Source organism: Artibeus jamaicensis, unplaced genomic scaffold (genome assembly GCF_021234435.1).
Source record: "Artibeus jamaicensis isolate MK-2021 breed Jamaican fruit bat unplaced genomic scaffold, CSHL_Jam_final contig_444, whole genome shotgun sequence".
NCBI classification, from domain to species: domain Eukaryota; kingdom Metazoa; phylum Chordata; class Mammalia; order Chiroptera; family Phyllostomidae; genus Artibeus; species Artibeus jamaicensis.
This window is the reverse complement of record NW_026521831.1, coordinates 7,090,487-7,161,270: the sequence shown is the minus strand read 5'-3', so window position 1 is coordinate 7,161,270 and position 70,784 is coordinate 7,090,487. Positions and strand designations below refer to the sequence as shown.

The 70,784-nt window shown below is 50.7% G+C and overlaps 1 protein-coding gene, 1 non-coding gene and 1 pseudogene across 2 annotated transcripts; 1 reads left to right on the top strand and 2 right to left on the bottom strand.

The window, feature by feature from the left end:
* Positions 1-10,602: 10,602 nt before the first annotated feature.
* GSC (goosecoid homeobox) lies at positions 10,603-12,481 on the bottom strand. Its single transcript, XM_037130346.2, has 3 exons — positions 12,000-12,481; positions 11,308-11,567; positions 10,603-11,004 (listed from the first exon to the last, which is right to left on the bottom strand). The coding sequence occupies exons 1-3, from the start codon at positions 12,352-12,354 to the stop codon at positions 10,849-10,851; spliced, it is 771 nt and encodes a 256-aa protein (XP_036986241.2). The 5' UTR covers positions 12,355-12,481; the 3' UTR covers positions 10,603-10,848.
* A 14,972-nt stretch (positions 12,482-27,453) lies between these two features.
* LOC119037927 (keratin, type I cytoskeletal 19-like) lies at positions 27,454-37,145 on the bottom strand (annotated as a pseudogene).
* A 218-nt stretch (positions 37,146-37,363) lies between these two features.
* LOC119038001 (U6 spliceosomal RNA) lies at positions 37,364-37,470 on the top strand. Its single transcript, XR_005080332.1, has one exon. It is a non-coding gene; the product is annotated as a U6 spliceosomal RNA (small nuclear RNA).
* The last annotated feature ends 33,314 nt before the right edge of the window (positions 37,471-70,784 follow it).

The window sequence follows — 70,784 nt, the reverse complement described above, 5'->3', positions numbered from 1 at the left end:
TCCCCAACAGATGGGGAAACTGAGGCCCAGAGGTTGGGTGTGGCAGCACAGGGTCACCGAGTCAGGAAGTGGCAGACGCCTAACTTCAGAGGGTCTATTCAGTTCTCTCCCTGCCCTGTCCCTCCCCGCCCCCAGGCTCAGGCCTCCCAGGAAGCCTAACTCTGCACTGCAGGCAGTGAGAGAGCTGAAGCCGGGCTGTGGGGCCAGGGCCCAGGGAGCAGAGCGTATCAGAGGCTGCACTCCTGGCCTGCATCCTGGGGTGCCCAGCCTGGACCTTCCACAGTCGCCCTTAACGCCCCCTCTGGAAAAGCAACCTGGGAGGTGGGGAGAACGCCTTCCTGTCCTTCGCTTGTGGGCTCAGAGCAGCCCCACCTCCTCACTGCTGAGCTCAGAGAAGGGTCTGGCTCCCACCCGCCCACTAGAGCACTTCCCCTGGGCCTAGAGAGCTGGGCGGGGGCGAGCGGCGGCGTCAAGTAGCTGTTCTTGGGCCGCCTCATCCAGAAGAAAGGTCAGCAGGAGCAGAGAGAGGACAGAGAGATGGCTGCCTCCATCCAGCCGCAGCCCCTGCGTGACCTTCCGGCACTAGAGCCTCACAGGAACCGGGCTCGTGGCCACCCCCGCTGGCCCCTCACTCTGGTCCCTTCTCACTCACAGCCTGAGCCTCGAGGACCACACCCTCCTCCATGTGCTGGGGAAAGGAACACTTGTCCCAAAGGGAGGTAGTGGGGACCCAATGACAAGCTACATGCAAAAATCACTCTTAGACTGCCAAGGGCTCTACAAACATGGACTGTCTTCATTGTCAAAACAGACCTGTGTCCCATCCCGTGAGACAAAGCAGCTTAAAGTGAATCTGTGCCAGTGAGTTAGGGGGACTCCCCCAGGTTTGCTCCTCCGTCAAGGGACTGTGAGAGGGACGCCATGCCTGTGCCGTGGAACTCTGCACAGAGGTGGGGGTGGGGGGGCAGCAGGTATGTGGAGCAGGTCTGCTTCTGGAAGCATTAGAATTTCACGGTCACTGGCAGACGTGAAGCTTGACTCAGTTCAGCAGAGGGGACGTGTGAACCCCGGACATGTCCGAGAATCTTTACAACTCCTGGAGACCCCAAGAGGTCAGGCCGAAGTCTCTGAGGCCCAGGAGAGGCTGGAGTGATCCAAGAAGGCTGCCTGGAGTAAGTGGCATTTGGAGAATCTGGTCACGAGGAAGAGCACGCCTTTGGGGCTCACTTGATGCTGAATCACACATGCTGTCACATCCAGGAAGTGCAGTTGTACCCTTGAGACAAGAGCAGATATGAATGGAAAGTTTCAGGGTTTGGAAGCCTTCTGCCCTTCCACTCATCTGCTGTGGCTGTGTGACCTTAGGAAAGCAGATTGACCTCTCTGATCCCTTTAAAGTGGAAAGAACAGTCCCTGCCGTGGCCACATCTTCTGGTGTGGGTAGAGACATGTTCTATGAGCTGTAAGATTCCGCATGCATGCCTCAGCCAGGCACTGTGAGGAAGGATGGATGCTGAAGGCTGGAGAGACACTCAGAACATGGTGGGGGGGCGGGGGCCTTAATGTGTCAGCTGCCCAAGAACTACAGCATCTGGAAAAATCACTTTGATGAACTTGACTACCAGCCACAAATCACTATTTTAAAACCCATTCCAAATTCAAAAAAAAAAAAAAAAAAAAAAAACCTCTGCAGAAGGCTCCGAGATGTTTTCCTCTCCTGTAACAGCAGATGGAAAGGACACTAAGCAGATGCTGCTGAGATAGGGCTCCCACCTCTCTCTGGGCCGGAAAGGCCTGTGGCTGATGGTGGATGTGAATGCTGTGTTAGGGGGACCCTGGTCATCCACAAGACTGACCTCTGTGGGGGGTCAACCCTGCAGGTTGGTTTGAAAACAGTGAACTCAGTGCCAGACCGTGGATTCCCACCAAGTTCCTGCCTTCAGTGTTTTCAGCCTCTGCCCAGCCAAACCCCACACTGGTGGTTCTCCTTCACACCCTGTCCTCTCACCGCTAAGCCTCTGGTCAAGCCGTTCCCTCTTCCTGCTCCCCCCGCCCATCACCAGGAGCTTCAAACCACATGGCTCCAGTGATCCATCACCAAAAGCCTAGGACCCCTCCTCTGGCAACCACAGCCTGCCCAGGGGTCCCCCACCCTCCACCTCAACACTGGTCATTTAGTACTGGGTCGGCCTAATTAATCCATGTGCCTGAGGGAAGACACTGCTGAACACAGGGCTTGGCACTCAGTGGGTGGCTGGTGAATGTTGGATGGACAGAGGGAGCTAGCTGGGACAGGGAAATGTTAGGGTGTGACAGCCAGGCAGCCTCCTTGCTGGTCTGATTAAAGGGACTTTTTTGCCGGCCAAATGCTAACCCACCTGCAACTACCACCTCCTCCGGGAAGCCTTCCGGGGTTGCAGCTGTCTTTCCTCTTTGTCTCCTAGTCAATGTCACATAATGGAGCACTTTTTGATATTCTGTTTTCTATTGTTCAGAAATTGTTTCTTGCAGGTGCAGACTACATCACTGAGCAGCTTTCAGGTGTCAGGTGCCATCATGTATATACATCGGTCTTCCAGATCCAGCCTTATATCACTCCCACCCCACCGTCACAGGGCAGGTGCTACACTGTGCTAAGCCCACAGAGAAAGGAAGTGAGGCATCAGGCAAATGGGTGTACATCCTGGCCCCATCGCTCACTAGCAACAGCCTCCATTTCTGGCTTAACCTCTAAACTTTAGACCAGGGGTCAGCACACTCTTTCTGTGAAAGACCAGATAATAAATATTTTTAGTTTTGCGGGCCCTACAGTCTCTATTGCAATAAACGACTCAACTCTGCCATTAGAAGGGGAAGCAACCATAAACAACACTTAACAAGCACGGCTGTGTTCCAATAAAGCTTTATTGACAATCCAGGCAGAGTCCATCGCCCCTGCTCTGGGGAATTGCTTGAGGTGACGTTCATTCCCCTTGCCGCAGGGACCTTAGACCCCATTGTAAATGATTCCAAGTCCTCCCCCAGCACCTCCGGCCTTCTCGGCGGACTTGGTTTTCACCTCAGCCCTTACAAAGTCTCAGACCAAAGCCTGTCTACTTGGAGACGGACTGTCTGCCCCATAACGTAAAACTCCAGGAGGGCGGAGGCTGTGTCCCCTGCACCTAGAACAGGTCCTGGCAAAGACTACACACCCTTTTAGTATCTGTGAACTGAACGGAGGCATTGCTTTTATTACTCTTGCTGTTGTTGAAGTCATCAAGAAATATATTGTGTGCTCCTATTTTTAACGTACCGAGGGATGCACCTTGATTAATCCTTGTCTGTCCAAAGCCCCACATAACTGTCATGTGTTGCTGGGACACGTTCCTCCCACGTTGGAAAGGAGTGGGTAGCTCAGAGGTGACACTGCCTGCTGGCGGCCAGGCTGAGATTCGGTCACAACCACCCCTGACTGGTCTTTACTCAGGAAGACGGTCTGCGAGGGAAGAAAGAGCACTGGATTTGGAGTCTAAGATTTAACCTTGCTGTAAATGGACATGTCTGCACAGTGGGTACAATAAAGCCAATTTCACAGGGGCACTGACAAGACTAAATAAACTACAGGAGGCAATGCACTCAGAACAGTACCTGACACCAGGCAAAGTCTGCTGCTGTGGCCAAGGTCATGTAACAAGATGACAGTAACCCCCTTGGCTCACAAGGCTGAGAAAGGAATAGATAAGAACATGCCCAGGAAAGGAATTATGAAACTGTCAACCCCAAATAATGTTAAGATCCATACTTTATGACACCCTCCATACAACGCAGAAATTATTTCTCCTCTTTAAAAAAATTTTAAAATCGACATACAAACATCTTCCTTAATGACAAAAATAAATCATAAAGACCCACGATCTTTCCAGAGCAGTAACCCCAGTCAAGAAAAGGGTTAAGTTTTCTTCTACTCACATTTGTATCAGAATCCAGGCCACAGAGGTCAAACCCGAAACAAAACCCAGAGGGTCATTAAGCTAAGTAAGAGGGTCTCTGTTCCAGCCCGGAGAATGCCTGGAGTCTTTTGCAGCAAAAGGAGAGAAAAACAGCAACCCTAAGACAGAGGAGGTGCCACCGTGCTCCGGGCGTCCTACCCCGGGGCAGAGGGGACAAGAAAGGTTTCCAGCACAGCAGGGATCCGGTGCTGGGGTCGCATTTAGGGTTCCGGCAAACATTAGCACACACCCAGCTTTCCATCCCTGCCCACTTCAGTAGAAAGTGATTCTCTTGGATTCAGATTTAAATATTTATTCCTCAAACACAAAACCACATTGAACACGCACATGCCCCGTGATGTCCCCGCCATCTGGCCCTCGCAGGAACATCTTCAGAGGAAACCGCCAGCTGGGATGCCGACGTCCCAGAGCCCAGAGCCGCGCTCGCAGAGGGGTCTGTCTCAGATGCTTCGGGCCTTCCTTCTTCTCTGAGCGGCGCAGTTTTCTTTTTCTGGTCCCGGAGTTAGCACTTTGAGGATTTTCAAAGGAGGATTACTCATACTCCATCTGGGAAGAAACATCTCTTGGCCTTGCTGGGTGGTGTCAACAATCGGCTTGGGACACCATTAAAGCGGACGTGGTCACGGGGAGGCTGGCTGGTCAACCGCCGTGGTGGTGACTCAGGGTATGCTGGCCCCCAGGCTCCCTCTGCAGTGAGCCCCTCGCTGGCGGGTGCATCCACCCCCTACAAGCCCACCTTCTCAGGAGGGATGCCCACTCCAGCGTGTCCATTCTCTCTGCAGCCCTGCGGCCACATGGGACCCCCCAACCTGGGCTTTGTGCAGCCTCTTGGTGACGCCACCCCTGTGGTGACTGTTTGTGAGACTGTTTCTCACTGCAGGCTGCTGGACAACATGGGTCTTTTCCTTGAAAAAAAAATTGTATTTTAAAAAAGATTTTATTTATTTAGCAAGAGGGAAGGGATCAAGAGAGGGAGAGAAACAGCGACGTGCAACAGATATACATTGGTCAGCTGCCTCACCCATGCCCTCAGCTGAGGACCTGGCCCAAAACCCAGGTATGTGCCCTGACAGGGACTCGGACCAGCGACCTTTCAGTTCACAGGCTGGCCCCCAATCCACTTCAGCCACACCAGCCAAGGTTAAAATTCTTCCGAGTGTGGGGAGCAGCTCTGGGAGCAGAGCTCAGCCGCCCTCAGGCCGTCAAGGAGAGTCTGTCCCCGCAGCCTGTGCTGGCTCCGTTGCTGCCCATAACGCACCACGGTGGCAGCGTTCCCGTGCTTGGCCTGGTTCTACTAGTAAATCAGTGAGGGCAGGATACGCACACTTTTAATTACGCTCGGTCCATCACAGCTAAAATGATTTCACTAATTACAGCAGCTTCTATAAATCTGCTCAGGTTATCCACCCAGGGAGTGGGGGTGGGGGGACTCAACTCACTCGACTGAGTCTGGCCGCTGGATTTGGTCAGCAGACTCTGGAGGCCTGCAAAATTAGGAAAACAGAAGGAATCGGTGGAGTGAACTCCTCACAAAAGAAGGAAGCTGGGAGAGGAATTCTTAGGTTCTCTCTTCAGTGACGCTCCCCAGGGCTGGACACGAGAGAAGGAACGAGAAAGCGGAATCCTCCAGAAATCACAGACCCACTTTTGAATACCGCAGCGCGTCACAATTCACCCTGTTGGCTCCTGGGCCGTATTTGCTGCAAAGACAATGGCTTCTTAATTTTCCCAGACTTAACACAAAGCCATGACCAGCAGAGGTCTTCCCCATTGTCACATTCCCTGGGACAGGCCTCTGGGACGCCCCAGGTCCCCCCAGCCAGTGGTCCCCACTGGCAAAACCTCGCTGATGCTTTTCTTCCAGAGCTCTCAAGGAGATCTGCACGGGCTACTGTGTTGTTTTCGTTTTACTTTGGAAAAAGAAAAAGGAAAAAAAAAACCCGTCAAGGTCATTTGGCGAAGCTTAGAAACTGAATTGAAATCCACTAAAAATTCTTTTCTTCTTCACTCTAGATACCCTCCTCCTAAACCCTGCAGCGAGATTGCCACCTATTACACCTTATCAGATGCTTCCTCATCTCAAATCCAAGGCAATCACCGTTAATTTCCTTAGGGTTTGTGTCCTGGGGTCATGTGTAAACTCTTAAACCAACAACAATTAAAAACAAGGTATGCTCCTTAATCCCTAATTCTGATCTACTTATGCAGGATTTTGCCCAGCCAGTTTGAAGGTGTTTTTCAAAGCGCACATTAATCCGAGTGGCAGACACTCTGCTGGGTTCTTACTCCTCTCCAATCCTCTGCTTGACCTTGCACCGGTGAGGAAGGACACTCTCCCAAGTTACTTGGGGAGCACAGGGCCCCACGTTGCGCAGGCGTGGACCGTGGGGCTTAACCGCCAGCCACTCAGCTGTCCATTCTCCTGGTTGAGTTCCCCAACCCTCCCCAGGCTGGACTTTCTGCATTTCATTTGAGGAGGCGACCAGATTGGGTGTGCAGTGAGCGACACTGAAATCTGGGGGACCTACCGTAGGGACCTAAAGATAATTGGGTGCCTAAACTATTCTACTTGAGTCTCTTAAAACCTCCTCTAACTCAGAAAATGAGTCCCCTGTCAGCCCCACCTCCTGGCCCCGTCTCCCCCAACTCAAAGGGAGCAAGAGTCTGCCAGCTTCCTTCCCACACACAACCTTTAAACAACACCCTGCTCGCAGGCTCCAACATTAGCTCCACGCTCAAAAGTTGGTGACAGGCAACTTGATTGAAGAACTGTCGCTGAGCTATGCTCTTTATGGGTATGGTTTGAAAAGCATCGTTCGACCTCCCCGCCACCCCCCCCCCCCCCCACAGCCCACTGCTAAGACCAGAAAGAACTCACCCCCTGCGTGGCTTACTCAAGAGTCGGAGAACCCGGGTCCTCCTCACACTGCACATGTCGTTCCTGGGCTCAGGTGGCCCGGAGCACCTGGAAGCTGTTACCCCATACCCTGCCACCACCCCAGGAGGGCTGTGGAGTCTGCTCAGGTGTGGAGGTTCAGGGCCTGCTCTGAACCATTTCCTAAGTGTCCAGGACAAGGCCTTTCCCGAGTCTCCACTTTCCATCGGCAAAATGGCTACGACTCCCAGCTCCTGGACCTGAGATGTGTGTGGAAGGCCCGCGCAGTGGAACCTGCTAGACCCAGGCTGGCGGTTACAATCGCCGTTCCCATTCTTTGTCTGGCATTTCCCGGCAGACTAGTCCCCCAGGAACTGCATTCCCTTGTGCAGGCACGTGCTGTTGCTGAGCTTTCATACACCGCCGCATCGCCACCAGAAACACCAGGCTGGGCTCTGCGAGGCAGCCGGGCTTGCGGAACTCACAAGGGCCTTGTCCCTTGCAGAGGACAGCTCTCATTTCTGCCCCCCGCGTCACCGCTGTGCCTTGCTTTGCTCAACCGTGAAGTGGGGGAAACACCCTTGGTTTCAGGGGTGGAAACAACTCTGGCATCATCTGGCTCATGCCCTGCCTGTTTGAACGTGTACACACACCACTTCCCAACACCCTGACCTAAACGCCCACAGTCACGAGGCCCGGAGACAGCTCTCGAGGGCCACGTGCCTTCTGCTCCTGCCACCATCTGGCCCTCACAGCCAGGCAGCGACAGTGGCTGGAGCCCCACCGTTGACTGGGGAATGCAGAAGAGAGATGGGCGGACTATAATTAGGCAGGCCTGGTGACACTTCTCTCTCCACGCCAGATGTTTACTGTGTTTATTTCCTGTGCGCTGGGCCCATACTTCACGGGGGCCTCCGGTGTGGCCACGTGGACAGGGAGAGAGCTCACTTGCCACCTCCAGGCTTCCAGGGCCAGGCTTCCAGGGCCAAGCTGGGAGCAGCTCTTCCCCCTTCTTGGAGCCTTCTGGCACCCTCCCCGCCCCACCCCAGTGTTCCTGGGGGGAGGTGTCTGAGAAACTGCTCTTCCCTCCGTCCCCTCTCCCTGTCACTTGCATGGACCTCTCTCCAGACTAGACAAATATATATATATATATATATATATATATATATATATATATATTTAATATTTTTATTTATTTATTTTTCGAGAGAGGGGAAGGGAAGGAGAAAGAGTGGGAGAGAAACATCAATGTGTGGTTGCCTCTCGTGAGTCCCCTGCTGGGAACTGGCCTGCAACCCAGGCATGTGCCCTGACTGGGAATCGAACCTCGATACTCTGGTTCGCAGGTATATATATATATATTTAATGTAATAAATAAATAAAAGATTCCTTCATAGAGGGGGTCTGAGGGCAAGTTATGGACAAAAAGACCCAAAGGAGCTTATAGAGGTCTGAAGATGTCAAATCTCTCAGGGTGGAACGATGCTGCCACTCTGTCCCATGTTAGAATGTTCTAGAATCAGAGAACCAAAGGAAGGGAAGCGAAGGCTCATCCCGGCCACGCCTGCAGGCTCACTGCTTTCCAATGAGATGGGGCACGGCCCCCAGGAGCAGCGATGAGGGAACAGAAGGGCACAGGCAAGCCCCCCCACCCTCCCCGCCGAAGCCCGAATCTAGGGGGAGGTGTGCTAAGAGCCAATGCAGGATCCACTTGAAATTAAGGAATCAGTGTCTCAGAGCATTTCTCGCCAGCACTGGCGAAGACGGTGTCCCCTACTGCTTGTGCGCTGCGTGTTGTTAAATTATTTAACCTTTCTGAACCTTAACTTCCTCCTCTGTAAAATGGTGAAAACGTCCCCCATCTCAGAGTTCTTGAAAAGGAAAATGAGATCATGTACACGAATCCTGAAGTGCTGGCCTGACACAATATAAATCGTTACACTTTTTTTTTTTTTAAAGGCCCTGGCAGGGTTGGCTCAGTTAGTTGGAGCATCATCCCCTACTCCAAAAGGCTGGGGGTTCAATTCCCAGTCTGGGCACATCACCTAGGTTGTGGATTCAATCCCCACTTGAGGCATAAATGGGAGGCTTCCAACTGATGTTTCTCTCACACTCATGTTCCTCTCCCTCTCTTTCCTTAGAATCAATAAACATTTTAAAACATAAGTAGCCACAGGGAAGGAATATTCCACGCCGCCAGGCCCCATTTTGCACCCGTTGATGCCCATGATGCCTTTGATGCCCATGCCTCTGAGATGTGGATACCATCACTGTGCCCATTATACGGTTACGGAAAGCAAGGAGCAGAGAGGTTAAGTAACTGGTCCGAGGTCACAAGTGATGGAGTCTGGACAGGAACCAAGGTGATCTTGTCCCAGGAGGCAGACCTGGTATGCACACTGCCACCTCCTCCCTTCATCTAAGAGTAATCCTCACTAAAAAGGTCCGACTGGGAGTCACTCCATATTTCATCTGCTCCAGGAGCACCTTTGAAATGTGTAAGAAGCTGTAAAAAATACTGCTTCTTGTAAAGAGCTGTTACCTAGAGTGCAGTGTGCTCCACAGCCAGCCCGGGCCCAGCCTTCCCCTGGAGGGCCCTTACACTGAATGAGGAGGTAGCCGGGTTAGCTGGGTTCCCCTACTCCGGGGCAGCAGATAAATCAGCCAAGCAGGGAAGCTCTGAGTCTTAGCTTCCTTGTCTATAAAATGGGTTTAATGCAAATATCTGTAAAGTTGAACACACTAAAAGCCATTTCTGCTGGCCCTTGGCCTCTCCAGCCACCCTTCCCCCCACGCATGGTCCTAGAAACCATACAGAAGGCATGCTCTATCTAGTCTTGGGTCCTATTCCAGGGGAAGCTTCTTCAGGCCTTCTCAAGGCGAGGCCCAGCACACCAGGCAGGCGGGCTCCTGGCTCCAGTTTATGCAGACAGGAGACGGCCAGTTTGAAGTAGAGGAGGGGAGGCTCAGCACTCCCGCCTTGCCCTGCCCAGACTCAGCAGCCAGTGCGCTCTCGGGTCTGGTTGGCCTACTGATCGCTGGGACCTCATGCTTAGGGGGAGGCTCGGAGGGCCCAGCACCATGAGGTCTCTACTGTGCCCGGAGGCACGCAGATCCGGCCACCAGGTGAAAGAGAGCCCTGCACAGCGAGAGCTGTGGGGCAGTAGTGCTTGGCCTGGACGAGATGGGCAGCAGTAGAAACCACGAAAGACCCAGGAAAGCGTAGGGAGAGAGGGCTTTTGGACTGTGTAATTTCACCGGAAAACCCTCCACCTTAGGTTTGGGGACTTCGCAGGAGCAGGGCCCGGAGAGCAGCCAGGAGTCCCAGGAGGTTCCCAGGTTTTCCCAGCTCCCTGGTGTATTCTGCTGCACAGATACAGTTTCCTGTCTGCAGGGAGGAGGGACAGTCCTCCTCCCCACAGGCCTGGGAGGACTGGGACCCCCGGCTGCCCATCTCCTGGGCAATGCTACATCCCCAACCCCTAACAACCTCCACATTCATCACTTCTTCCTGGAGACCTAGAGACCCAGAACGCACACCCTGGGACTGATTCCTACCCAGAATTTCCTTTTCTTTCTTCCTCTCTCTCTTTTTTTGGACAGGTCAGAGCTGCCCAATTTTTCTTCCGAAGCTAGATTAAACAGATTTCTTTCCTGGGCCTCAGATGGTGGTGCTGGAGAGGTACGAAATACGGAATGTGACCCGTCTACCATCGCCATCATTTTATTGTATTATCACCGTTAACTTAACTATAAATACTACGGCAAGGAACAAGGCGCCTGCGGCAGCCGCCTCTGCTGCCGGTTGGAGCCCCCGCGCGGCCCGGGTCCCCCGCGCGGCCCTCCCGGCTCCGTACACTATTTACAGCTCCTCGTTCCGCTTTCTCGACCCCTCCCGCAAGGCAGCGCGTGTGCAAGAAAGTAGCATCGTCTGTCTGTGCAAGTCCTTCGAGTTAGGCAAGTGCCGCGGCCGGCCGGCGGCCGTCAGCTGTCCGAGTCCAAATCACTTTTACCTTCCTCTTCCCTCTTCTCTGGCGACGCCTTGGACGAGGTCTTGTTCCACTTCTCCGCGTTTTCCGACTCTTCCGACGAGGACCGCTTCTGCCGCCTCCACTTGGCTCGGCGGTTTTTGAACCAGACCTGTTGCACAAGGGCGGACAAACAGTTAAAAATCAAAGGCGCGCTGCCCCGACGCCGGGGCGCCCCGGGGCTCAGTGTGGCTCGGACCCCGGGGTGCCCCCCCCCCCCCGCCGCACTCGCACTACCGAAAAGAAAGGAGGCTCCCGCTTCCGCCTTTCCCTGCAACTTCCTGGGCCTAACGCGCCCTCCAGCAGCCTCCGGGATGTGTGCAGGGAGACCTCAAGGAGGGCCGAGCAAAACCGGCTGGGGGGCCTATTATTTGGAAAGGGCCTTGAAGCGCACCTGGCAGCGCCTGGCGCCTACCTCCACTTTCTCCTCCCGGAGGTGCACCTTCCGGGCCAGCTGCTCGCGTGTGCCCACGTCCGGGTACTTGGTCTCCTGGAAGAGGCTCTCGAGTGCTTCCAGTTGCTCGTCGGTGAATATGGTGCGGTGCCGCCGCTTTCGCCGGCAGTGCAGCTGGTTGAGGAGCTGCAGTTCGGTGCGCGAAAGCGTGCCCACGTTCATGTACGGCAGCATCTGGTGAGGCACCGGGGACACCAGCACCGAGCCGGGGCCCTCGTAGCCTACGACAGAGTAGATAGAGTACGCGATCAGCTACTTCCCTTGCCACCGCGCACACGCTGGCCGCAGCCACTCCGACTTTGAAATCGGCTGCAAGGGGATGCTGGGAATTGGAGGTGCACGGAAATCGAGGGTGCAGGGTGCTCCGGCGTCCACCCGCACACTCCCAAAGCCAGTTAGGGAATCCCAAAAGCCTGAGTCTCCCTATGCCGGCACCGAGTTACCGTTTCCGCTAACTTCAGCATAAAGTTTGCAGGGAGTGTGCAAACCCCTGCGCCCTATCGGCAAAAGGGGGTCGGGGCGGGGAGAGAATCCAGGCTTGCAAGAGGAGAAAATTTTGTGCGAAGTGAAAAAAGTTAGCGCCACCACCCGCTCACGCCCCAGAGGCTGCGGACCGCGGCAGGAGGCGAAGGCCGGAACGAGCGCAACCCTACCTGGGGGCGTTGGGACGCAGGAGCACTGCTGGGTGCCCAAAGGCGGCACGGCCCCGCAGCAGGCCGGGCCCACGGGCGCCGCCTGCACGTGCAGCTGCCCGTAGAAGTAGTTGTTATAGCCCAGGCGGGAGCCACCGACCGCGGCCGGGAGGCCTGCGCCGCTGGGGGCCACAGGGCGCGGGTAGAAGGCGCCATAGTCCGAGGAGGCGGCGCCGCTGGCGCCGTAGAGCGAGTCCCCGTGCAGGGCCGGAAAGACGACCGGAGCCGTGGCGCTGGGAGCCACCGGCAGCACCGAGTCCTTGCAGCGCGGCCGAGCGGCCAGGATATTGTCGATGCTGAACATGCTGGCGGGCATCCCCGAGCCCCGCGCCGGGACCTGGGGGCGGCGGGGACGCACGGAGGAAAGAGCCGCAAAGTGGGGGGGTCCGCTCTCCTCTGAGCCGGACCAAACCGAAAGAGAGCGGCGGCGAGCGCGCGGTCCCTCTCCCCTCCCCGCCCCTTGCGTCCGCTCTCCCTCCTCCAGCCCTCCCCTCGCTGGAGCGTTTGCTGAACTCAACCCGCGGGTAGGACGGAGTTTAGCCCAACTGAACCTCTTGTTGGTTTTATACTGAGTCTACGTCATCCTGGATTTAGTTCCTGGTAATATGCAGATGACAAACAGAACCAGATTTGGCCCTTTCTGTTCCTTTGGGTGGGGGGCCTTTAGAGTGGGGGGAGGGGAAAGTTGCGGAGGGGAGGAGGTTACAGGGCCAGAAAGGAGATTGTGGCTTGTGAATTAATGAAATTAACCTAATCTTTTCCATTCAGCCGCCCCGCGGCGGACCTGCGGGGCCGGGCGGGCGGCCTAATTGCCCCGGTTAATCTCATTAATTCCATTGTGAGGCCTCACTTAACAACTCCCTCCGCCGGACCTCTCGGGCCCCCCGCCACTCCCTTTGCCCTCAGATTGGGTCCTATTATTGGATTCGACTTCCTCTGCACGCTCAAATTTATTGTGGCCGATTTTTACTTTGGGGCTACTTTTCTTTCTTTCCTTTTCTGAATTTGTTTTGTTTTTAGAAAATGTGAAAGGCTGCGTCCGCCGCAGGAAGGATTGAAAATTCCGCCCTTCCTCCGGGTCCCAATGCACTCACTGCCTAATTGCACCTCCATTTTATTACTTTATTTTATCTGGAGATTTTCTCCCTCCTGGAATATTGGTTAACCACCACTCCCAACCCTTTTGTTTTTGCACAGGCCAAAATTTGTAAAGGCAAAAACGATGAGAGATGTATTGTGCTTCTTTAAATATTTATATACATTTAATTTTTTGCAGTCACTTTGGGTTCGAAAACTACCATAGCAGTCAGTCCCTAGGCCTTACTCAGCAGAAACCAAGTTCAGCCACTATTTTAAACTGGCCATCAACACTAACATTCTGAACCGATGTTTCCAACTGCCTCCTGCATGGGCGTAGGTAGGTATTGTGTTTTCTCTTTTCTTTTTAAAATCTTTATTTTTGGAAATGTGGTGTCTCCTTCCGAACCCTTTTTGTTTTAATCCAAAAATGAGGCTTTGAGGATTCCCTGACCGCCGCGCCGCACACCCCCCCCTCCCCCGATTAAATCGCATTTTCCCCTTCCGACTTGTCGCCTCGCTGACCGGGACAGGCCCCTAAGCCGTCCTTCACCCGGCAGGCCCAGGCTGGGCTCTCCGTGCCTCGGCGGGCCAGCGCCGCTCTCCGCAGGCGGCCGCGGGGATCTGCGGGGTCCTCTGCGCCGCACTCCCCGCCCGCCAGAGCTTCGGGAGGCGCATCCAGCCCACGATGGCGCGCAGGCGGCCAAGAGCCCTGCCAGAAGGTAGGAGACGATGCGCGCGGAACGAAAGGAGACCCTGAGGTCCTTCGGGCTCCGCTCAAGGCCGGGTCTTGCAGAGCTGTCCGTTCTCGGCCTTTCATGCAGGTCACTCGGGTCACTCCAGGGGAGGGAGCAGTGCAGGCCCAGGCGAGACGGCGGAGGACCGAAAGGCCGGGTTTTACGAAAGAGGGGCGCGTTTAAGTCATGCCCATATCCCCGTTTCTCTCTGGTTAACTAACAGGGGTCCTCGCAGGGTTGTCTGAAGTCGCCGTACTAGGTCTAAGCATGTGGGCTGCCTCCTCCTCGGCGTTGGGGCAAAGGGGAAAGGGCACCGATCAATTGCTGTTCCCGGGTCAGAGCGCAGAACTCTGGCAGCGCGCAAGAGTGGCCCGGAGAAACTAGGCGGCGGCGCTTCCTCCTCGTAGGCCTCCCGCTACGGACCTCAGTGCCCTCACGCCCACCCGCTGGTGGCCTGAGAGCCTTGCTTCTTTTTTCCAAGTGCTGAGCAAACTTAGAGGCGATTGTAGGGCGGAGATTAGGGCAGGACGGAGATGGGACTCAATTTGGGGAGACGGCGGATTTTTACTACGCAAACCGCTCGCAGAGGAAGGAGTGTGATCCTCCCCTTCAGAGAGGTAAGGAAGTGTCCATAGCGCCTTCCGTCTCCTACCAACCAGGGAAAGAGGCATTTATCCCCGTTCTTACAGACTTAAAAACCGCCAGTGTCCGGGCACACTCATTCCTCCCAACCTTTCCCTGGTACAGTTGCTGGAAGACAACAGGAGGCTGCGCTTCCGCAGGGACGCTGGCTGCGTTTGTGGTGGTGGCTGGGCGCGGGCGGCGGGGACGCGGGAGCAGATCTTTTCGGACAGTAGCGGAGCCTGCCAGAGGCGCCGCGGGAAACCGGGAAGGAGTCCCCGGTCGGTTTCTGCAGAGGTGCTCAGACTAGCGCGGTACGAAGACTTCACCGCAGATCTGAGAGTGTCTCCGAGTTTTTGAATAAGGCACCCTCCCCTGCGCACGCCATCATGCCTCCTTGCACTTGGTGCATTGCTCTTTTTAAATGAGATTTACACTTCGCCCTTGCTTTCCTGCGGTCCTCCCCTGTACCACCGACTCCCGGGAGCAGGAGCACTGTACCGCGAGTCACAGCTCTAGACCGCACGTTTCCACGGTCGCAAACCATACCTCCTCTCTCGGCCTGAGGGTTTTTAGTTACCCGAAGCAACGCAGGGCTTCACTGGGTCTCTTGCGTCCCTAACATTTAATGAGGCCGCGTAATTGTTACCCGTTCGCCGAGGAGACAGCGGTTGGATTTAGGGGCATTTTTTAAGTCATTTTCATTGGGACAAAGGAGTGTGCTGTCCCCCGCCCCACCCAAGGGCAGGGCCCGGGTATCAGCCGGGTCCAAGAAAAGGAAAGGGGTTTGAAAGTTCTGTTCTCTGGCAGAGGGGACTTTCTGGGAAGAGGTCACAGGGACCTTGAGGTCATCCTCCTCCAGCTATTCAACAAGCTCCCCAGAAGCCCACTCCCGGCACAATGGGGCCTCCCCCCCGCCTCCACCCTAGGTTGCCCCTCGATCTCCAGGATCTCCACCCTGTCCGCAAGGAGGCAGGAGCCGAAGGCAGTCAGGGGCGCGGCCGCCTCCTCCTCCGGCCGAAACCCACAAGTGTCCGAAACGCGCTAAACAAACCATCAGCGGCCTCGTGTCTCCGGATACTGTGGCAATAACAAATGCGACGCACGCAAATTGCCCACCTCGTGTTGCTACGCGATTGTTCGTCAGCCCCGCACGCACCGCTCAGCATGGGAGGACCCGGAGCGGCCGCGGGCGGCTGGCGAGCGCTTAGGTCGGAGACGCAGTAAACACGCCATTGATTTTCCCTATTATCACCCAAACACGATTTCACACAAAGCAATCACCACGCAGAAGTCTATGAAAATGTGTTTGCTGAGGAGTCAGTCGCCCTGGTAATAACCCTCATTTTTAAGATATTAAAGAATGCATAAGCGGATTCTACATGCATAAGGTATATTTGCAGTTCCGCATCTAGCCGGGCGCTTTTGCGCCGCAGTCATCGCTAAATTGATTCATAGAGCATAGATTAAATTGCTTCTCTGGTGTCAAACAGCGTGCCCAAATTTAGCGCGTGTGTTTGGGTATCTCCTCCTGCCCCAAGATACTTTCATCATGGAGAAAAGCGTCGCCCACTATCATCACGCACACGCACACACACACACACACACACACACTCACACTTGCAGCGTGGCTCTTTAAAAAATGCACCTACGGCCCCAACTTCTTACAGTTTCATGGAACTTTCTTTTCAATTCTTTCAGCCTCTTGCCCTGTCACAGAGCAGAGTTCATAATCAGATGCGTTTCGATAGGGTTTTTCGTGACACGTGCAAGAGGCTGGCGTGTCCTCTGCAGAGGTGCGGAGCTCCTGTTGCAAGGCCGCTTAGAGGGGTCAAGGCCATTAGGGACAGAGCACAGAGCCGGCGGCAGCCTGTGCGCAGCATGCAGATCCCGCATGGTTTCGACAGCGCAATTCGACTTTGTATTTGGGGGTTAAAAAAAAAATCCAGTGCCTCAAAATTCGTACTCAAAACGGGCTCAACGGCCGTGCTGCTCTGTCAAGGACACCTCCGGTAGCCTCAGAGAAATTTCCCTGGGAGAGTAGGTGGGCGGGGGCACGAATGCCGCCCCGCTAAGGGGCAGCGCGCACCAGGGCTGGGGCCCCGCATGGAGCAGGAGGTAGAGGCGCTTACTAGCTGAGTTTGGCTGGGAGTTTTGCAACATTCCAGATACACGCACCGAACCCCTAAGGACGGAATAATCAAGGTGTTAGGAAAGTTCAACATAACACTGGGGGTAAAGAAGAGGGTGTTGAAAAACGACATGTTCCCAAAGCATCAGAGAGAAAAAAGAAGAAGAAGAAGAAGAAAAAAAAAGGAGCTCCGAGTTTCGAGGGTTGCAGAAAGAAATCCGCTTTCAGCGGAGCTATTCACTAAAGTTTGTTTCAAAGTGACTGCACCGTTGCTTGTGCAAATCACAGAATGCAAATGACGATCATTTGTTCTCAGTGGAACTTTCTCTTGAAATGATTAGCAAAAGTCAGTCATTTGAAAATTAGAGCAAATGCACAGACGGTTCCTCGATAATCGATATCAGCTTCTAAAGTTTTCATTCATGTAAACCTCATTAATGAAGATCTTTTATTTAAACGTCAAGGGGATTTGAAATTTAGAGTAAATTATGAAGCTTGTATGTCTAGCCAAGTCACGGGTCAAATGCATTTGTAAAAACTGCTAAAAGAGCATATGGTTTTGAATTTTTCTACAATGACTAGTGTTTAAATAAATTGCTTGTACTGCTTAACTTCATGTGTAATTTTGACAGAAATTGGCCTATAGCCTTTTGATATGTAAACATTTCAGCCTTTTATGCGGCATAAAAAAGACACTTGCTTTTTAGGATCAGCCCAGGCAGTCACCCTGTAATTCAGAAAGCTGGCACCGACCATTACCGTTCTTGCTAGATTTCAACTTTCAAGTGGCAGCCTCGGGGAGAAAAAAAGCAAGAAAGAAAGAGGATATTTCAAAAGCAATGTCCATTTGAGATTAAAAGCTGCAAATGAGGTGAGAACGTGCCACTTACTATCTGAAAGGGATGGATAAACCATAGTTATTAAAGAACATTTTCTGTCATTCTTCTTTAAGCCGGCCCATCTGAGGGGACACTTAAGCGGGGCTGGGACTGACTGGCATGTCATTAAATGCTTGTCTTAGAGGCAAGCCAATCAGTCCAACATACAAATAGGTGTTAAGAAATCTGGGTATCGCTTTGGGATGTTTCCAGCGAGATGGCTCCGTGTCCCAGAGCCATTAAGATGCAAAAATCACTCTGTCTCCAAAGAGACTCATCTTGGACATGGAATTACTGGACACAAGTGGCAGATCTGAGCCAGGCACAGGGTCTTTCTCCATGGGAGGCTGCTGCTGGGAGAGAAGTCGGGGCAGGGCACGGTCCAGAGGCCACTGTGGGCTGCCAGGGTTTCCGAAACACATACATCTGCATAAGCCCATTTGTTGCTAACATAGCCGTCTCCCATCAATAAGCATTGGAATGTGGATTGGTCCGCAGGTCGCCCAGGGGGTGCAGAGCCAGTGCCCCGCGGTTGCTAGACAGGGCCCACACGCTGTTTCCGAGTGTGTGGGGACAGGGCCCGCACCACCACCCTTCTGTTCTCCCCATTCTGCCCATGTTTATTGTGCCTGTCGGCTTGTCACACAGAGTTTCCCAGAGACACCGTTCCTTTGCGAAGTTTTGGAGGTATGGGGGGGACGAGGACACTCATGAAGCAATGGAGACCCGGTTCATCATCACGGCTGAACCTTCGGAGCAAACGGAGATCCCCTTTATCAAAATGGGGTTGGGGGCATGTCATTAAGAAAAGAGACCCTCAGGCGAGCCAGAAAGGAACAGACACATTCCATGACCTAAAGAAGCCACCAGGCTTTTGAGTTTTTGTTTTTTGCTTTTGTCTTTCTAAGCATTCTACACCCTGGTCTAAACTTCCTGTTCATTTTGATATGGATAAGGGTAATTTTTTGGTTAACTACAGTTTTAAAGTCTTTGAAAAGCAATTGACTTGCTAATAAAATAATTCCGAAGCTTTAAGCTGCTTAACTTTCAGAAACTTACCCTCAAAACTTCGTGATTACAGTTATCAAAGCAAGGCATATATTTTGGGTAAAAAGGGAACACTTAATACTTAAAAGATAACTTGGGAGGCTGAAGAATTTTCTTCTTTATTTTTTTAAGGAAGAATATTATAAAATAAAACTGAAGACTATAGGGAAAGATAGCCATGTATGTGTGGCCATAGTACATATATAAAATTTTGGGTCAAGAGAAGTTAATATCGCTGGAGAGGTGTGCAATATGCTGCTTTGCTGGTGCATTTGTATCTTTAAAGAGGGTTTGATGAAGTGGACATTTGCTGATAGGCCATCTCAAGAGCTGGATGCGGCAATTATATGAGGTAGCATTGTGTGTGTGTGTGTGTGTGTGTGTGTGTGTTTTAGTAATTTTTTCTTTTTGTTGAGTTTATTGGGGTGATATTGTTGACTCTTTTCAATCCTGGGAGTGAAGAAACTACCCAGCACCTTCCCAGGAGCGTCTTGCCCTTGAAAGCAGTCACTGAAGGACATTCCAGGTTGCTTCAGCGTCACTGTCCGGTGTGGTTTGGAGCAGTTTTCTGCACTTCTGGCAGGGCACTTCCTGGGGCCCAGTGACTCCTGCCTGCCTTTTACAGATGCAGCCTGACTCCCTCGCCTATAGCTCATGTGCAGAAATCAAGGTTTTTGAAGCCTAAGGAGTCAGACAGAGTCAGGGAAGTGGGGGTGGGGGGGAGAGCCACTTTTAGAGGTCACAGGTTGTGTCACCTGTTTAATGCCACCATCAGAGTGATCTGAAGCTGTGACTCAAGCTGGCCTTGCTGTGAGCAGAGGAGGCGGAGCCCGTACTGGCCTGTCTGGAGACTTTAGGCCAGTTCTCTGCTTGTCCCTGATGGGGAAAAGGAGAATTCCCAGGGACAACCCAAACTTTCAGTTTGTTTGATTTTTGGTGGGGCGTTCATGGTCTTTTCTTAGTCAGGAATACACTGCCCTACACACACACACGCGCACACGCACACGCACACACCCCTCCTTCCCTGACCTGCTGCTCCTTTGTTTTACATGCCTGACCATTTCTGAACCAGTCATTTCCAATATCAGCCAGCTCCTTGGTCACCTCCTTCCTGAAGCTCGTGTTTATTTTCTTGTTTTGGGTGTCTGCCCTCTGCCAGGGAGCAAACCTGAATGGTGCTTGAACCAGGATGTGGATTTGGTTTCAGTTAGCAGGAAAATTCTTTCTGCAGACCAGAAGGTCTTGGCTTTAAAAATCACAGGAGTCCATCTCCCATGCTCTTGGGTTGTTTGTAATTTATGTATTACGGGGAAAGTCGTCTGTTCATAGTAATGATAGCTCAGGGAATTCAGTATATGAGCCAAACATAGGACAGTTGAACTGAAAAGCACCCCTTCTTGTCTACATGATCCCTCGCAGGATTTTCTTTTCTTCACAGGTTTTTTTTTTTTTTTTTAAACAGGTCCCTAAAGAACATTTTATTCCCCTCTCATAAGTTTTGTAGATATAGTCATTTTCTGCTCTGCCTGGTAGGTCAACGCAATATTTGCAAGTAAAATGATGACGTCAGAACACATTCGTGCCCAACTAATGACAGTACTTTCTCTGAAACTCTAGAATTCTGGAGTTATTTGGATCTTAAAATATCTCCAGTTGACTTTGAGACGGGAACATAAGTTTTTGATAATGCTGTCCACGTTCTGATTCTAAGCCTTGGCCATTCTCCCCCCACCCCGCCCAAACCCTCAGAAACTAGCTTTCCAAGTTAAACTAGACCAGGGTGACCGAGTGAAAGTCTGACTTGAAATAATTTTTGAAAGAACTCGTTTGCCGTTCAAGCCTTGCCGTGCAGGGGAGCGGCGGCAGGGCGGGCTGCTGTTCAGAGCCCTTGCTCGGCAGAGGAATTCGGCACTTCCGATGAAAGATGGATATTGAATATGTGTGGCGAATGCACACCGCTCCATGTTTCAGGGAAGTTCTTTATTGAATATTTCTCGCTCACAGAGCCGGAGTCACTGTGAAATCTCCCTTCTTGGGTCCATGTCAGGGCGGGCCCAGCCTCCCAACCTGGTAACAAATTGCCTTTTTATGGGTTCGTGTCCTAACTGAGAGCAAACATCTGTGTCCTGGGGCGCCGAGCGGCCTGAACTGGTGCCGAGGGCCCGTGTGACCGTGTGGAAATCGGCGCAAACTGTTGGTTCAGTTGCTCTGGAAAATGGAGCCCGTGGATCTGGAGCCCAGTCCTGAAGCTCTGGCCCAACAGGCAGAGAGACCATCTGGGTGTCCCCAGCGGATGGTCGCCACACCGTCTGCTGGTGGGACCTGTGTCTGAAGAGGACACCCAGACCAGACAGGGGTCATTATCTGTCCGCGGTCTCCCAGCTGAGGCCTGAATTTGAGCTCAGCTCTGTGCAGCTCCAAGAGCCACCCTCTTTCTCTAATCCTGTGTCAACTCTTGTCAAACAACGGAGATTCCCAGTTCAGCCTGGCAAGCAAGACCCTTTGCTCCCTGGCACCGAGTCCCTTTCCTGCCTCCCCTCCCCATGGTCCCTCGGGACTCTTAGCTGCCCGAGGGCTCCTGCTCTCTCTGGCTCTGTTCTCTCCTCCTCCATGGCTGTTTCCTGCTGGTTCTGATGTCCCCCCCTGGTTTCCCTGTCCTGCCGTGGGCGTGTGTCCCCTCTCTCACTCTGAACACCTGGAGGTACTTGTTGGGATTTCCTGTGCCCCAGAACGAGTTTTCCTGGAGGTAGAGGTGTCTGACCGGACTGCAGGGGAATCAGCATGGATTCAGCTCTGTGTCTCCCACAGCTGGCCACGGGCCTTGGCACAATGGGTGTGCTAACTAACTCTTTGTTTAGGGAAAGAATACATTTTCACCTTTGCCCCCACCCCCCTGCTTCTAGATCTCCCCAAATTCCAGGCCAAAGACCATTAGCAGGAGAGTGTTAATTAAACACAGTGGGTGCCCTCCTGGAATAAAGAAAAGGGGAGGAGAGGGAGAGGCCAGTCTCCCCAGAAGCTGGCTGGGGTCGTGGTGAACACCTGGGTCTCTCCAGCCACACCTGTGTACACAGGCCGGCATGCCGGCTGTCACCTCTGAACCTGAGGACTGATACGTCTGAATGGAGTGTCCCATGGTGGGTCCCGAATGAAGGAAGCATGAAGACTCCCCCAGACCTGCCTGGTTACGTCCCCGTTGGAGCCTTCCTTTTCCCCTCTGTGAACTGGGGGAGCAATCTGGACACAAAGTGCACCTTTCCTCTTAGCTCAGACACCTGACACAATTCCATGTGATTCAGAGTCCCACTGTCTTCTGGGAAGACAACTCCCTCTCCTGCTGGTGCTGCCGGAGGGGCAGAAAGGTCAGGATCTGGCTCCGGCCACCTAGCGGGTGCGGGAGCAGAGCTGCCCGGACACCACTGGCCTCCCGTGATGCTTTCTCCTGGCCGTGGGAAGGTGAAAACGGCTACCTCTAGAGGCCTAAGCGGTGACGTGTTGTTCAGCTGACTTGCAGCTTAGGTGCTTGTGAGCTGCGTGAGCTGGAACAAGCCCCATAAATGCGAGGCTCGGTCTTCAGCTCTGTAAAATGGGGATGGTAGGGACCCCTTCAGAGGGTGAGAAAGTGAGGGTAGGAGGCCAGCTCTCACCAGGCAGCTGCAGTCATTTCTACGGTGCCAAGTCCCTAGCACAGTAAGAGGTGGGAAACGTTAAGGCCCCCAGCTCTCCCACACAAACAGTTTAAGAACTATATTCATCAAGGTATGGAGAAGACTTGCTGCATAACAAAAGGTTAAGTCCTGTGGGAGAGGGGTAATGTTCAAGGGAAACGATGTTTTCCTTAGGTATTGAAATTCTCTACTTCATTTGATTGTCAGATGAAAGCAATGGGGGCGGGGCTTTCCTGATGAGGAAACCGAGGGCCAGAGGCGCCCGGTAACTCTCTCCAGGTCTCAGAGCTGCAAGTCAGGGTGCCCTCATTCCTCCGTGGGCCTCCTGGGAGCCCAGGAGCTCCGGCCCACGGACCCCTCCTAGTGCAGCCTGGCCTTTGCTCCTTCAAACAACCGGCCACTTCAGCTCTGCTTTGAGAGGAATCAAGGCCACTTCCAGCTGTGGTGAATCTGAGGAGGCCCAGGACCACCTCCTGGGAGGGCGTGGCTCCTCCCTAGGTGAGGCGGGCCTCACCCTGCATCTGTCTCCACTGGCCCAGGAGAACCAGTGGGAAGGGGTCAGTTTTGAGGTCAGAGTTGAACTGTAACCTCCCACCCACCAACCCCCTGACCTACTGATAGGCCTAACCACTCTACCCAAGCACATGCGACTCAGAGATTAACCTGCTAAAGGTAAGGTTTCAGATCCCCTAAGTAAGTCTACCCTGAAATGCCTTCCACTCTTACTTGCATAGTCAAGGTTTTGTGGGAGGATATTTATGGCATGGAAATAACCTAAATGTTCACCAGTAGGGTACTCGTTAAAAAAACCACCGCACGCTCATACCAAGTACCCGCACAGACATTGAAGACAGTAGAGAATCTTATGAGTGCTGAGATGGGAGAATCCCAGGATGCACTGTTATTGATGAGTGACAAAGGCAAGTCAGAGGATTCCAGCATAGTCTCACTCCTGTGTGTTTCCACCCACGTGACAATGCATGACTTTCTGTGGGGTCGTGAATGTTAGTGAGTTAATATTTGGAAGGCAGTTAAGACAATGCCTGGAACCTAGCCCGTGTTATATCACATTTAAGAGAGAAATAAAAAACACGAGAGAAAGACCCGGAAGGTCCACCGCCCAATTAAAGTGATAACCTGTTTGTGTGAGGAGGGGCTGGCGTGGGGGGCTGGGGAAGAGGGACTGGAGCCTCTTCGCCAACGTTTTTCCTTTTTTGCACAAAGACAGGACCTTTGTGTTCTGCTTGTGAAATAGAAGTTAAATAAGCATCCAAACCCAGGATCTCCAACGCAGGAATCTCTTTTCCTCCTCCGCACCGGCAGCGGCAAGGTCAGACAAAGGACTTGTGATAAGGACCTGCCCAGCCCGTCCCTCCTCACTTCCTCCACTAACACTTCATCCCGGGCAAACAGCATCCTTGGGAATGTGGCCCCCCTGCTAATGACGTGCTCCCCTGGGTGCCTAGACAGCAGCTGGACAAATTTCAGGTTTCAAGTCTCAAGACCAGATTCAAGTCCCAAAACTCGCCCTTCGCGTGGGTTCACTTATCTCTGCAATGAGGACCTCGGTCTTTGCCTCGTGTCCCACTTCATCTCTGAGAAACAAGTAGGGGGTATGTGTGTAAGGGGAATTATTAACACCTGTGTCCCTTGGCCCCTGACTGTGCCTGGCAGGGGCACAGTGGGTGTTCATGAAACTGGGCTGGAAGCAGTGAACGAGGAATTGAAAGTAACAACAAGCATGAAATTAATATTTTTGATCTTCCACGTTCATACTCATGGGGCAATGAACAGGCATTTCTCATCTACCTTCTGGGTGCTGGGAAGAAGAGGAGGAAGAGGAAGAGGAAGAGCCCCCGACTTGGTGGAGCTCACACTCGCAAGAGATTTCAGCAATGAAAAGTGATGGCAAAGGAGGAAATCTAACAGGTAGTGTTAGCAGTGAGCAGGGACAGGCGGTCACTGTCATGGTTCAAAGTTAGTGGGAATCATGTAGACCCGTGACTCAAATGTAGACACAAGTTTGATTTTCCCGTATATGTATTTATATATTCTGCCAGGCCTTTTTTTCCCTAGTGAGCCTGCTTTTTCTGTGTTGCCGATCTTGGGGAGTATAAGCCATGAGGTTTTGGACCAGCCACCCTCAGATAAACCTGAGCTCACGTCCCTGGTTCATCCACTCAGAGCTGGTTCATTGGGGTGACAGATCATTACCAGGGTCTCCGGGTCTGAGGATTCATCCACGTCAGACAGCTTGTTGGGGTGTCGTTGCAAGATTCCAGCGCACAAAGGGGATTCAGTCAATAAGAACATTCCAGGGACAGCAAGATACCGACCTGCACCCTCCACCCCCCACAGGCTGGTCTGAACTTTGACCTGAGGAGGCAGCCTGGGTGTCCGGATGTGGCATTTTACCAAGGCCTTAAACACTTCTAAGACTCAAGCCATTGTATGGAAACTCAACTGGGCTCAGAGAATTAATCTAAGTCTTCTTCAAGGAGAAAGATAAAGAGAATCTCAATAGTATTTCCTTATCTTTAATATACTTTAAAATCCCTGTAATTTGCATTATTATCCCCATTTGCACGGGAGGAAATGTGCTCCTCAGATTAAGTGGTCCTCCAGGTTGTAAGAAGGAGGCAGAAGTGTTATGCAAACCCAAATCGGCTCAGAGCCTCCATTCTCTTTGCTTAGCCCCCAGCCAGGCAAGGAGGAAATTTCCAGCCACGGTTTTGGTGTTGGCAAGACTCTTGTCTGTATCAGTTTGCTTGGGAAAGTTTTTCAACCTCTCTGGCCCTCAGTTTTTGCAGCTGTAAACTGGGGTTAACTGTAGTCCAGTCCATATACACTGTGAGGACCAGAGGAGTTTGTTTTGAATGGCTTCAGCATGCGTGGTGGCCCAGAGGCCGCGGCTCCGTGGGAACACAGGGTCTGGATTCACAGAAGTCGAACTCTGACATTGGAGGAAAACAATTCACACTGCTTGTGTTTTTTGTTTTTTATGTGAGCACAAGAGAGTGATATAGGCAGGGTGGGGCGAAAGTAGATTTACAGTTGTGGGTATGCAAAACAGTTTATTCTTTTACTATTATTTATTAATTATTGTATTACTTTCCATAGGAACCACTGTAGACCTACTTTTGCCCCACCCTGTATGAACAAAATCACTCGCCGACCACAGAAGCCTAAAGGTCTCATTCCCTGAGAACGGAGGCGCTAAGTGGCATGTGTGTGCACAGATACACACGCAGCCTCAGTGTGGTGCATAGTGGATGCTGAGATAGAGCTCGTTAAGAGATACGGTGAGCAGACCCTGGCTGGTGTGGCTCAGTGGATTGAGTGCTGGCCTGCAAACCAAAGGGTCACTGGTTTGGTTCCCAGTCAGGGCACATGCCTGGGTTGCTGGCCAGGTCCCTGGATGGGGGTGCATGAGAGGCAACCACACTTTGATGTTTTTCTCTCTCTTCATCCTTTCCCCTTTTTCTAAAAATAAATAAAATCTTAAAAAGAGAGAGAGAGAGAGAGACAAATGGTGAGCAAGGGGACCCAGGATTGGAAACAGGCACCTGGCTCCTGAGCAGATGTAGGTAGCTGTCTTCTAGATCATTCTGCCTCCCAGGGGTGCCGCCGAGACCCGCTGAGACAGGAGACAGCACTTTGCACACGCCCCGGAGGATTGCAGGATTTGGGAACCATCATCCCAGCCCTTCCTCCTTGCAGTACTTGGGACCGTGGAGTGTTGAGGAGAGGTGGGGCTGACCACAGGGGTGGGATGTGGCCAAATCCCATTACCCTGGTCCCCTCTGAAAAAGGGCTGTGGCAGCCCTGGGGTGACCACCTGGGGCAGACAGATTGACAAGCGGACGGCTGCTCAGAGCTGGGAGTCAGGCCCTGCGGGGTTGCCTCCAACAATGGAAGAATGTGCTGGGAATATTTTTTTGCCCTAATGATGAGAATGTTTAAGGTTTGCTTTATTGGCAGCTGACAATACTATTGACTCTAGTACCCTGCTGAATGTTACCATGGTGTTCCCTAGCACGGGAATCAAAATGTGCCTGCTGGACCTAAGATCGAGCGAGGACTGACGTTGACGCTAAGGACAGGGCTGCTTTTAGGGTTAGGCTGGGGTCTAGAGTGAGGCCAGACAAGGGTCAGAGGCAGGGGCCACCAGGGGAGTTTGATGAACCTCAGACTTAGTTTGGGTTGGCTTTCAGGACTGAACAGACCGCAGAATTGTTGCAGTTACGAGTCAACTCAGATGAAGTGCTTGGCATTTACTTATCTTTTCCTCAATTCTGAGACGCACCTTTGCCGTTATATAAGCATTTTATTCAACACATGTATGAAGTTAGGGTTTGATGGTGAGCTGTAATTAAATTGGCAGCACTTTTATCTTTATTTATACACGGAGAATAATGGTGCCTCTTACGCTGGACGGCCGACACCTTTGGTTAGAGGGAATACACGGTATGTTGCTATTCTTGAGCCGTCTGTCCCGCCTGGCGAAGAGCATGCGCATTGGTTTGCTCAGATGGGCCGCTATGCCCCGCCTCCACTGTGCCCTGGGGCTCCCTCCACGGCTCCAGCACGTGTCCCATGGTGTGTGCGGCTCTCTGAATTGATAGTTTTTATCCTGCTCCCGTGAGATCCTCTAGAGAAGGAGCCGGTCTTCCCCGCACCTCCCTCCCCACTGGGCCCTGGGGCCCAGCACAGCGCTGGGGGTCTGATATGAATGGTGGTGTTAGTAAAAGCCACCGTTTATTGGGCACTCACCATGAGTGAGCATTTGCCAAAAGCTTTACATTCATATTTTCATTTAATCCTCGTAATGGCTCTCAGAGGTAGTTATTATGATCACTGCTTTAATTTATATATGAGGAAACTGAGGCACAGAAAGCTTAAGGGGTTTATTCAATGTCACTTTTTTAATAGTGTCCTTGGCGGCAGCTCTAAAGGCAAATTTGAAAAAAATAATAGCTTTATCAAATCTACTTCACTTCCCATAAAGTTTATCCTTTCAAACTGCACACTTCACTGGTTTCTAGTGGTTACAAGACTGGTTGGCGTTGCGCATGCCCACTCTCAGGCGCGCCATCCTCCTGCACAGAAATCCCGTCCTTTGCGCTCCAGCCTTCAACCAACACGAACCTGCCGTCCATTCCTATGGGTTTGCCTCTTCCAGACATTTCCTTTAAATGGAATCATACGCTATAAGACTTTTATGCCTGGCTTCTTACCGTGTTTTCAGGGTTCATGTCATGTCAGCACTTCATTCTGTTTTAAGGAGTGATAGTCTGTTGTGTGGACAGACCACATTTTGTATATCCATTTATCAGTCGATGGACATATAAGTGTTTTACACCTTTTGGAGGTTGTCACTAATGCTGCCATGAATATTTGTGTGCAAGTGTTTGTGTGGATGTGTGTTTTCATTCCTCTTGGGTATGTACCTAGGGGTCAAATTGCTGGGTCTAAGGCACCCCTCTGTTTAACCATGTACCGGACTAACGGCCAGACTCTTTCCAAGACGGCCACAGCATTTGCAGACTCGCCAGCAGGGTATGAAGCTTTCAGTTGCTCCATCTCCTTGTCAACACTTACTACTGTCTATCTTTGTTAATTGTAGCTATTCTAGTGGCATAAAGTAGTATCTTATTATAGTTTTGATGTGTGTTTTCCTAATGACTAATGGCAGTGAGCATTTTTTTACATGCTTAGCGGTCATTCGTATATCTTCTTTGGAAAAATATCTGTTCCAATTCTTTGCCTATTTTTTAAAATTGGGTTGTTTGTATTTTTATTGTTGACTTGTAAAAATTCTCTGTATATTCTGGACACAGTTCTCTTATCTCTTATATAAATACTTCTCTCATTTTGTGGATACTTTTCCCTTTCCTGGTAGTGCCAAAAATTATTCCCAATGTGGCTATACCTTTTGCATCCCTATCAGCATTGCATATTTATATATTTATTCATCACCTTTACTTACCAGTATTCAAACTAATAAATTGGTTCTCTAGTGAACTCCAAGAGTGACCAGTGCATTATATTTTCTTCTTCTGAGTATCAAGGGTTCATGGATTTAAATTTATTTTGTGTTTCAGTGGACTGAAATAATTTTCTACTGATACTCACATTTTCCTGTCTGTGGTGGGTGGGGACCTTTGCAAATTTGCTCCTGAGTCTTATATGACAAGCTGTTCCAGATCCATCTCATCCATTCTTCTGCCCAAGACCCAGAGTGCACCATTCCTGGTTTTTTAAGTGAGAAACAGTATTGGGAGACCATAATCGGGTTACTGGGGATGATTATTTATTTTGCTTGGATATTGTTTCTAGACCTTTTCAGTAGGTCTTGAGTAAGCAGAGTTAAAAGATACAATTTTTTAAAAGAGCTAAAATAGATCATGAGTTTGTACTGATGCTTCTAATCCTAATTCAGGCTACATTTTACCTTTTAAATGTTCTATTTCTATCTCTTTTTACCTACATCAGAAATCCTGGGTCCAACTGCCAACTGGGGGAGATAAGGTAGATTCGCTGGTAAGTGTAGCGCAAACAAAACTAGCTGACATTTATTGAGTGATTATTATGTGCCAGGCCCCATCCAGTCCTCGAAGCCAGCCTTGGAGCAAGCTATTATTTCACAAGGGGAGCCTGAGGCACGCGGTGGGGGGGTGAGGGGGGGTGGGCAGAGGAAACTGCCCAAGGCAATAACCTCACATTAACTTTATTTCCTCTGAAAAGAAGGTATCTTTTAAGATAGGACTTTATCTAAAGCAGCACAACCTTTTTGGAACCAGGGACCTTTTCCCAGAGATGGGTGTGGTGCCGTGCGCGGGTGGGGAGGGTGGGGGGTTCTAGAGGGATGGGTGCAACCGGAGGAGCTCTCCTGCTGCTGACCTCCTAGGTCATGGACCGGTGCCGGGGTTTGGGGACCCCCGATACAAGCAAATACAGCCCTTGTGTTCCCCTCACTCTCTTTTTCACAGCTTTAAAAATGACATGCAACCATCCTAATAAAAATGGAATCAGGACAAGAATCACCCACGAATGTTAAAACCTCTGGGCAACAATTGTTGGGAAATGTGGTATTTATACAGACTCGAAGCCTCGTGCTAATGACGAAAGGAGACCACCGAATTTCTCATAATGAAGTGGGAAAAATCAGGTGAGCCTCGCCTTGGTCAGTGTTCCCCGTCCCCTCACTAGGACAGGATGGACCACCACTGCAGCCCCTCGGGGGATGCAGCAGGAAGGACGCAGTGTCATTTACGTTGCACATTTGCAAAACTCTTGAAACTTGAATTCATGATAAAAACGAGGACTCAATTAGAAAATTCAGGTGGTGGAGGACTGTACGAAACAGCTATACCCTACTCTTCAAAAGTAGCAATACCGTGAAAGGTCAAGGATGGCTAAGGCATTGACCCACATTAGAGGGGACCAAGGATGACACGCAACCCCTAAATGCAACATGGGATCCTGCTTTGCATCCTGGATCAGGGAGGTTGCCAGAAAGACATGTTGGGGGAATTTGAATGCAGAATACATATTAGATAACAGCATTTTTAAAGTGTTAAATTTCCCGATTTTAATAATTGTAACTATTCCGTTAGAGAATGACCTTGTTAAGCAATACAGACTGACAGGTGACCAGAGGGGAGGGGAATAATGGCGGTAAGAAGTGGGAGGGACTAGTCAAAGAATGTGTTTGAATGACCTTTGGACTTGGACAACAGGGTGGGGGACTGACTGTGGGAGTGGTGGGGAGGGGGGCAGGCGGGGCCTGGTGCTGGTGGGCTGGGTGGGGAAGGGCAAAGGGGGAAAAATTTGGACAACTTGTAATTGTAATACATATTATAACACAATTGTAATAGGATAACAATGAAATTTTAAAAAAGAGAAATACATACTGAAATTATGAGGACGAAAATGTCATGATATCTGTGATTTACTCCCAAATGGTTAACCAAGATAACAATGATAGGTAGAAAAACTATGTGAACTTATGTTTTACCATGTACTGTCATCTACTGTGTATCACTGAGTCTCTCCTACACGTACACATGTATGTTGTCACGGACAAAACCAAGTACATGCCCCCTCATCCCAAGGTTGAGGGTTTTTCATGGATAACTTCACCTAGAATGAGTTTTACCTTATATCCTGAGTTCAGATCCTAAACCCTACGTAGGAGACAAGGCATCTCCAGGGTAATTATCTGTCAGTGACAGATGATCGACCTGCAATGGCCTTGGGATTGGGGTAGGTTGAGGCTGGATACTCGCAGTGGGTAGAAAGGACACAAGCCAAGGGACAAGGCTCTGTCCTCAGGCCAGCAGTCCCCGGTGTGAATCACAGTGTTCATGACGAGGGAGCTGGCCCGGGGCGCAGCGGGGGCGGCAGCTCGGAGCTTAGCCTGTATTGTCCAACAGAAAGAGAACTCGAAGCACCGTGGGACTTAAATTTCTCTAGTAGCCACACTGAAAAAGCAAGAAGGGACAGGTGAGCTTCATTTTGATACTATATTTGATTTAACCTAACATATCTCAAACAGACCACGTCAATATGTACCCAATATAAAAATCTTCAATGAGCTATTTTTCATTCTTTTTTATTTTAACTACATCTTTGAAATCTGGGATGTATTTTACCTTCACGGCACATTTTAACTGGGACCAGCCACATGTCAAGTCTTCAGTAGCACCTGTTACTGGTGACCACGATGTAGCCCAGCACAGGATCAGACTAGGAAACAAGTGGTAGGTTCCAATCCCAGTCCCGCCACTTTTTAGTTTTGTGAACTTTGGGTAAACAATATAATTTCTTTAATCCTTAATGTGTCCTGCACTGTAAAATGAGATTGGACCTGGGAACCCATCTCTTAGGGTTGTTTTGAAGATTAAAGTTAACGATCTGTGTAAAGTACTTTATGGAGTGTTTGTTCACTCATTCATTCACCCTCCCTTTAATTCATCCATACACCTGATGCATTCATACACGCATTTCTGGTTATACCGAACACACCACTGAGCAAGATCTGGATGATGCTGAGATGGTGATAAATGCATCTTAAAGATGCTGGGCAGAAGCAGCATCCTCTGAGATCACCTGGAAAATATGATGACTCCTGGATCAGAGGTGGGCCTTTCTGCATCGTGCCTGGATTGGCTTAGGGACCTGATTATTCCACAGTCCTTCACCCTACAAGCATTTGCTGTACCAAATAGTTGTGCTTGAAGTGTGACAGGAAGTAGCACTTGCACGAGATGCCAAAGCAAGCAGAGAGGAGCTGGAAAGTGAGCCAGGCAAGGAGCTTGGAGGTGTGGGAGGCAGGGAAGGGCTACGAGGGACCGAGAGACAAAGCCCACGGTGAAAAAGATGGGAGGCAATGTACAGTGTCAGGACCATCATGTGGACCAAGTGACCAGGAAGGGTGAGCTGTGTCTTGCACAGGAGGAAAAGAGAGGGAGATGGCATTTCTGAAAGGAAAAACCATCACGTGAAGGTCAAATATCAGGAAAGCGCTGGGGAGTTTGGGGCCTGGACAAGGCTGAAAAGGCGGGATTGGGGGAAGGTGGGGCATGGTTGAAGCTGGAGGACAGGTGCACTGTGCAGGGGCGGGTAAAGGTATTAAAGGAGTTTGGACTGTTATCAAATGGCATTAGAAAGGAGCAGGAAGGAAGCTCTTTTGGCAGAGGAGGGGCCCCTCTCAGGATAAGATGGATGATGATCAAAGAGGAACTTGCCTGGGTCTCAGCTGGGGGTGGAAGAACCAGAAGCAGCCCTGTCTCGTCCCTGGAAACCAGATTCCTGGAAACCAGCCCTGGGGGGGGGGGGGGGCGGGCGGCGGGGTGGGGAACCAGGCTTGGCTCTCCGCCTGAGTTTAAGAGATAACAGGGGGCTCCGTGCTTGACAATGGAGTGAGGGAAGAGGGCTGCCTTGGGGGCACTGAGGAAGAGAATGAACAAATTTCCTCTAATAAATCTGGATCATTCCATCCTGGTCCTTAGGCACTTGCACTTGCTGTTCTTGTCTGTTACCTAGAAGTGGAAGCCCAGTCTTCGTGCTCCTGCAGCTGCCGCTTTCTTAGCAAGATGGTTTTCTCATTCAAACACCACCTTGGCTTGCCGGGCCACACTCTCTAGCACTGTTGTCTTCTCATCCTCCTCTTCCCCCCCCCCCCCCCCCCCCCGCCCCAAGGTGTTTTCCTGTCTTCAAATCCTACCTCCTATCACCCAAAATCATCTTATTGGGTGTAATTGTCTATGTCCTTCCTTAGAATGTCATGTGGTCCATCGTAGGAATTATTCTTGTACCCTGTTCTCCCTCCACCTTTTTGGACAGTATCTATCATCTACTAGGCATTTAAAAGATAGCTGTTGTCTGAATGAATGACTACATGGATGGAAGGATGGAAGGATGGAAGGATGGACACCTTTGGTGACTCTCAATGTAATTAAAACTTGGATGGATGGAGAGACCGCCCAAAATCTAAAGAGAAGGTGCACATTTTTTGGTGTCAATCTACTTCAGAAATATTTCAGGGCTGGACTTGGTCTTCTCGCTGACTGTGCACTTGGCACGTGGAGGTGAGAGCTAAGGAGTTGTGACCCTGCTGCAGAGGATGTGAGGGGCTACCAGGAGCCACACCCAGGCTACACGGATGGCTGATTTGAACTGCATGTTCAAACATTTTTAACAATGAGTTGCCAGCATTTAAAAATCTCTAAAGACTTCAAATAACAAATGTAGATATCTATTTTCACTTAGCCCCAAAACGCGGCAATGCCAGGCCTGCAGTTCTACGGGGCAGTAATTGGCTGGAGCTGACCAGTGTTTGCCACCATTTAATCTGGTCTTTGCTGTCCAGCCTCTGGAAACCCACCTGGCCACCTCCTCATTCCCATCCTGGCCTCGTCGGCCTTTGGATTTGCATTTTTTCCTCAAATGCGCAAAATAATCATCTCAAGTAGTGGTTCCCCAACTCTGTGAAGTCTGAGGACTCCTTTGTAAGTAAATAATTTTCCCTGTAATCATAGAACTAATACATCCTCAGAGCAGGAACTCAAGAGGCACAGAGAAGGAATAGAAGATAATAAGTATAATCCACATGCCCAACATGTGTGAATAAGCACTGTTGACACTTCGTGGATGTGAGAACCCCTAAAATCTTCATGGTCCTCATACCCTAATAGTTTTGTACATGGTAAATATTGACTGATTAAAATAAGATATAATATAAAAAAAAACACTAGGAAGAAACACAAAGTAAAGAACATGTGCTTCCTTCCACCCGTTGGTTGGCCACAGCCTTTGGGGAAATAGCCTTGCATGCCCACGGGCACAGAGGACGGGCTCACCTGGTTGGCACTCCTTGCTGCCCACAGGGAGGTTCAGATGTTTGGCTTACCTTGGTGGCCCCATAACTTCTAAGAAAGTATAGTAAAGACTGTAAAGTGAGCCACCTTGGTATTATGGTGCTCTAGGCCCACTAAGGCACTCTCTTATCACAATTCAATCTTGGCTAATGATGGGCGTATTGGAATTAATTATTTATTAACCCTTAAGAGGAAGCTCTTAAGGGTTAATACATAAGCAGTTAAATGAACAAACAATGTCAGAAAGCTGAAACCAAAGCAAGGGGTGGTGTATGGTGAGGGAATAATGTATTAATAACAGTAAGATAGAATTGTCCTCAGGTCAATGAGAAACGGAATTGTGGGCTCTTAGAAGAACAGAGCAGCTGAATCTGAGACAGCCACACCGAGCCCTGGATTCTCTAAAAAACAGATAAGAAAAGAAAAAATAAGCATTGAAAAAAAGCAATTCAAATGATGTGAACAAAGTCCAGTTTTTTCAATAATCACCATAAATTTAAGTGGAGTAAACCTATCAGTTAAAAGACAAAGATGGTAACTTTAAAAAAATTTAGTGACGTATTAATCATTAGAAACAATTGAAACTAAAAACAGAAAGGCTGTAAGAAAAAGGAAGATAAGAAATACATGAGACAGATAATGAACAGCAATAAAATAACTTTTAAAATATGCAATGTTATAGATAAAAAGGGTCAACATATAATATTCCAGTCTGCCAGTAAGACATGATAGTTGTAAGCTACACCCTTTTTATTAAGCCTCAAATATATAAAACAAAAATTGAAAATTAGTACAGGGAGGAATAAACCAATCTACCATAATAGTAGGAAATTCCAACATACTTTTATTAATTATTATAAGTCAAACAGATGGAATATTAGCAAAGATATAGAAGATTTGACTGAGATTTAATAAACAACAAATAACGCTCATTCTTCTCAAGGATTGTGGAAACCTGTGTTTTAAGATTTCTTACCATTTAAAAAATTTGATTTTTAACTTAATTGCATTGTGGTCAGAAAACATGGTTGAAATTTAGACTTTATTTAGCCACAACTCATTTGTCATTATATTGAAAATAATCATTATCACACAGATACTATAATTCTCTGATTATAATGGAATTAAAAAAGTAGAACTAGATAATGGAAAGACACATTTCAGTAATCTCCTATGTTTGAATTTTTTTTAATTTAATTTTTTTTATTTTATTGATTATGCCATTACAGTTGTTCTATTCCCCCCTTCATTCCCCTCCACCCTGCACCCCCCCAGCCCCCACCATTCCCCCCCTTTAGTTTATGACCATGTGTCTCAAATTCTTTAGATTCTATATTTCCCATACTATTCTTGTCCCCCCATCTATTTTCTACCTACTGTCTATGCTACTTATTTTCTGTACCTTCTCCCCCCTTCCCCTCCTCCCACTCCCCTGTTGCTAACCCTCCATGTGATCTTCATTTCTATGGTTCTGCTCCTGATCTAGCTGTCCTCTTAGTTTGCTTTTGTTTTAGGTGTGGTTGTTAATAACTGTGAGTTTGCTGCCCTTTCACTGTTCATCTTTTTTTATCTTCTTTTTCTTAGATAAGTCCCTTTAACATTTCATACATTAAGGGCTTGGTGATGATGAACTCCTTGAATTTGGTCTGATCTGAGAAGCACTTTATCTGTCCTTCCAATCTAAATGAAAGCTTTGCTGGATAGAGCAATCTTGGTTGTAGGTCTTTGGATTTCATGACTTGGAATACCTCTTTCCAGCCCCTTCTTGCCTGAAAGGTCTCTTTTGAGAAATCAGCTGACAGTCTGATGGGAACTCCTTTGTAAGTGACTGTCCCCTTATTTCTTGCTGCTTCTAGGATTCTCTCCTTCATTTTAATCCTGGCTAATGTAATGATAATGTGCCTTGGTGTGTTTCTTCTTGGGTCCAACTTCTTTGGGACTCTCTGAATTTCCTGGAAGTCTATTTCCTTTGCCAGATTGGGGAAATTCTCCTTTATTATTTGTTCAAATAAGTTAAAAATGTTTCACTCATTTCATGATGGTAATATAACTTTAACATCAAAACAGTATGAGGTACCATATGAGAAAGGAATACCGCAGGTAAATCTCATTGATTAACATAGATGCAAAACCCTACCTAAAATATTATCAAACTGAAACTGACAAAATATGAAAATGATAATGGCATGATAACTGAATTGGGTTTAATCCCCAAAATGCAAATGCAGGTGGTTTTCTTTTCTTTTTTTCCCTTGGGCCATAAAATTTTATTGACAGGCCAGAGGAGGAGCCATAAGTAAAGGTCCCGCCCCTTCCGGCCCCTACCCAGGAGCGTCCATCCCTCTGCAGGAAGCCGGAAGCCGGAAGCCAGGGAGGCTATAGGACTCAAGGTCGGGCGGCGGCGGGTTGTTACAGGCATCCTGGCCTTCGCCCAGACTGCGGTGGGTGTTGATCTCCTGCTCCAGTCGCATCTTGGCGTCCGTGTATAGGCATGCCCATCACTGAGCTGGGCTTCGGTGCTGCCGATCAGCGCCTGGATCTGTGCCAGCTGGGCTCCAATGCGGGACTCCGTTTCTGCCAGTGTGGCGCGGCTTTCGTGCGGAGCTGAGACCGCAGCTTCCTCTCCAGACCCTGGAGGCTGCGGGGCAGGTCAGTGACCTCTGTCTTATTGGTCTGTGGTTGCTCCGTGTGGCCAGCGACCTCCTGGTTCAGCTCTTCCAGTCTGGATGGTGAACTGGGCTTCAGCATCCATCTGGTTCTTCTCGGCCATGACCTCAGACCTCATATAGGCTTCTCCCATCACTCAGGATCTCAAGACTAGTTCAACACCAGGAGTGGAATCCACCTCCGCATTGACTGGGCCACCCACCTGGCTCCTCGGGACACCGATTTCCTCCTTGTGGTTCTTCCTCAGGTAGGCCAGCGCTTCCTTCAAGCCCTCAGTCTGCATCTCCAGGTCGGCTCTGGCCAAGGTCATCTCATTCGGCAGCTTGTGCAGGCTGTCCATGTCGGCCTCTGTGCTCAAGTGCAGGACCTGCTCCGTCTCAAACTTGGTTCCGAAGTCATCCGCAGCCAGACGGGCATTGTCATCTGCAGGACGACCTTGGAGTTCTCAACAGTGGCACCAGGAATCTTGTCCCGCAGCTTCCCGATGATAGTAGTGGCTGTAGTCGTGGGTCGACCTGGGCCCCTGCTTCTGGTACCAGTCACAGATTTTCACCTCTAGGTCACTGTTGGTCGCCTCCAGGGTGCACACCTTCTCCAGGTGGGAGGCCAGGCTGTTATTAAGATTCTGTACGGTCAACTTCTCGTTGCCCACCAGAAACCAGTTGGACCCAACCAGGGTGCCCACATAGCCATCGGGTCATAGCCCTCAGAGGCGGACGAGGATATGAAATGGACAGACAACACCAACATGCCGTGGCCGCCAGAGCCTCAGTGGATGCTGGGCACCTGGTAGGTGACTCCCTCCCCAAAGTGTACATTGCTGCTATCCACTCCCCAGAAGGACGAGGAGGCCGATGGCTGGCGACAGCTGTAGCTTGATTCCAGATCATGTATCATGGAATATATACTTGAAACCTAGATGACCCTATTAACAAATGTACCCCCATAAATTGAATAAAATAAAACCACAATAATATGATTTTTGTAGAGTCTACAAATTTTTAAGATTAGTGAGAGTTTAGCAGAGTACCTAGATCAAAATCAATAATAAAAAAAATTAATTGCATTTCGATACACCAGCAATAAGCAATTAGAAAATGTACTTTCAAAAATGAGTGCTCACTTCAGCAGCACATATACTAAAATTGGAATGATACAGAGAAGATTACCATGGCCCCTGCACAAGGATGATATGCAAATTCGTGAAGCGTTCCATATTTTTTTCAAGGTGGATAAAAGACTTAAATATAAGCCGTGACACCATTAAAGTCCTAGAAGAGAACATTGGCAAGAAAATCTCAGATATTTCACGCAGCAACATTTTTACTGATGTGTCCCCTAGAGCAAGAAATATAAAGGAAAGAATAAACAAATGGGATCTCATCAAAATAAAAAGCTTCTGCATGGCTAAAGAAAACAGTATTAAATTAAAAAGACAACCAACTGTATGGGAAAAACATATTTGCCAATGATACCTCAGAGAAAGGTTTAATCTCCAAAATATACAAAGAACTTAACAGGACTCCACTCTAAAAAGACAACCAACCCAATTAAAAAATGGGAAAACGACTTGAACAGACACTTCTCCAAGGAGGACATACAGAACATCCAGAGACACACGAAGAGATGCTCAATATCATTAGCTATCAGAGAGATGCGAATTAAAACCACAATGAGATACCACTTTACACCGGTCAGGATGGCTATCGTAAACAAAGCAACGAACAACAAATGTTGGAGAGGTTGTGGGGAAAAGGGGTCCTTAGTTCACTGTTGGTGGGATTGCAGACTGGTACAACCATTATGGAAAACAGTATGGAATTTTCTCAGAAAAATAAAAATCGACCTGCCTTTTGACCCAGCAATTCCACTGCTAGGATTATATCCTAAGAATCCTAAAACATCAATTTCAAAGAACCTATGCACCACAATGTTCATAGCAGCACAATTTACAATAGCCAAGAGTCGGAAGCAACCTAGGTGCCCATCAGTAAGTGAATGGATCAAAAAATTGTGGTACATATACACAATGGAATTCTATGCAACAGAGAGAAAGAAGGAACTACTACCCTTTGCAACAACATGGATAGAACTGGAAAGCATTATGCTGAGTGAAATAGGCCAGGTGTTGAAAGACAAATACCATATGACCTCACCTTTAACAGGAAGCTAAACAACAAAACAAACAAGCAAGCAGAAAAAAAAACAAAGACACTGAAATAGAGAACAATGGGACAGTGACCAGAGGGGAGAGGGAAGGGAATTTAAGGGGAAAAAGGGGGAGGGATTTGGAGGAACAAATAGGGAAGGACACAGGGACAAGAACTAAGGGGGGTGGAAATGGGAGGGAGGAGGGGAGCACAGGGCGGGGGAGGCTGGGATGGGAGAAATAGACAAAAAAACTGTACTTGAAAAATAACTAAATAAAATTTTAAAAAATGATACCATTTATACTAGCACCAGAAAAAAAAGTATGAGTCATCTGAGGATATTATTTTAGATGTGGAAGACTTTTATAGAGAAAATTATATAATGTTAGAGAAAATCATTAAAGAAGTCATAACCAAATGGAGAAATATTTCTCATTTCATAACTCAAAAGACTTGATATATTGAAAGTCTCAAATCTCCCCAAATTGAGCCATACTTAATAAAATTCCAATCCAAATCCCAACTGGATTTTTCAAGAATCTGAACAAGCTGATTCTAAGATTTATAAGGAAGAACAAAGGCCCCAGAAAAGCCAAGACATTCCTGAAGAAGCATGACTCGGGGCGATTTGCCCAGAAGATGTTGAGATTAATTACAGAGCCGTGTGTGCTATGGCAGTGCACTACTGGCACAGAGAAAGTGACCACTGAAACACAATCAAAAGCTCAGAATCGAGCCCGAGCACAGTTGGTAACAGGACATGGACCGGAGCTGCCTTCCAGCTCACCAGAGAGGAGGAACTGGTCTCACAAGAGGACCGTCGGTTACCCGCTGGGGGCCAAAACAAAAATGGGCCCTTACCTGACCCTGTCACTTACACAATCTAGATCCAGATAAGTATGTAAAAGAAAAGGCTTGGTCTAAAGCCTTTTTAGAAGAAAATGTGGGAGGATATCCTTATGACCTCCAGATAAGGGAGCCTTTTTGAAACCACGCTTAAAAAGGATAATTGTGGAGATTAGTAAATTCGACAAGTAAAATTTTAAAAAGTTGTCCAAATTCACCTTCAACAAACAAACCACAGATTGGATAAGACAATTCAGTGCTTTACCAGACCAAGGATTATATATCCGGGACAGGTAAACAATCCCTGTAATGCTATGAGAAAAAAATGAACAACCTACAATTTTGATTAGTAGAAAGGAACCCCCCCACCGCCCCGTCCCCCAGGACATAAGCCCAGTGTTACTTCTGGTGCTTTTTGGTGGTCTCCGAGTTTTGTGCTACGTGAAAGCTGAAGAAATACACTGGACAGGAACCCTCCTTCTTGAAGAAACAGGCCATAGGGCATTGAGGATGCCTGGAATGCAGGCAGCAAATTCAAATTGCCGAGAGGCTGCTGATATTGTGAGCACAGAATGCTGAGTGGGTTACAGGAGATAAGCAAAACTGTTTGGTAAATGGGAAAATAGGAATCCTCCTTTGCTCATTGCCTCCAGAAACCTCTTGAAATTAATGGGATTAACATATGGGCAAAAGATTTTGAAAGCCAAATCCCTTTTATCAATAGTGAGGCGGGGTCCCTTCCGGGTGAGGAGTTACTAGCTTGATCCTATTGTGAGTTAAAAGATCTTAAAGACAGGACAAATGAACACCCTGAAGTCTCCGAGCAGTCCCAGGCCACAAGGTGAGACAGCCAGACACACAGGCATTAAGTTCTGGGTCAGAGAAGGGTGACCTTGGGTAGGTTGGGAACACTAAGCTTCAGGTTCCTGTCCTATAAGAGGGGTGGTAACACCTTGCAGGAGATATGACGGGTGTCACTTGGGTAGCCAGGAGCCTGGCCCACAGTAGAGCCTCAGCCAGGTACCCTAAGCTCTTTCTCCCACAGAAAACCTGATGCCACAGCTCTAGGTTGAGGCTTCAGTTCCTCCCTCCCACCTCCTTCTCTGCTTCTCTGCCCCTCCCACATTTTTCCTTTTCCTCTTTCCATCTACACTGACCTAACAGTTTTCCAACAATTTGCATTTCCAAGCCTCAAACGGGGATGCAGGTAAACACATCACCATGCTCACAGCCATTACAGTGATCAAGGATGGAAGGCACCACTCTGGAATTACAGGCTATGGTCGTGGTAAAAATTAATGCCGGTAAAATAAACTGTCACGATCATGAAGCAATTTGCTGCAGTCCGGCCAGTACTGTGCCCAGGGGCTGTGCTAACGGCGCCACACACGTTCTCCGATCTAATCCTCATTCCACCCCTAGAACCAGACACCGCTCCGGTTCAGCACATTTTGCCGATGAGGAAACTGAAGCTAGAGCGAGGCTGCGGCTGCGTACCTTGCCCAAGGTCACGGGCTTTTGTGAGCAGGAACCGCGCATTTCCTGTAGGCCTGGGTGTCCTCTTGGCGCAGTGGTTGCCGGGAGTTTGGTGCCAGGTTTGGGAATGTGTCCCGGGACTGACCTGCCCGGCGCAAGCCCAACCCCTGTCCGCGGAGCCTCCACCAGGAACTGCATGGGCACTCAGCGGTCTTGGTAGGTCAAAGCGGGTAACAGCCGCTTCCGAGCATTTTGGCAAGGATTCTTTTTATAATATATATATATTTTTTAAGCGATTTTATTAATTTATTTTTAGAGAGGGGGAAGGGAGGGAGAAAGGGAGAGAAACATCCATGTGAGAGAGAAATATCCGCAGTTTGCCTCTCCTATGTGCGCAGCGAGTGATCCAGCCCGCAACCCCGGCGGGGGCCCTGACTGCGACTCAAACCGGTAGGACGCCCAACCCACTGAGCCGCTCTGATCAAGGCTGGCAAGGATTCCATCAGATAAGATACTTACAAAGCTTAACGCATTGCCTGGCACACAATTTGTGAGGATTAAATGAATTAATTCATGTAAAGTAGTAGTTAGAGCCACTGCTCCCTACGGGCTAGCGGTCCCTACTGCGGTCCTTTTGCCGGTAGGGTCGGCGCGATTCGCATTGGGCGGAGCCCCTGCGCCAGGACCGCGCAGTGTGCCAGGCGGGATGAGCCGATCAACCAGGATCTCAGCCAGAGCTTTGGTAAAAACAAAGACCCCTCTCAGCCTGTAGATGTCTTGGGGGTGGTGGTGGGGGTGAGGTAGATCTGCTGGTCCTAGGCCCACGTTCCTGTAGATGATAGTGAGTGGCCTCTTTATAGCGGGCATGCGGGGATCCTTCCTGTCAGCCTCATCAGGGAAATGTCACTTGCCTGGTCCCCTATAGGGGTGTCAAACTCATTTTCAATGGAGGCCACATTAGCCTCACAGTTGCCATCGAAGGGCCAAATGTAATTTTAGGACCATATAAATGTAACTATTCCTTAACTAGGGGCAAGGAGCTTGGCGCTGCCGTGGGGTAGAAGCAAGGTGTGGGGCCGGATAAAACAAGGTGGAGGGCCAGATTCGTCCCTCGGGCCTGTGTTTGCCACCTTGTAGGTGCTGGAGTCTGTGGTCCCCAGAGGAAGTGCTCCCGGAACAGAGAAGAGAAAAGGGTGTGTGACTCCCGGGGTCTGAGAAGGGTAAGGAAGGCTTCTAAGGGGTGATCTTTCAGCAGGTTTCTTGTTAAATTATGAGACATAGCATATGCACTGAAGAGCATACAATGGATATAGCTGGTTTAAAGAACGATAAGAAAATGTACGCCCGCTTCCTAACCCACTGAGAAAATGGACATCACCTAGTGACTCCCAGCCTTGGCACTGGGTATGGTCCCCAGACCAGCAGCGTGGGCCTCCCCAGGTCGGGGGCTTGTTGGAAAGGCAGCATCTGCGGCCCCTCTGGGTCCTGTAGAACCAGGTAACTCCTGTGTGCATTAGAGCTGGGAGGGGCTGCTTTTGAAGCCCCCCTTCAAAAGTTTAGAGTTGTGCCCACCCCTCCCCCACACCGGAAGATTCTTTAACCTACTCATAGTTAGCTTTGCCACCTGTGTAGGAGTCTCTCCAAAATATTGTTCAGTTTCGAAAAGCAGCATGAACCTGGCTGTTTAAAGAAGGACTATGTGCTGGCTGAGAGCTGAGTGCAGACCATGGGCTCTGGGGACAAGTTCAGTTCAGCTACCCTGCCAGCTCCCTGGAAGGGAAGTTGGGTGAGGGCACCCCCATGGGGCATTTGGAGGGGCCACCATGTAACCTGGGTACAGGCCGACTCTGTATTTTCTGCTTGCAGGCTCAGGCACAGACCAAAGCAGAACACTCCTGTGGAGTGAAATGAGCGTCTCTGTTGGACCCGACCTTCGGGAGAGAGCAGGACGCCCATTTGCTCATGGTCAAGAGCAGGTGTGAAGCAGGCCAGGCTCGCCAGGCCAGAAGTGCGATCTTAGGGATGACACTTTCAGTAACCTGTGCTGCAGGCCCAGGATGGAGGTTGTGTATCAGGCAAAGGGGACAGCCGGCCAGATTAGCGCCATGACACAAAATTTCATGGCTTTCTCCACCCTTAAAATCCCTTTCCTGTAACTTGGTGGGGTTTTTGAAAGGAGTGAAATTAAAAGTGTCTGAACCCGGAGCTCTTTGGCCAGACCTTCAGATGACGAAGGATGCACAGAGGGTTCGGAGAAGCAGTGTTCCCGCGGGGCTGGAGCCAAGGCAGGGAGAAAAGGGGCGTACCCATCTCCAAGGGCCACGTGACAAAGGACCTCAGACTGGGTGGCTTAAATCAACAGAAATGTGCCGTCTCCCAGCTCTGGAGGCGGGAAGTCTGAGATCCAGGTCTCAGCAAGCCTGCTCTCCCCCTGGATATCCTAGGGCAGGGCCCTTCCTCGCCTCTTCCTGGCTTCTGCTGGTGGCCAGCCATCCTCGGCCTGTAGCTCTGTCACTCCAGCCTCTGTCTCTGTTGTCACATGGCCTCCTTCCCCTGTGTCTTTGTTCTCCTCCCTTCCTATCAGGACAGCAGCCATGGGACTGGGGCCACCCTACTCCAACATGACTTCATCTTCACCAGTTATAGCTGCAAAGACCATGCTATGGAAGAAGGTCACGCTCGGAGGTTCTGGGTTAACATGAATTCTGGTGGTGGGGAGGGTGGGTGATACTACTAAACCTACTACAGATGGTGTAGCTGGAACTCGGGGTGACAGGGAGAGGGTAGCAGGAGTTGCAGGTGGAGGGATGCGACCCTGTGCCTCACGAGTTGGACTTTATTCCCTGCCCACAGTGGGTTTTAAGCGTGCCAGTGATGTTGTCCCCACCGCAACACACCCCTACGTCTCTGTACTTCTCTCTACACTTGATCTTAGCCAAAAAACCAAGAAGCGATCTGCACTTCCCTCTGCCTTGTGGGCTCATATCAGCTCCTCTGCAGAGCCTGTCTGCCCGGCCATGAGGGGTTCGCAGCCTGGCCTCTGCCCACTCCCTGGCCTTGAGCTGCCCCCTGTGCTCACTCCGTCAGTCCCTATGGCTGCGTCCATCTCTCGCCTCACATGGGAGGCCTTTGGGGATCGGGCCACCTGCCATTCATTTCTGTACCTCTGCTCCTGATGGGGCTGGTTGGGTACAGAGTGGATGGCGACAAGGAAAGCTCCGTAAGTCCGGTCACCGAGCCAGTGCCCGGATCTGTCAGGACTGTTTCCCAGAGAGGAATTTTCTTTTCTGCATTTCATATGAGAAACGCGTTTTTTCCAGATCAGAGACTCTTTATAATCTCTCTCCAAAGTCAAACATCCTTCTAAATGTGCTTCTCTCCCTCAGCAGCCAGGAGGGTTGACCATCCTCAGGGCCTTCGTGCCTCTGAGAATCAGAGTCCCGAGTCCCCGCCTGCCTGGCTGGCGGCCCTGTGTCCCTGCCGCCTGCTGTCGAGACCCCTCGGTTTGCAGCCCTCCTCTTTGACGACAGGCCTCACGTTTCCGAGACAAGGCACGATCATAAAATCAACTGTCCGCAGCCATTATGCGCAGGCATGGTTAATGCCAAAACTGGCCTCCAAATTGACAGTTAATGAGGGAAAATGACGAGGGGGCGTGTTAACAGATGCAGGCTCAAGGTAATAAACAGGCCATTAAAGCCAAGTAGTAAACAGCTTGCCAAGGATCATTTATGAATTTATTTTTTTGAAGGGGAAAATGAACCAACAAAACTCGTCTCCCTCGGTGACTGGTCCGGCTGCTGGTAGGAAAAGTGAGAGATTCCTGGGAAGGCAGAGATGGAGGGGACGACAGGACCGTCCTCGGAGGGGACAATGGGGCTGTCCTTGGAGGCCCCCTTAGTTTGGGAGTGCAGGTGCGGGTGGGGTACAGGAATGTGGCACGTAGGCTGGCTGTGGACCTGATGGACAGGACTTGGGTCCCAACGGTCCCACACAACCTTGGAGCGTATGTGGCATCAGAATCCTGGCACTGATCACAGCTCTGCTCTTGCATGCTGGGACCTGGAAGAAGTTGCCCGATTTCTCAGGCCTCAGTTTCCCCACTGGAAACATGAGGGTGGGCTCCATCATCTCTTCGAGCCCTTGACCTGAGTTAAACACTGCTCCCCCCCACTTCATGACCATCCTGGACCCTCAGCATGCGACTCTGTTTGGAAACAGGGTAATTGCAGATGTAATTAGTTAAGATGACATCGTACTGCAGCAGGATGGGTCCCTGACCCACTATAACTGGTGTCCTTACCAGAAGTGAAGACACCGAGTCATCCTGTCCTGGCCCTGGCTCAGCGGGGGGTACTCTGCTCTCAGGAGCACCCACCTGGGGGTGCACAGAGGTGTTAGCTGCATCCTCTTATTCCTGCTCTTCTTTGTCACCCCTCCAGCCCCCAGTCTCAGTGAGCCGTGAGCAGACAGTTAAATTCTGGGCTCTCTGGCCTCAGGGGGTTTCTTGGCTCCACAGCCAACCTGTGGCTTCTGTAAATTCCAGAAACTGCAGAAGCCACTGTCCTTCCTTTATAAAATGTGGATCATCATAGTAGCATAAACCTGCCCATGTTCTGTGAGGATAAATGAGCTGATCCAGCAGAAAGTAAGACTTAGCACAGCCCCTGGCACAAAGGACGTGCAGCAGGGACCCCCGTGTGACAGAGCGAGGGCCCCCGACCTCCCACCCCTGAGCATAGGTTTTGGGAGGCAGACAGACACTAGCTGGGTGGCTTTTTGTTAGTGACTAGGCTCAGTTTGCACAGCTGTAAGATGGGAATAATGCTTATTTTCATAAATATTATCGGGAATATTAAGTCAAACCCTTAGCAAGGTACCTAGGGGGATTTACACTCATTCCTTCCCTTTTCTCCACACTGTGGTCAGTGGCTGCCTTTCCTGCCACCGAGGACATCGGATCCCAGCCAGAAGAGTGGGGCTCCTGGGGTGTCTCACCACCGACACCTGGAAGCTGCCCTGTCTCTTTCTGGAAACACATGCAGGCCTGGATTTTAGGGCGTTACCTAAAGACTATGGCACCTGACTTCCTGATCTTACAAAGGGAAGCCTGAGACCTGGATAGGACCGTGACCCACTCCGAAAGGCCAGAGCTAAGGCCCCCAGTCTCTCCTCTGTCCCTTACACTTTTCTGCTGGGTTCATTCAGTAAGTGCATGGGGTCCCTGCAGAGCCCCGCACTGTGTGAGGGGCCAGCGTGGTTCTGTGTCCACACCTCACACCACTGCAGGGCTGAACGATGGCTCTCAAAGGGACACGTGCGAGTGCTGCCGGTGTATCTTCAGAAAAGGTTCCTTGTTGATGTAATTACATTAAGAATCTCAAAATGTGATTCTTCTGGGTTATCCAGGCAGACCCTAAGTTCAGTGAGCTTTCAAGAGACAGAAGAGAAGAGAAGGCCATGTGGGGGTGGACACAGGGATTGGAGACATGTGCCCTTAGCATCCTATTTCACAGGTAAGAACACTCAGACGAAGAGGCCAGGAGGAGGTGGGGCTGGGAAGCACCTGTGTTTGCCTCTGGCCCATGCTCTTGACCTCAGTGCTGGGCTGTCAAACACTAGAAGCCAGCCAGCACTTTATGGTTCTGCCATCAGCCAGCTTTCTGTAGAGACCCTGCCCAGCCCAGCAGCTCTGGGGAAGCCTGGCCGGTGGGGAATAATAATAATAATTATTATTATAATAATAATAGCAGCAAGAAACATTTACTGAGCATCTCTCTGCGCCAGTACTCTGCAAACACATCCATAGTCCTATGACTATTGTTATCCCGTTTCACAGATGGGAAAATTGAGGTTTCCAATGTAGGCCAGTTTGGCCAGACTTCCTGGCCTCAAGCTGTGCTTCCAGCTGCTCTGAGAGGGGTGCAGGCCATTGGTTGGAGCGTTTGCACGTGGCTCCCATGTGACACCCAGCTCTGATGTCTTCTGACGTCACGGCTCTGAGCTCTCAGCACGGTACAGAAAGATCGCCTGTTACTGGTTTGCTTCCTCACATGGTGGTAGGAGACTCATCAAGTATCTGCCCCCTGAGTAGACGCTGAGCTCTCTGGGGTCAGGATTTGTCCCTGACCCCAGCATCTCCTGCAGGCAGAGGCTGAGTGTCTGCTTGGTAATGACCTCAAAGCAGTGGTTGGAACGTAAATGTGGAGGTGACAGACACCCATAGAGGAAGGCCTCCTGAAACAAAAACCCCCACTTTCGGCCGTGATCTATGTGAATGAAAATGGTATTTAATTGGCTAAAACGAGAGCTGTCGGCACCTAATCAGGGAGCCTGAAAATGGATTCCCAGCACCTTCCGCGTCTGCTAGGGAACAATGGTGCAGGCGCCCTGGGAGACCGGGGCTGTTGGAAACGTCGGCGGGCGTCCGTCTGTCTGTCTGGGGAGCACCTGGAGGTTTGGGTTTTGGATCAGGGGAGTGCGCAGTGATGGAGAAGGCTGGGGTGCCGAGGAAGCCTGCGTTTCCCAGAGACAGGAAACCCGCAGACTGACCATTCCACTTGTTTCTGTGGCCTGATAATGGTCACCACGGTTCTCTTGGGTCCCGCATGTTCAAGTGTGCAAAGCGCTTTCACGTTCCCAAAGTCTTCCCTATGTGCCAGGAGGGGCAGGTGGGATGGTCACCCCAGTGGTATGGACAAGGGAACTGGGGGTCACTCGGGCAGCTTGGTCACAAACAGCCACACATCTGCCCCCTCGAGAGCCAAACTTTAGAGTCTCCTTTTTCATGTGCAGGTGAGTCCTTCCTACCAGTGGGATGGGGTTGTCAGAACCTGCCTTCCATCCATTGTAGACGTCATGCTTGGGACCCCTTCTCACTCCCTGAACCCTTCTTGGTCGCTGCTGCTGTCCTGACTCCTGGGTACCTGTGTCACTTGTCAGGCTCTCTGCACAGTGAGATGCCAGCCCCTTGTCTGCCCTCCTTCCTAGCACTTGTCCCTTGGAGGAAGCTCAGCTCAGAATCACCCTCCCCTGACCCTGCAGGCCAGGTGGGGTGACCTTCACAGCCAGATTCCAGAACCTTCTCCCAGAGACTGATTGTGGAGGTGAACTTGGCTTTGACAGAGATTGAGGACTGTGTGGGACCAGATGGCAGACACTGGGGATGTCACTGAAGACAGTGCGATGGAGGGACAGAGGACGGAGATGTGGGCAGGGCTGGGGGAACCTCCAAGGGTTGTGAGGCACCCCAGGGCTAGCAACAGAGGGGCTCTGAAGGGACAAGTGGGGGTGCTCTGAGAGAAGGCTGTGATGGCCTTGACCAGCTGCTGCCCAGCACGGAGGAAAGTGGGCAGCAAACAGCACCCTTGCTCTTCTCAGTCCTGGTCTCTTATCCCTGCCCCATAAGCCAAACCCAACAGGAAGGCAGAAGGGGAGGAGCCAGGGCGAGGTGCCCCACACAGGGCAGTCTTGGCGGGAGAAGGGTGGAGGAGGGGAGGGGAGTAATGTGGGAGGCAGGTGGAGAAAATGCAATCCATGGGCTTCTGGAAAAGCAGAAAGGCCCACTCTGACCGTTCCATCGGATCCCCACCAGGGATGGTTTTGAATTTCAAAATTCAGATGCCTGCTTCTCCCCCACCTCTGGGGTTCTAGTTTAGTAGGTCTGGGGTGTGTCTGCAGACTCTGCCTTCCAAACAGTGCTCCGGGTGGCTTTTCAGAGCAGACTTGGCACCACCTCAGCGCTCTTCTGGGCAGCGATGTTCTTGGGCCCCTGGGAGGTCTGAGTTCTGGTCTCATCCTGGTATCACTGTGTGCCCTTGGGCCAGTCACTTCCACGTTCTGGGCCTCAGCTTCCCCATCCCCAAACACAGGGGTCTGGAGGCTTCCGATCTGAATGGACTGTGCTATGTTGCTAGCCATGCAGCCAGCCTGGTAACCCGTCCCCGAGCCCCAGGGGCAGGGGAGGGAGGTGGGGGTTGCTGCGGAGGTGACAGGCCAGGTCCTCAGCTCCTGACACTCCCCAGCTCTTCGAAGTCAACAAAGGCCAAGAGAGACCAAGTCACCTGCCCGCAAGTGCACGGCTGCCCTCTGTGTGTGTTGGCCTATGGACTGAGTGTATGCTCTCCTGATATGAGTGGAGGTCAGCAGCTCTGGGGACCCAGGACAGATGCGGTGGGCTGGAGGGAGGGTGGGTTCACATGGATTCATGATGCACCCACACCCCACCATCAGGCCTCCATGGCCAATGAGTACAGGTAGGGTGGTGAGCCGCAGCCCAGAATCCTTGGGGAGCCTTGCCTGTCCTCTGTGCTTCGGTGGGGGAGCACCCAGGAGGAAAGATGTACTGCAGCCTGTCCCCAAAGGTGACTGTGCTCTCTAGAGGCCAGTACGCCCACTTCCCCAAGTAATCCCTGTGAGGCCAGATGAAGAGGAACACTCTCATTCATTGGGGCCCCCGGCCCTTGCATGGGAGCACGGGGCTGGCCCATTCTTTCTGCCGTAGACTGTCATGGGTCTCATATATCTCTAGTCCTGAGAGCCCAGGACACACCTAGAACCCAGTAGATCTGGCCAATAGGCAAACGCAAGGTCTACTTGGACTTCCTGTGTCTTGCTAGCCCTTGAGAAAGAGCTGTGTGTTATTTCCCTGACCTTGAATCAAACGCACAACAAAGTCCACTTGCCTGCCCAGCTGTCCAGGGGACACCCAGCTGCCACGTTGCAGCAGCTCTCAGGCATCCTCCAGTTGTTGAGAAGGGCAGCGGCTGAGGTAAAGGACTTCCCCCCAGAACCAGGTGCAGGGGAAGGGATCTGCCATATTCAGGGTTTCTTATTCCTCCCGCTGTATTGCTGCTGATAACAGTTATTACGTATAAAGGCTCAGGGAGGTTAGGGGACTTGCCTGGCTCACTCAGCTACTGAGCGGCCTCATCCTTCCCGGCATCTCCAGCGTTAGGCACTGCTGACCTACTCCACCCCCTTGGCGCCTCTGTCATCTCCTGGGAAGACATCATCTCTCTGGGTCTTCAACTCCTGGTAATATTCCTCCTCAGTCTTCTTCTCTGGCTCTGGGGTATCTCTTGCCTCTAGCCGTGGGCACTCTGAGAAACACCTTCTCCTATGGGCGCCTCACCATCTTGAAGACTGTAAGTGGCCCTTGTTGGTTAGTTGAGGGGCTGAGCCCCGAACTTGCAGCTGCCTCTGGGCCACACCCTTGGAGGGACCCACCATCCTTGCAAGTTTGTTATCCTCCCCCTAAAATCTGTCTCCTTCTTCACCTTCCAGACAGTGCCCTCAGCTGAAAGCTTCCCTGCCTTTACTCAGGGCACAGGCAGAGCCAGAACTTGACCCCAGGCTGGTCTGAGTCCAGGGCTCAGGCTTAATTGCTCCTTGAGAGGGACACACACATCATTATGAGAATATCAGCATTTTTTTTTTAAATGACAGCTCTTTGTTTGTTTTATTTCTTCTTGGAAGACTTTCCATCACTCGGCCACACATCTCTTGGCTCCCCCTATAATGATGCTGCGGTGTCCCCACCAACGTCCTCAGAGGCCACTACAAAAAGAAGCCTCGTATCTGCAGCACAGCACTGAGTCACGCAGCGCCTGTACCCTGGCATTAAGCTGAGTCACGCCGGGTTTTATGTTTCCAAAGCACCGAGAAGCTCCCCGGTTGGCCTTTCTCACCCCAGGGACACTGAGAGGCTCCAGGCTCTGGGCCGCCCTGCTCTTACACTCCCCAGCAGTTATGCAGTTAGTCCTCAGACCCTGTTCTAGGCTCTGCAGGGGCAGCAGAAAACGAGACAGGTGAGTCCCTGTTCTCCTAGGGCTGACATACTGGGGGAGGAACCCTGAGTACAAGGAAAGGTCATTTTGGGGTGTGACAGCTTCAACAAGAACATGACCTGCATGATCTATGATGACCGTGGGAGGCAACATCAGCTGGAGCAGTTGGGGAAGGTTTCCTTAAGGAGGTGACACCCACAGGGTGAAAAGGAGCAGCCCACAAGAGGAGATGGGAGGGGGATGAGCACAAAAGCCCTGGGGAGGCCAGTGTTGCTGGGGCAGAGTGAACTAGGGGAGTGGGGAGGGGGTCAGGAGTGAGGTCGAGGGTCGGGCAGGAGTTAGGTCCCTCTGGGCCTTGAAGGCCAGGTTAAGCAGTTTAAATTCTGTTCTGGGTTAATGGGCATTCATCTTACTGGGTAAGCCATGGATGCAAAGCTCTGTCCCCTCTTTACCTGAGCAATTTCTCAGGGTTGTGCCTGCAGTGAGTAAGCCTGAGATGAAGTCACGTCCCCTCCCTGACATAAAGCTGACTTATTTCCTGCTTGCTACAACACGGGGAGTTCCCAAGCCTGGAGTTTCTCTACTGCAATGCAAACCCCCCGCATGTTCGATCATTCATCCAGGCCCATCATGCCGCCTGTGTGTGAACTGGAACCAAGGGGCCCTTGGTGAGCATGCTGACTCTCCGACCGCTGCTTTTGCTGTCCGTGGCCAAGTCTTTTGTCTCTGACCCAGGAATCTCGTGTCTTCTGTCAGCATCCAGGAAACCAGCATATTCATTTGTCAGCTTTCAAGTCAGGTGGAATCTCACAGGTCTGGACAGGATGGCTTGTGGCAGGTGGGAGGACAGAGCATGTGTGGAGAGGAAGCAGGGGTACCAGCCAGGAGGCTTTTGCAGTGGTCCAGATGGAAGGTGTTGGCAGGTCAGCTGAGGAGGCGATTGTGGAAATGCAGTCGGTGGGCTGATGTGGGATTTATTCTGGAGGCGGAGTTGCTGGGTCTCACTGAAGGATGTAGGCGATGAAGGAAAGAGAGCAGTTAGGGGGGACCCTGGGCCATGTGGCCTGTGCAGCTGGGAGTCAGTGGTACACTCCAGCGGGATGGGGAAGACGGGTAGGGGACAGTTTGATGAGCTCCAATTCAGCCACCTGAAGTCAGAGATCCATGAGACACTCAGTGAGGTAGGAGTGACTGGGGTTGAGGCAGAGACCTGGGCTGGACTCGGGGGCTTAGGAATTATCCGCATGGGGTGACATGGAAAGCCATGTGATGATATGGTGGCCCTCCCAGCCAGGAGTTGAGTCCTGTGTGCCTGCCCGGCAGAACCTCCCAAACTTGCCCAGTGGGTCCAATGGCTGGGCCTGCAAGGGCCCTGTGGCTCCCAGAGCTCCCAGTGGCCACAAGGTTTCTAAGGTCCACTCTCTTTGGACCTGCCCTGAGGGATGGCACTTAGTTCACAAGACGAAATCTTTGCAGCCAAACCATCAGCCTTCAGAACCCTTGAAATATGGTCTTTCCCACCCACTCTCAGAAAGCCAGGGGGCAGATCACGTGGCTTCTTTAAACCTCGTTTTCTAAGTTTGTAGAACAAGGATAATGGCCCCCACCTGTTGGGTCATCCCCTGGATCAAGAGACACTTCATGTGAAACTTTGCCTGACACGTTATCAATACTCGGCGCCACTGGCTGCCACTGCTACTCACTGTCCCATTTTATTCTGAGAATGCTTCTTGTGCACCTACTCTGGGCCAGGCACTGTTCCGGGAAGCCCAGGGACAGCAGGGAATGAAACAAGAAGCAGAGGGACGGGGGGCAGAATAGGAATAAAACAAATCAGTGGAGAACAACAATGTAGGACGTGGTGGGCTCTGTGCTGTGTCACCCAGGTGCCCCTTCTTCAGGATGGCACCCTGCATCCCCCACCTGCTGGGGGTGTCAGCTGCCACAGGTTCTTATCTGAGTCTCTTTCTGCCAGTTGCCCTCAGCTGAAGACGGCCATCTCACCCAAGGTCACACGTATTGCCAGGAGCGTCTGTGTCCAAAGACTGGTTGATGTGGGGGTATAAAGGCTTTGGCTTAACTGGGCACAAAGAGCCATCCCAGCACCAGAGCTCCTGGAAGGTATGTGACCTTTGTTGTACAGTGGAGTTCAGAAGTTCCAACACTGAGGGATGGAGGGATGGATGAATGGATGGATGGATGGATGGATAAATGGATGAATGGATAAATGGATGGATGGATGGATGGATAAATGGATGGATGGATGGATGGTGGATGGATGGATGGATGGATGGATGAATGGATGGATGGATAGATGCTTTGGGCTTGCTGTGTTTACCTGTTCACTGGAAGTCCAGTCTCTTTGGTCTTCCTTGGTAACATCAGCCAAACTCATTCTCTGCCCCTCTGCACGTGGTACTCTACCGCTCACAGGCACATTCTGCCACTGGCTGGCCTTTCCCCATAGGCTGTTTGAGGAGTCAGATAACAATATGGAGCTTGTACATGCTCTGGAACCAGAGCTTGGATCCGAGCTTGAGCTTGGCACAGCCATTCTGACTTAGAAGATGTGCTGTGAGTCTTACATTTTTTTAAACTTATTTTAAGTGCTTACATAATGTGAGGCACATAGCCCATGCGCCTGGGAGGCTGTTTTCCTCCTCTTTTCCCTTCTGTCCTGATTTTTTCTCAGTCCAGGTTCTGTGCCTTGTTCATCTTGAGCTTCCATTCTAAGAGCAGTGGCCACCAAAAGTAAGAACGATTTTAAAGCTATTCTTTCTTTGTATCCTGCTTTTTTCTGAAGACATGATGGGTAAGCTTATGATAAAATTTAGCCTTGGAAAGAGGATAATCAAAGGTGAAATCAGGAATTAGGAAAATAGAGGACTCCAAGACACTAGCCATAGGCATAAGCAATTGCTGGCCCTGAGCTACCCAGCAGACAAGGTAAAAAGGGGAATGTGATCACATACACAGTTCTTATGATCAGAAAATGAAGAATCCACCAGCCATCCCAGGAGATCAGAAATGGAGCATTTGACATGGAACAAAAGAAGTGAAATCCCACACCCTTCTAGAATTCTTAAATTGAAAGAATTATGGAATGCTGCGCCTGCCTATTTCTAGGTAGAATTTCCACATAAAACCTAGACTGAGGTGGGGGGAAGGGAAGGTTGGAAAGAAGGGAAGTAGAGACTGTGAACAAATTATTATTATTACACATAGCAATGGACTTAAACTAACATCTTTGATCTGACGTGCCTCTGTGGAGAAATGAAACTCATATGCACACTGGTCGGAAAAATGCTTCCACCTAATTGCTTGTGGATAAAGCGCGTTATTTATAGACACCCAGAAGGAAATTTGGCTCCCTGCTCTATAATAGGGCAGGGAACAGGGCCAGGTAGTGGCTGCTTCCAGGACACGCTGGGTTCCATACGGCAAGAATGTGGAACCACTTTCCCTATAAACACAGTGGGTTCTTCCCTTTTTCTTGCTTATACTTAAAAATAAATTTTTTTTAGAGCTTTTTGAAGAAGAACCGCTAAACCATGAGGGTGAGGGGCTCTGCCAGACCTCACTGTGCTTCCTCGGGCTTTGATCGGCTCCCAAAGAGATAAGAAGCATGAAACCACCCAGCTCCCAGGTCTGGAAACAACGCAGAAGGCAGTCTGACGTCCTCACAAGTTCTCTGCATTAAAGGGAAATGAGACCTGGGGACATTGCAGAGAATCAAATTACTACTGTGCCATCCGCCGGCCCTTCCCAGCAGGAAGGCTCCCTTGGAGGGACACCTCCACTCCCTGGCACTCACGATGGGTGCGTGGGTCGATGGGTCCGTGGAAAGAGGATAATCAAAGGTGAAATCAGGAATTAGGAAAATAGAGGACTCCGGGACCCTAGCCATAGACATAAGCAATTGCTGGCCCTGAGCTACCCAGCAGACAAGGTAAAAAGGGGAATGTGATCACATGCATAGTTCTTATTATCAGAAAATGAAGAATCCACCCATGGGTCAGGGTGAACCAGAGGGAATTGTTGGGTGTGGGCCAGGGCCAGCTCCAATCCAAGCTGGAATGGGACCTAGGGTTTGAGCTGCAGCAAGGGTTCCTCTGTGGTCCTTCTGTCCACAGAAAGAGGCCTGCGCAGAGAAGGCCCAAGGGAGATAACGGAGCGTGTGGAGGGTGCTCTACAGTTTGCAGAGTGCTCTGGCCACTCCTTCGTTCACGTACCCTCGTCAGTGCACTGCTGGGGCCCCTGCTGTGTGTGGGCATGACACACAATGGGTTTGTTTGGGGGAGAACAGCAATAATGAGCAGCTGCCGGTTCCACCTGCAGGTCAGAGTCACACGCTCGTGAGCTTGCAGCCTCTGCGATGTCACCGCAGCCCAGGCCTCCTCCCTCACGATGTCACCTGGAGCCTGCAGTGGCCTCCTTGCTGGCCTCCCAGGTGGCGGCGAGCTATGCTTCTGCAGACCGTTCTCCATTGAGAAGCCAGGGGTGGGGTCTAAACACAGGCTGGCCCTTTGAACAATCCCATCCTTAGGTGTGTACCCAAGAGAAACAAGTGTGCAAGCTCCCAAGAGACCCGCCCAAGAGTGATCATGGGAGCTTCACTCATAACTCTCCCCACTTGGGCGCAACCCAAGGGTCCTCCAACCAGGGAATGTGTAAATAAATCATGGCGTGTACCTGCAGTTAAGTGCTGCATGGTAATATAAAAGAACAAATTACAGATACACCGATGAGTTTCACAAACGTGACAATGACGAAAGTACATCCTGTAAGTGGAATCCTGCAATAGGCATGCTTTTATGTCCACATCCTGGATAATTCCGTTTATAGGAAGTTCAAACACAGGTCGAACTAACTGATGGGAAAAGGAAGCGGACGGGCTTATCCCAGGTGGGGTGGAAGAACTGAGCGTGCAGGGGCACTGAGGGCATCTTTACGTTGGTCGGGATGGAGGCTGCATGAGGCATGTGGTCTTCTTATCTGTCAAGCAGTACACTTGAGGCTTATGTATTTTATCGTAGGCAGGTTATTCCTACCTTGAAATTCATTTTTAAAACCAAGTCAAAAGCAGGGATACTGAGTGTGCACAGGGACCAAGGCAGTGACCTCTGGCCTGAGCACATAGAAGATGTCAGTAAATTACGGTTAGAAGAACCAGAGAGTGAATGGCGTCTGTAATCTTACCTGAAAAAAAAAATCAGCTCCTTATAGAGGAGAAGGAAATGGGAAATGAAGCTGGACGGAACATTTGGGTTAATAAACCACAAATACCCACTTATCTATCCAATTTGGGGAAAGTGAAAGAGAGCCGGGTGACCGTGATTACAATGCCAGCCCTTGTTTTGGTTGACAAATTAATCTGCCCAGGGTCTGGGGAGCGAGGGAGCATCTTCCTCAATCACCCCGCAGGCCTGGCGGCCTCAGCTGATTTCCATGGAATAGATGAGGCTGCCTGATTTTCATGTAGATTACTCAGAGCTGAATGTAAATTGATGTAAATCAGGGAAACAGATCAGCAGCCACGACACCTCATTCTCCAAGGTGGGGCCTCCCTGGGCATGTGTGTAGACTGCACAGGGGCTCCTTGGGCACCCACCTTCTGGGTACCTTCCCCATCTGAACCAGGAGGGCTTTATGGGGGAGGGGGTGGCAGGGAGGGGCATGTGGGGGGATAAGAAAGCCCCAGGGGAGGCTGTGTGGACTCTATGGAGCCCTTGGGGAAAGAACACATCCCAAGAAAGATATCTGTGACAACCACCAGCAGTGCTGCTCCTCACGGTCCCCACAGAGTCATCCTGCACTAATCGACACATCGGGCCTGCCAAGGTGAAGGTGGTTATGGTGTTTATAAAGGCAATAAGTGCGCCCTGTAGGAAGACAGACGAATTTAGATAAGCAAAGTGAAAAACATCACAAGCGCCCACAACGCCAGGGGTCACAAATAATCAGCTGAAATTTGAATTCCTTTCAGACCGGTTCTAATAAACGTGCAGATATGTATGTGTGCATATAAAATTCAGTTTTTAATGGTTTGTCATTTGTAACTGTTGTATTCCTTTGACTCCATGCGATGCATTTAGAAACTGAATCGGGATAAAGGAGGTTTATTCAGAGCAGACTTCTCATGAAGCTGGGACACTGAAGCCGCAGAGCCCCCCCCAGCCCCCCCCTCCCGCGTGCTCAGCCCCTTCCAGGGCCCCGTACCTCAATTTGCATTTGTAATCCTGTGTCCTTTTTCTTAGAGACAGCCGGCTCCCCAAACTCTCTGTGCTCCGCAAAAGCTGATTCCGTGCCTGCATTTCAGCAAAGCCAGTGCTATGGGTTGAACTGAGTCCTCTAAAAAAATACACTGGAGTCCTAACCCCCTAGTACCTGGGAATGTGAGCTTATTTGGAAATACGCTTTTGACAGATGGCATCGAGTTAAGGTGAATTGTGCTGGATTAGGGTGGGCCCTAAACCCAATGAGCAGTGTCCTTGTAGGAAGAGGGAAGTGGGGAGGGGTAGACAAGGGACAGGGCCACGTGAAGGCTGAGGCAGGGACCGGGTGACACACCTACAGGCCACAGAAAGCCAGGGATCGCCAACTGCCACCAGAAGCCAGGAGAGAGCAAGGAAGGACTGTCCCCTAAAGTCTTCAGAGAGAGCATGGCCCTGTGGACACCTGCCCTTCAGATTTTTAGCCTCCAGAACTGGGAGGGAATAATTTTCTGTTGTTTTAAGCCAGGCAGTATGTTATTTTGTTACAGCTGCCCTAGGAAACCAGTGTAGCCAGTGAAGCCCAAAGCTTGCCAAGCATTGGAGTCACTGGGGAAAGACAGTGACCAACAGGAGGCTGCCAGGTGAGGCAGGGCCCCTACCCATGAAAGGGAGCTTGTTGTTGGCATGTCCTGGCTCTCAGCTGAGGCCCTCCCCGGCCTGCAAACACTCCTGTGTGCTAGCCAGGTCTGCCCAGGGTGGGCCTGGAGTGAAGAGAGCCACAGCCTCACTCTTTGGACGTCCTTTTGTCTCCCCGACCCAAGGTAAGGAAGGCGAGCTTACCCGTGTCCACTCAGGGTGGGGCACGGAGCTGAGTCTCCACGTTGGAGAGTCACTCGCACAAATCTCACAGTAGCTTCCCGAGGTCATGGGATTGTCCCCATTTCACGGACAAGAAAGTGGAGGCCCTGGAAGCTTACGCAGCTTGCTCAGGGTCACAGGGAGCAGATGACAGAGAGAGAGTGTGAACCCAAAGGGTTCTTGCCCCAAAGCCTGTACACTTTCCACTCTTGTTCCCTAAAAAAAGGGGCTGATTCCTGTGTCTAAATTTTAGCCACCCCCCTGCCCAGTGTCCCGTCCACGTCTAGAGATAAAAATAACTGGACAGAAGCTCTCAGTGCGCAGGATAGTTTGAAAGTTTCTTCAGAGCCTGACTTGCCTGTGGTCCCACCGGCAGGGATGATGTGGAGGGCAGGGATGGGCCCCCCTGCTCCCCACCGTTTACCAGCCGGTGAGGCCATGGGGAGCACTGCGGAGAACAAGAAAGAATCTCCACTTTTTAAAAAAACCCTTAAAATTAAAATCAATTAAAAGGAAGTAACAACTCTTAGTGAGGATGTGCAGAAATCGGAGCCTTGCACCCTGTCGGTGGGAACAAGTGAAGCGGAGAGTTGCCACAGCCCCAGCCACTCTGCAGCCAAGTACCGGCCCAAAAGGAGTGACGACAGGTGTTTAAGAAAAAACGTACACAGAGAGGATTGTGGGCAGCGCCACCCGCTGCAGCCAACGGGGGGAAGCGGCCCAGATGTCCACGAGCAAAGGGATGGACCAACAAAATGCGATTTGCCCACGCAGCGGAGTATTACTCAGCCACAGAAAGGAAGAAAGTGCTGATCTGCGCCGCACCGTGGCTGCACCGCGAAGACACAGTGCTGAGGGGAGAAGCCGGTCACGAGAGGCCACAGATGACATGGTTCTACTGATGTGGAAGGTCTGGAGAGGCAGGTCCCTGGAGACAGAGTGCAGGTCGCTGGTTGCCAGGGGCTGGCGGGGGAAGGAGTGGGAGGGACTGCTGATGGGTACGGGGTCTCTTTTGGGGGGGTGATGAACACGTTTTGGGACTCGATGGTGGTGAGGACTGCACAGCATTATGAAAGTATTAATGCCGCCGAGGTGTGCACATTAATGTGGCAAATGATGTATGACGTGTATTTTACCAAAATGAGAAATAGTTCAAACGAACCAGCCTTCCGTGGGTTTCTCATGCTGCTGCTGCTTCTTCTACCATCATGTCAGTCATAGGCTCCTCAGAGGTGCTGTTTGTGCAGAGTCTGTCTCTGTGTGACCGCCACCCCCCATGACCCCTCCAGTCTGGTTTTGGGCACCATCGTGTCCCTGAAGTCGTCACCTTCTCTCGTTGTCTTACTTGGTATGAAGGCACTACACCACACACACACACACACACACACACACACACACACACACACCCCTTTTTCCATCTGGGGTAGCCGCCTTCTCTGAAGACCATCTTGTTCCTGATGCAGCTCACTTGGCCTTGGGAACTTTCAGATTGACACCTCAATGCTGACCTTGAGCGAGGTTTCATTTCCCAGCCAGAAAGACGGGCCCGAGCCCAGCAATTACTCCCTGATGGCCGTCATCCTCGCTCATCCAGGGGGCAGAGATGCTCGCCCTGGTGGCATCAGAGGCAGAACATATATTCATGAGACTCAAAAGGTAATTTGCACATGTCTCAGACGGCACCCCACCTTTTCCCATCCATTTGCCTCTCCTACGGAAGGTAAAATTAAAGCCTTCAGAACATTACACCTTTTAGTAGTTACCAGGTAACCGGGAATCAAGGTGTCAAAGCTATTGACAGGCTGACAGGTTGAACTTGAGCTTGGACTATCCCTTTATCACAGCTACAATCAGGACACTTTGTAACCATGTCCCAAGGACGAGAGCAATTAATTTAGGGAAAACACAGCCAGAGTGAAAGTTGCAGAGGATCATTTTACCAGCTCGCCTCCTGCCCACTTGGAGCGCACTGGGGTTCACGGTCACCGACCTTCAGAGGTGATGGTGCACCGGGGCTCAGAATGCAGGCCCCTCCGGCACTCAGGACAGCCTGGCACCAGTCCTGGCCCTGCCACTTGCTGGCTGTGTGGCCTAGGACCAGTCACTTGCCTCTCAGAAGTTGGGTTTCCTCTTCCGTCCCCCTCCTGAAGCCCAGGGGCATGGGCGACCTTCCAAAGAGCACATTTCTCCACTTGACAGACTTGTGTTATATGCAGGGCACCAAGGGCAAGATGGATGTCAGGCTGGGTAAGTTCCTGCCCTCCTTCCACCTGCATCTGGCAACTACCACAGGTACAGACCGAGGAGGGCAAGGCCTGGCTTCCTAACAGCCTGTAGTAAAAGTGCCGGCTCATATTATTTTGAAGGAGAGCACTGTTTCCTTCTCTGCTGAGATATCGCATGCTGTATGGCGCCCAGAGTGTACTGCTCAACAATATTGTTTCCAGCAGAGTTTAGTTTCTGGAGCAGTTCAGGTTCATAGCAAAACCGGAGCACGTACAGAGGTCTCCCGTAGGCCCCTGCCCGCACAGGCACAAGCCTCCCCCGGCATCAACATCCCCCCGAGAGGTGCATTTGTGGCGACCGATGGACCTGCACTGACACATCAGCGTCGGCTCTGAACTCCAGAGCCCGGAGTTCCCCTGAGGGCTCATCCTTGTGTTGTACGGCGGTGGGTCTGCGCAAATGTGTAATGACATATGTCCACCATTCCAGTAGCACGTAGAGCAGTTTCACTGCCCTAAAAATCCCCCGTGCCCTGCCTGCTCGTCCCTCCCTCCCCCCAACCCCTGGGAACCACCCACCCTTTGACTGCCTTTACAGGTGTGTCTTTTCCAGAAGGTCATATAGTGAGGATCACATAGTGTGTAGCCTTTTCAGATCGGCTGCTTTCACTCAGTAGTATGCATCCCTGACCTCTCGCGGATTACTTGCTGGTTTTTTTAAATAAAAAATTCCAGTGGGTGTACCCCAGTTAAATCTCGACTTTTCCCGTGTTCACCTGTGACCACCATTCAGGTCAAGGCTCAGGACACCTGTAGTCCCCTCCGGGCCGGCTGCCTTGTGCCCTCTCCGTGTCACCTGCCCCCATGGATGGCCACCCTTCCTTCTTCTGTCACTCAGCATTAGCTTTGCCACGCTTGGACTTTATAGAATCTCACACAATCGCTCTTTTATCTCCGGCTTCTTTCATTTAATTTTAGGTCTGAGAGGACCCTCCGCAGGGCCTGTAGCAGTCATTTCTTCATCGTTGTGTTGCCTGGAGACCCGTCTACTAGGCATCACGTATTAAAATATGACCGTGTGCCGTGGCTCCGCCCCCCTCGCTAGGTCCAGGGAACACAGGGCCGTGCCCAGTGCGGGCTGTGCCCAGGGAGCACCCGGTTTAAGAGCAGATGGGAAACAGTCTAGATTTTCCCAGTGTGAGATGTCTCGGCGGGGATACCCAGCCTCTGATCCCCCTTGTAAAACACAGACATCAGTCATGATGAACGACTAAGGCAATATTCACAAAGTGCCAGCACAGTGTGTGGCCCATAGCGGACCTTCAATAAGTGGCAGATCGCCATCCTCCTCTCGTCCTGTCTGTTACTTAGGTGTCTACTCCGAGGACCAAGAGATGTCGAGTGTCGTCATCAGACATCCCCACCACCCACACCATTTCTCACAGCAGTCAAGGCTCTAGTGAATGCGTCCTTTCTGCCAGCATGTGGACTGGTAAGAGGCCCAGGTGAACCTCGGGAAAAGTCGGCCACTTTCTGAGTGATTTGTGAGACCTCTTTAACACTGCACGCGGGGGCTGTGTTTCTGCCCCTCCCCTCCCGTGTGTGTGTCTGGGCCTCAGTTGTAATCTATTTAAGGTTTGCGGTCCACGTGACACCTCTGGTTTGGCCTTGCCTGGCTGATGGGGTCCAGAAGATGACACATCCACCCACGTGGGCCGTTGCATTTCCGAAGTCGGGTTGCCTAGCGGAAAGGCCTGGGAGGTGATCTATGAGTGCTGGGAGTGCCTTGCATGAAAGCAAGGATGAGTTCATGGGCTGGTCCTCACTCAGGAGAGCAAGCGTTTTGTGCCAGGAAGCTGAGGACCACAAAAATTTCAGACAAGCCGGCTTGGCAGTTCACGTCCGTAGAGCCTCGGGGAAGGTTGTGGGGCTTACCACCTTTTCCAGGCTTTGAAGCAAAAAGGCAGCTGTGGCTCTGACTGTGGCTCTGACTGGTGTAGCTCAGTGGATTGAGTACGGGTCTGCGAACCAGAAGATCGTGGTTCGATTCCCAGTCAGGGCACATGCCTGGGTTGCGGGCCAGTTCCCAGCAGGGGACCCAGGAGAGAGGCAACCGTACATTTCTCTCCCTCTCTCCTTCCCTTCCCCTCTAAAGATAAATAAATAAAATCTTTAAAAAAAGGCAGCTGTGGGGTGAGGGAACACCTGCTGGCTTTGGAGCGGGGAAACCTGGCTTTGGCTCCCCGCTCTGCCTCTTGCAGCCTGGCCTCTGTCTTCAGAGGTGAGACGGGGCTAACGGCAGGCACACTGCCCCCGAGTTCCTGAAGGACTCGGAGGAACGTGCGGCAAGGTGTGCCTGACTTAAACTGGTACTTCCTAAATATTTATTGAATTAAAACTTAGAAAGTGCACCTGGTTCTGGGGGAGAATTAGGAGCTTTTCAAGCTCTGTGGCTGGGAGAAAAATGCAAAAAGATCTCGGAATTGGAAATGGCACTACGGCCGTGGTGAGGGCTTCCTGCAAGGTCTCGGTGGGAAGCCTGCCTGTGTCTGCAGTCTTCAGAGAATGGCCCTTGTAGAGGAACGTAGTACATTTTAAGCTGGCTCAGAAGAGATAGCCAAGCATTCTGTTCCCTTTGACTGGCTATTTGCTTTTTTTGTTCTCATGGCTAATGATATTCTAGCATCCATTCTCTCTTTTCCCTCTTTTGTCCTTATAAATAGGACAACTCTTTTCCCTGCACACACACACGCACACGCACACATTGACTTATCCCATCAGCAGGGCTATTGCTACCTACCAGACCTTCTACTCCCAGCCTCCCTTGCAGCTATTTGTGACCTTGCAATTAAATTCTGGGCAATACAATCTGGGTGGGAGTATTCAACTTTGAGGCACATCCTTAAAAAGGATGTTGCTTGTCCTCTCTTTCCCTCCTTCCCTCTGTCAACACTGGAGCCACTGCTATGGATATGGGACTGGGAACTGTGTATTCCAGGCCTGGACCAGCCACCTACCTCTGTACTAAAAACAAGAAAAAAAAAACCCCACAATTCTCTCTTATTTAAGCTACTGAATTTTGGAGTGTGTTTGTTCGAGCATCTTTACTGCCACCCAGTTTTATGCACAGGGACAGTGTGGCATTCGAGCCCCACCAGATGGGCTCACTTTTGCTCAGGTCAATTCTTAATGGAGGATTTGGGAGGCAATTTCCTCCATGTGCCCCTTGGGACAACAGGAGATTTTCGCTTGGAACTAACAGCTGTTTATTGTTTCAGTCTCATTATAATTGCAGTGCCCATTCATGGTAGCAAATTTAGAAATTAATAGTAAAAATAACATAATCGCATCAGGTGTAGGTTCTTTCTGTTAACCATTTCATGATACGTACTTTTGGTAACTGTGTCTGTACCCTTCTCTTACAGAAGAGGACTCACACTATATACTAGCTTTTGTATTTTGTGGGTTTTTTTCCACTTAAATTTGCATGGTGAAGTCTACCTTCCGAACACAGCAAGTACAGATGTTATTCGTGTGTGTTTTAAAGGTCACCATTAGTATACACACTTGGATGTAAACTAGATCCACGCAGCAGTTGCTAAGTATGGATGAGGTAATCAGAGGCAAAGAAAGAGACTTCAGGTGGCTGTGTCTTTTATGAGAAATTTCAAGACGATACAAATGAGTCTTGAGGACCCATGAAAGATGTGGGTGGACTGCAGCGTTGGTCTGAACCAGTCTCGTGTGTGATAAACATTAAGTATCCGAGTGTTTCTGTCTTTAATAAACGCAGAGATGTATCCTCTTCCCTGCCAGGCTGCACTGGGAGCACTTTCCCAAATTGTTATATTTTCTTTGGAGAACATGACCTTTATCAGATAATAATATTCTATAACATGAAGAGACTGCTAATTACTTATTTAATCTACTGTTGGATATTTGATGATCTCATTTTCCCACTCTTTCACTATTAAAAATACACTTACATAAGAAATCTCACATGGATGTCTTAGTGCACATTTCTGATCCTAGCTTTTGGGGTGATTGTTCGACATGGAGTTATTGAGTCAAAGGGCATGACTATATTTAAGATTCTTAATATAGCTTGACCAATTTCCTTCCAAAAAAGTTGCAGCATTCCCACCAGCGGCCTGTGAGAATAGGACTTAGAACCACGGCCAGGCCGGACCCCAACCCTGATGGCCCCCAGGGAGCGTGTCTGCCCTCAGTCGCTGACAACATGATTCACAGAGAATGGCGGACACCCAGCTACCGAGTGGCAGTGGTCACTGTGAGGGTGCGCTCTGGCACGGTTCCATCCCGCATAGGGGCGCTGGGGCTGCTGCACTGGTCTCCACTTCCCTCTTCATCGAGGGACAGGGACTCTGTTAGCTAGAGTGACCAGGGCACTGGTCACAGGTCTGGCCGAGTCTGAATGTTTCATTTGTCAAAGTCTGCCTTCTCCTTCCACACTGGGCTGCCCAGGCGCGGTCACTTGCTTTGGGTGGCGTCTTAGCTCACAGTTTCTGCCCAGGATCACTTTCAACCAAGTCCTTAAGGGTATTGCCGAGCAGGGTAGTCTTCTCAGATATTCTCAGCATGAAGTCTGCCACCAGGAACCGAGGCACTCATCCAGCTTTTTAGTCACTCATTTCTCATTGAACACATATACAATGACTAGCTACTGCGTGCCACGCACAGTGGGATGCGCAGTGGTAGGCAAGACACGCACGGTCCCTCTCCTCATGGAGCTTCTTGGCTGGTGGTGGAGGTACGTAACAGACCATAGACAAACAAAATAACATATAATTGCCAAATTTTGGTATTCATCACAAAGGACTCAAATGGAACCCTGTGCTAGAGACCCCTGTGGATCTCCTTCAGAGAAGTGGGCGGAGATGCCCCTCTGAGGAGGCGGTGTTTAATTTGAGACTTGAAGGATGAGAAGGAGAATGGGATAGTTGAGGGAAAAGCATTCTCTTATCCTTGAGATGGAAGATTCTTTGGGTTTACGAGAGACTAAAAGGTAGCAGTGAGTCGCAGCAGAGGCCAGCAGTGGCAGGAGGCGGGCTTGGAGCAGGAGGCAGGGAGCAGTTTCCCTTCGTTCTAAGTGGAGGCACCTGGAGGGGACTGGGTGCTGTGAGCCTATTCTCCTCTGTAAATGAACTAAAGCGAATTTCAAAGTGGCCCAGGAGAGAGATGATAATGACTGATGCCAGGATGAGCGTGGAAAATGAAGACAGGTAACTGCCGGGCCAGGTCAGGCTGGGGCCAGGTCGGGCTGACCGAGGAGCCATGGGGGCTGCTAGTCCTTAACGCCGGCCACCTATGCAGCTAACAGAGCCCGGCCCGAGACTCTCACCTGTGAAGGCCTGGACACCCATTCGTAGGCGGGTGCTCGCTCCCTGAAGGCTTGTGTAATTTTTAAAGGAAAACCCAATGCCGAAGAGGCCTCATTTCAACGTATTCTCAGCTCCTGACGTCTGAGTGGGAAAGAGTTTCTGAGACTAAACCTCAGTCAAGTGACCCTCCCCACCCCGGCCTCTGTTTCTTCCTCCCCCGCCCTGTTCTCCCACAAGACAATGCCGGGGGCCCTCGGTGCCTACCGGGGCGGGGAGGGGGTGTTGGAAGCCCGTTGTGGAAAATACACTCCGCCCCGCCCCCACCTCTGGAAGCTTGAAATCCCGCAGGTCTCCGAGGTCCCTGTTAGTCTGTGAGAACAAACATGGCTGAAATAAACCTGAGTAGCTGAGCATCACTGATTCACTGGGTATTCCCGTCCCTCCTCTCAGACCTCATCTGCTGGGTCCTTTCCATGGCATTGCTGTCGCATAAAGCTTTCCCTCTGGTTTCTGGGCTGGGTGGAAGGTTAGGGGTGCACTCTGATCTGCTGCTGCTGGCTCCAGGAAGGACAGACCTCTCACTCAGACAGATGTGCGGCGTCTGTGACAAAGGCTAAGCAGTGTGACCTGCGTGCCCCTGGGCCACACCCTCAAACCTCTCCCTCCCAGTGGTTGCTTCTCCTGGCCCCTCCCTCATCAAACCCCCCCCTCTTGTCCGAGCCTGGTCTCTGCCTGGGCCAGAAAACGGTCAACAGTGACTGTCAGAGTGAATTTCCGAGGCCCGAGAACATTCAAATGCCGCCGCCAAGGCTACTGCCAAAGCTTGTTATTGCAGCTCTAACATGGACTCTTTCAAGAAGGGTCTTGCTCAGGAGGCCAAAAACCTGTTTGGTTTTCTTAAGAGGGGGAAGACGTGAAATGAGATCAAAGAACAGGAAGAAGAGGAAAAGCTCGAACAGACACGGAAGGCCTACTATGTGCTCAGAGACGTCATATACGTTAACCTTCTGGTCGACCACGTTACAGACGGGCCTTTGGAGGCTGAGAGGTCAAGAGATTTGAATGTTCAGTGAGTGTGAAGGCTGGGAACCGAATTTAATTTGTCTTCAAAATTGTTCCTCTTTACTACCTGAGCACTCAGATGATCTCAGGGCTAAAGTACCGATTGATGGACTTTGTTCCCTGATTCTAGCCAGCACTCAGTGAGTCCGTGCAGGCCTGGGCAGAATGGCCCAGGGACCCCACGGGGCGCTCCCCGTCCCCACAGAGCTTACCGATAGTGGGGAGATAGCTCGCACCTGCCCGCCAAGAAGGTGGACGGCAACAGAACGGGGCTGTGAGTTAAAAGGCAGCACCTGCTCCCGGGGAATGAGGCCACGTCCCCTCCCAGGTTTGGCACGACTCCGATCCTTCCTTCCCTTGGGAAGTTTCCTCCTTTATGGTAGGAAGTCAGCTAGCTCCGCCCTCACAGGATGTGGACATGGAAAAAATGCCTTTGGGGGCAGAAGCATTTGTTTTATGGATGTCTGTCTGAAAGAACACAGTTCTGGGCAGAGTGCGTGCCTTCCCTGACTGGTGCCCCAGGGGCAGGCCCCTCCGAGTCACACGCCACCGGCATTGGCTCTACAGAAAACACAGAGGAGAGTCTGTTCTGGAGTTTGTTTCTGCATCGTCTGGAATGACAGGGGAAACAATCCACGATATGTTTACACAAAGAAAGAAGGGAGAGAGGAAGGGTAGGGGGAAAAGTGTGTTCCTGTTCTACTGCTGTGTAACAAATTCCCACAGATGTAGCAACTCGAAGGAACACAATGGGTCATCCCACAGTTTCCGTGGGTCAGCAGACGGCCTCACAAGGCGGAGACCAAGGAGCCGGCCAGGGCTGTGGTCCCACCCAGACCTCTGCCACGCTCGTTCACGTTGTTGACAGAATTCCGGTCCTTGTATCCTTGATTCCCTGCACGCTGTCGAGTGGGAAGACTCTTAGCTCCCAGAGGCCACCACAGTTGTCACGTGGTCCTACCACTTTCATGTCACTCCTTCTTCCTGAGATCACCTCCCAAACAAACTACCCGCACCCAAGTCTGCATGGAAGATCTGATTTGAAGAGAACTCAAATGACACTCCAAATTCAAGAATTTTTTAAGCGTGAACCAGTATTTAAAATCACCCTAATCTGAACATGCCGTGACAAAAACGAGTTTCCTTTTTTTGCGTATTGCCAGGTAGATTACCTTCTACAGCACACGCCGTTCCCCAGGTGCCGCAGCAGTGGGTGGGCGGTCCCGTCACCAAAACGCTGCCATCCCCCGTGCTCCCTTCCTGGTTTCCACAGTCTCTTAGCTTTCCTGGTTCCTCTGATGGCCATCTGGTTGACAATTTATTAAAGTAATTCTCTAACTTTAGATGCTTGCAGTTTCCAAGATTTCTTTACTACAGAGAACTTTGTAATTATGTTTGTGTATGGCTCTTTAATTCTGGGTCTTCGTCATTTGCTACATCATGAGTCACTGATTTGCAAAAGTCTGACAGTAACTTAGAACAGTACCAGCACATACGCGCACTCGCTAGCTTTGTTTCAACCACACCAGCAGTGGCAATTTCCATTTAACCATGTTTCCTACTGTATTAAGAATAAAATTGTATATCCAGTGAGTTCAAATTGCATTTCCGTTAAACATAAATCTCCTGTATGTATTTGTTTGTGTTCTCTTTGTGGGACTTGTCTGCCCATGTCTTTTGCTGATTATTTCTTCTCAATTATGTTACATTTGTATTTGGATACTTGCTATGAATGCATGTACACATGAACAACACACATGACATGTGTTATGGGTTGCATCATATCCCCCCCAAAAAAGACATGTTGAAGTCCTAACTCTCAGCACCTCAAAATGAGACCTTATTTAGAAATAGGGTCATTGCAGACGCAATCGGTTAAGATGATGTCCTAGTGGAGCAGGATGGGTCCCCAATCCAACACGACCAGCATCCTCATAAAAGAGGAGACACGGAGACAGTGACACGGAGAGAGAAAATAGCCACGTGACGGGAGAGGCAGAGACTGGAGTGGTGCGGCTACGAGCTGAGGAACACCGAGGATGCTGGCGGACCCCAGAAGCGAGGAGGGTGGGGAAGAGTCTCCTCCAGAGCTTTCAGAAGGCGCCTGGTTCTGCCGACATCTTGGTTTCACACCTCTAGCTTCCGGAGCTGTGAGACTGCGCATTTCTGCTGTGGCCCCTGGGCCGTGGCCCTGGCTGTGGCAGCCCTGCAGAGCAGGGCAGTGTTTGACAAAAGCCGTTCACGTGGTGAAGTTTAAAATCAAGCAGATGAGCCGGTAGGCAGGAGAGCAGAACAGTAAGGGAGAGGAGACCGCCAGGTCCGCCTCCCCCGCTCACCAGCTGCGTGCACTGAGCAGGTCATTTCAGGCTTCGAGATTCGGTTTCCTCATCTAGAGAATGGGGTGTTGCCCACCATCCTGTGTTCCTCTGGGGTCTTGGGGACCTCAGTGTGGTTGCTGGTTTCTAGAAACATGCCACTGACTTTAAGGCACTGACTAAAAAGTTGAGTTTTACAGAGACAGATTCATAGATGGAGAAGAGATGATGGCTGATGGGGGGCAGAGGTGAGGGACTGAACTAGAAGGAAAAAGGACTCATGGACCACAGTGCAGTGGCTCCTGGGGGATGGGTATAAGGGGACTAAATGGTGAAAATAATAATAATAAAGAAAAGGTAAAAAAGAAAAAAAAGAAAAAAATAGAAAGTTGAGTTTTATCATGAAATGAATAATTTACTAAGTAAACATTAATATTGTGGACCTACTATGTGCCAGGTTTTGTGGCAGGAGGTACAAAGACTGACTCAGGATCAAATGTGCTCTTTGAGGGATCTTGGATAAAAAGCCATAGGTTAGAAAGTACATTTCCACAGAGCCCTCAAAAGAGCATCCTGAAAAGGGTGCATAAGGGCACCAACCTTAAGTGAGGGGGTACAGTGTGGTGGGCAGGGGCCAGACCACCTAGGCTCCAGTACCCATCCTGCACTTATAGGCTGTGTGATTCAGGAAAGCTCGGAACCTCTCTGTGCCTTGAGTGCTTTCCTGGGAAGGAGGTAGTCTAGCAGGAGTGTCTAGGGGGACAGGCACGACATGCCTGGGGGTGTGGACACAGTTGGTGCACAAGCAGGTGAAGTGGGGGCCCTGAACCCCAAGTGTTTACAAACCCAGGGCTGGGCCCACTGGAAACTCCCCAGCCAAGTGGCATTAACAAGTGATTCTGACACATTTGAGATACCACCCACATCATGAGATGATGTCATTGAGGGGTCAAGAATGGCTGTGAGTCAGGCGGCGTTCTCAAGGGCTTTGTAGGATGGCTCGGATGCGGACCTCTCGGGCTGCAGAGGAAGGATGCGGCCCCGGGGGCGGGCAGGCCTGGTCCATGAAGGGGCAGTAGGGCATGGCTGTTTCCAAAGGCCTTCCCTGTGCCCGGCGAGGATGAGGGGCTCTCTCTACTTTATTTTATTTGATCCTGCCACACACGTGAGAGGCAGACATTTCCAGATGAGAAAGCTGAGGCTCAGGGAGGGGAAGGACCACCCCACACTCAACAGCAGAGCCAGATTTTGAATCTCCCAAGTGCACACCTGCTCTTCCCGGGTGTTAACCCTGCTCACTGCCTTGAGCGCCTGTGATGTGGCAGGAAGCAGTGTCTGCAGTGTCTGCCCGGCTCAGAACCCTCGCTGCGTCTCCTACGAGCTCTGTGACTTTGGGTAAGTCGTTACTATTGGTATAATAAGCTATATTACTGCCTCAGTTTCCCCATCCATGAAATGAGAGAATAATGTCAAACCACCACCTGGAGCTGCTTCGAGAATTAAAGATTTACATGCAACGTACTGTTAGCGGTGCCTGGCACACTGCAGCAGCTTTTGTTTTCATTACTACTGAGCAGGGCACGACTCCAGTTTGGGGCCAGCCTCCAGGGACGCCCTAACCTGACTTCAGTCAGTAGGGTTCTGGGCACCCTAGCACTGTCACTTAATACCAGGTGACCTTGGGGACAGTCACCACGACCCTGCTTCGGCTTCCCCATGTATAAGGCGGGATGGGACAAGGTCAGCAATTCTGAGCCCTGATGGGGTCATGAGCATTTGAGAATTGAGAGAAGCTGTGAATACGCTCAAGAAGGATTCTTCACGTGACTTCAGCGTGATTTCTCAGACCCCTCACCCCTGCCACCACGTCACAAAGTCCACTCGTGAGCCTTGGTGTGAAGACTGCAGGATCTGTGGGCTCCCCCAGCTTCCGACCAGCTTTGGCAAGAAGGGGAGGGGGTGCAGGCTGGGAGCTGGGGGGTGACTCCCAGTGTCTCATCTTTGCCTTTTGTCTTTCCTCCTTCCTCCCTTTCTTTATTTTCTGCTTCTTGAAACTCTGTGGCAACTGCGAGGTTAGAAAAAGCTCAAGTTCAGGGTAGAGAGTGACTTAGCCTGGGCATCCCGCACCCCATATCTGATGAGGTTTCCTTGGCTCTTCCACCGTTGGAGAGAACCTTCCTTAGCTCGGTGGGGTGGGGGCGGGGGCGGGGGCGGGGAGGCGTGTTTATGAGAAAACAAGGTAATCCACACCAAGGGAAG

Excerpts from the sequence above, each read along its gene's own strand:
- GSC (XM_037130346.2), bottom strand. The coding sequence starts at position 12,354 with ATGCCCGCCAGCATGTTCAGCATCGACAATATCCTGGCCGCTCGGCCG. Across the intron at positions 11,568-11,999 it reads CTGCGTCCCAACGCCCCCAG|GCTACGAGGGCCCCGGCTCG; the intron begins GTAGGGTTGCGC and ends ACTCTGTCGTAG. Across the intron at positions 11,005-11,307 it reads TCCGGGAGGAGAAAGTGGAG|GTCTGGTTCAAAAACCGCCG; the intron begins GTAGGCGCCAGG and ends CTTGTGCAACAG.